This window comes from Schistocerca americana, chromosome 5 (assembly GCF_021461395.2).
Source record: "Schistocerca americana isolate TAMUIC-IGC-003095 chromosome 5, iqSchAmer2.1, whole genome shotgun sequence".
In the NCBI taxonomy this organism is placed as follows: domain Eukaryota; kingdom Metazoa; phylum Arthropoda; class Insecta; order Orthoptera; family Acrididae; genus Schistocerca; species Schistocerca americana.
The window spans coordinates 515,250,676-515,322,764 of NC_060123.1; the positions used below are offsets into that span (position 1 = coordinate 515,250,676).

The 72,089-nt window shown below is 41.7% G+C and overlaps 1 non-coding gene across 1 annotated transcript; it reads right to left on the reverse strand.

Moving 5' to 3' along the window:
• Nucleotides 1-26,863: 26,863 nt before the first annotated feature.
• Trnal-caa lies at nucleotides 26,864-26,938 on the reverse strand. The gene has a single exon. It is a non-coding gene; the product is annotated as a tRNA-Leu (tRNA).
• Between the last annotated feature and the right edge of the window lie 45,151 nt (nucleotides 26,939-72,089).

Genomic DNA, 72,089 nt, shown 5'->3' on the forward strand with positions numbered 1-72,089 from the left:
AACTGTTGACTCTTCTGCTTACTCAGATTACCAGCCAGTATTATAGTCATTATTTCTGCTTTAGCTGACCTATCTCTGGATGAACTACACACAAAACTAATGCAACTGAAATTCTGTTCAGTGGAGAGATTATGTGCACATCAGTTAAGAAGGTTGTGGCGGATGGCCCCAAACTGTGCATATACACTCACAAAGATACAACCAGCCTCAACTGCACCTGGCATTGCTGCTACAGCAGCCAGCAAACACAACCATCAGTTATCCAGCTGGTCACAGAGTTAATGAGCCTCAATTCTAGATTGAAATGGCATGAGGACGAGAGAACAATAACGAATACAATGTCTTCAGCTGGTGTTGGTGCCACAGACATTTTCGCAATACTCCCAGGCCATGTACAAGGTCCTGCAGGTCCCTAACTTCAACAACGAGTGCTAGGAAGTGCATTGCGAGACACAAGAAGGCCACAGTGTCTGCAGTTAACTGTTCATGTTGTCTTTCCATATGGGACATATGACTGGTGAACATTTTCTTATCAACACTGGATCAGGAATTAGTGTGTACTCTACAAGTGTAGGTGAGTGCCCAAAAAATATAACATTTCTTCTGCTCACTGGGATGAATAATTCTAGAATTTGCACAAGTGTGAAAAAAGGATTGGCCTTTCACTTAGACAACTGTTTCCACCCTGCACGGACTTTTGTAGAGGCCAATGTGACTGGTGTTATCACTGGTGCAGACTTCTCCCATCATTTTCACCAAATACCAGCTTAATAAACTGCTTTTTAGTGAAAGTAACATCTTTTTCATGCCTCTTTCACTCATTTGGTCATGTATTGTCCTATGATGCTATCCAAAATTGCATGAAGATGTCAAAGCATACTGAGGCCTCTGCACTGATACTACAAGAATCGCTGCTGTTCTTGATAAAATGCAGAAAGCACAAGCATGCATTCTGCAAGAACGTTGTGGTTCACTGTCCATTTGAAACAGAGGAACTTTCAATGTGGAGAACCAGGTATCAGTCACTTAAAGCAAACATTTGTCATATAAACTTGAAATCTAAGGAAGTACAAATGCTAACAGCTAAATTGCAAAAGGAAAATGCGGCCATTAGAGCTCAAGTGGCTGCTACACAGGTTTTACTGGATAATACACAAGATATTCTGCACCAGATATGCTATCCTTCCAGGCCACACAAAAATAATTATAATTACACAACAGTGCTGACTGCCAAGGTCACAACGACTGGGGATGATAACTGATTCAGCAACTGCCCACACTTACAGACCTGGATGTAGTAAAAAAACAAACAATGCAATTCTATGCCACATCACATTTGGGCCGCACAAGGGCAGCTTGCTTCTGCACTGCTGTGTTGGTTATCAGCAGATAAACTACTCGCCGCACAAACAGAGTGTGACAAAATGCTTACTGATAGTACCACCACAAGATATTGCAATGTCTGTACATCACAACTCCAAATGGTGTGAAAGAAGGAGGTTCTTGGAGACTGTGTGACTATACTCACTTGAATGCCAAACCATTCCTGACAGGTATTCTGTCCCTACCATAGCAGATTTTAATAGCACTGTGTCCAGTGCCCAGGTGCAAATGGATATCCTCAGATTCCAATGGCTTCAATGGATAAACACAATACAGTTGTCACAACAGCAGTGGGACTGTTTGAATGTAGTTCTATGCCTTTCAAACAAAAAAACAGTGCTCAAACATGTCAGTGCTTCGGGCACGAGGTGCTGCAAGGACTTAAACATATTTTTTGCTATATGGACAATATATCAGAATTTTCTGAGACATGGCTGTAGCATACTGATCACTTACAATTGCTATTTGAATGCTTAGAGAGTTATGGCATTGTAATCAACAGTGATAAGCATCTTATCACTAAAAAAAGAAGTGAATTTTATAGTTTATGCTATCTCCAGGGCTCTTTCCCCTTGCCTCGAAAGATGGAAGCTATTCAGTAGATGCCATTACTGACTATCTTGGAAGGTCTCCACAGATTTACAGGGATACAACTACTACAGGTGACATTTACCTCCATTGGCTGCAATACATGAGCCAATCAACAGGCCGCTGGGCAGAAACAACACATCTGACAGTAGAAAAGGTGGATGACAGAAAGGGATCTTGTGTTTCAAGGAAGCACTAGCCAAAGCTACTTTGTTAATACATATAGTTCCTGGTGCTTCCCTCGCACTGATGGTGGATGCAAGTCAGATAGCCATTGGAACAGTGTTGTAGCAATGTGTGGCTAGCAAATGGCAACCACTGGCATTCTTCTCACAAACTTTATTTGCACTGAAACAGTAATGGAGCACATTCAGTAGAGAAATGCTTACCACCTATTTAGCCATCAAGCACATCTGACCCTGTGTAGAAGTCCAACATTCCAAGACACCTACTGACCTTAAGCCTCTGTACTTGACGTTTCACCAGGTGACGGAGCTCAACTCGCCTCACCAATGCAGATAGAGTCAATCCATCACACAGAGTACTACCAACATATAACACATAGCTGGATAAAACAACATTGTGGTGGACTGTCTGGCCCATAACTGCACAGGACTGAGCATGATCAACTGCTTTTTCGTGGCGGATGATCAAGGGAATGATGCATTCCTTCAACATATTTCTGCTAATCCGAAATTGATGGCCTTACAGCTACAGCATGTGCCAATGCGGGGCATACGCTAAGGAATTTGGTGCACATAACTGGTGTGATGCCATGGTCTTTCATCCCTATGCAGTGGTGGTGTGAGTTTTTCAGTGTCTAATACAACCTTGCACATCCTGGCATCAGAGCTTTTGTCAAGCTTGTTGCTAACAAACTGGTTTGGCTATTTGAACAGAAGTACTGTCACACATGGGCATGTGCATGCAAGAGTTGCCAATGCAGTAAAACAGGTAGACGCACTTTCACACTGGAGGACCAATTCCCCATACATAATCGAGGTTCACTCACATTCAAATCGACATTGTAGGGCCTCTATCATAGTCAGGGGGATACCGGTATTTACTTATCATGATCAACTGTTGCACTAGGTGGCCAGTAGCAGTACCTATTCCTGACATACCAGCAGAGTCAGTGACCCAAGCCACAGTGCAGTATTTGTTCATGAGATTCAGCTCCCAGATCTCACAAACAATCACAACTGACAGAGGATGACAATTTGACGTGCAGCTTTTTGAGGAATTAAGCCATCTCTGTGGAAGTGGGACATCTGCACTACTAGCTACCAACCAGATAGCCATGGGATGGTAAAGCATATGCAACACACCATGAAGTCAGAGGCTGATTTGACACTTACCATCGGAGATGTTGGGGTCTCGCGCTCCAGTTTCGAAAATATTATTTGTTCACCCACACGCATGGTACGTGGTGAGCAGTTATGGACACTGGGTGATTTCTTCTTGCTTTGCCATTCCATCCACTGACTCAAGAAGATTGAACCTTCATCCATCAGCTGTGTTCACATATGAACCCTCTCATGCCACTTAACAGAGTCAGCAATGGTGGCAGAGAGATTTTCATACATAAAGATTTAAACAAACTGAGTCTGTTAAGCTTTAAAATGATGCCATCTACCTCCACTCTTTCTGCCCCATTCAGGACCATTTAGAGTTGCGATAAGAAGAGGAAACAAGTCTATCACTGAGAAAAATGGTAAGCAAAACACCATATCAATCGAACACTTACGACTAAATTATATGAATGATGCAGCACCCATAATGTTTAGCATGCACTTCTGCCAATATTGCATTTGCCGGAACTGACAACAGAAACATTAGAACTGCGGCAGGATTTAAAGCAGGTGGTACTGAAGGTCATGTCATCTGCCAGACCCCTCTGATCTTTATATATTCTTGCAGACAGGGGAGATACAGAAGTTGGTCGACGGCTGACCACATCAGATGGCTCAAACACTCTGCCTGATGCCATTTCACACTCCCTGCAACATATATACTGGTGACTGTGAGTAGTGTCATCAACAATTCATCTCTAGCTTCTACTTGCTCCACAGTGACAGAGTAGCGATGAGAAAGGGGCCAGTTGCATTCTGCCCCAGCATTCAGCCTCTATACAGTTGTTTGCCTCTCCAAAATTCCTTAGAGAGGCAGGAAGCAACATGAGGTGCACATCCATTCACGTCACAGTTTTGTCACATCCTGATCTCCAGAGTGCTGAAACGAAACGGTGGGGAGGGGGGAAGTCGTGTGACATGCCGACTTAAATAAATACCAAATTGACACCAGTCCTAGTGCAAACATTTTGTAATTGACTCATCTTTGTTATCTGGAATGTACAACAATCTTTGTTTCCTTGATCTTTGATCCTGTTTTTGTGTACGCTGAGAGTGCTTGACATTTGATTAACTTTTTGAGTGGTATTGTATTTAATGCAAAAGAAGTTGTATTATACTTTAGTCAGTTTGTCTGCATGTAATACTGATGACAGGTACAATCTACCTGTATAAAGAAGTACATTCAGTGAATCCAGTAGATGCAGATTTCATACCATTTATGACAACTGAATTGGACTGTTAAGGATTGCTGAAGGTTGTGTCGATGTGCGGTTGGAATAAGTGAAGAAATTGGGAAGTTAGGTTAGATTGTCCATTGAGACAGCAATGGGCAAATCAATGTGGAACAGAAAAATAGGTGCTAATAACAAAAGTAAGGAGTTAGCAGTAGAAGCAAGGATATCTCGCAACTATAAGAAGTAGAAATTTAAACTGTGGATTGGTATGTGTTTTGGGTAAAGTGTTGCACAATATGTTTATCAAAGCCTTGGACAAATAGTGGAGAAAATAGCGTCCATACCATTTGCCCATTCAAACATTTGGTATCAAATATCTATAGGTGGATTTATATGACTTGATTGTTTTGGTTTTAAGCTGTCTATCAATTTCTAGACAGAAGTGTAGAGGCATAAAGTATTCCTTACTTTGCTAGTCAGGTACATGTTTGGGAGCGAAATTACTGGTGTACCTGAAAGGTCAACATCTGTTGTATGAAAATTTTAAGACAGAGAGAGATACACTCTTAATAGCTTGAAGAGGAGTAGCTGTAGGTATACTGATAGTGGATGTTCAGTAATGAGAAATCAAAGCTAAATTTTGGGACCTTAGGCCATGAAGGTGGTAGTACCAATCTGCATGGTCGATTTTTGCCACTATTCTCAGTCTCACCACCGAAATATGACCTGAAAAGAGAGTCTTTGGGATAGTGGGTGGGAAGGAATCATTCTTTGAGAAACTATCTTCTTTTCATCTTCAGCACTAATCTCCTCAGTTTTTCTTCTATATCATTTCTTTCTTCCTGTTAATTAGTGTGCCTGGGCAAATTTTTCTCACTTTACATTTCTTTCTTGATGTCACTATGAGTCTCTCCTTGTTAACCACCTAGACAACACTTATTTATTGTGAAGCTAACTGACCAGTGATGGGTTGACTGACTGTTCCGACCATTATGGTTCCATTTGTGGGAGAAAATTTATAAGAATTTGGATACTGCTTGTAGGATGGGTAAATGCTTGAAGTAAGGAGACACAAAAATTGTTAAAATGAGAACACAACACTGGAGGAGGCACCGAGTTGAGGCATGTAAATAGTTTTATTTCTTCTAAAGGAAACTTCCTTATGTTAATGGCTGAATTGATGTAATGACTAATATCTTGTGAATTGTTTTTTCATCACATGGTTTTAAGTATGTACTGAAGGAAAGTTTTAAAATTAATAATTTGGTTTTGGAGTATGAAATGGTAATATACACAGAGGTTTTACAAAGACTGAGAGAATAAATGTGCTTGTGATAAGAATTGTGATCACAATGACACTCAATTGGCCTCTGAACCCTTATCATGGAATCCCTTTTGTGTTGTATATTATACCAGTTATGCAGCTATTTGCCCTTTTGGATATGTTTAGAGGCAAACAATAAAACAAAGGATGAAATGTGGTGTAGAAGTTCATAGTACCCTCCCTCAAGCAGGCTGATATTAATGAGAGACTAACTTAGTTTCATGGAAAATCATCTCAGACCATTTATTTACACAAATACATTATGGATTTCAATAATAAATAATAATTAAGACCTTTCTGGAACATATTCTTAGGTATATAAAAACTAAATAGAGGAAAGAATAAGTATATTTTTTGTTAATATGCAAATTTTAGTTGCGCTAAGGTAGTGTGAGGAGGAAGCTACGTAATGAGAAAAGATTAAAGTAATGCATCATGTGAGAAAGGCTGAGCTCTAAAACATAGTAAGGTTAAACCTCTCCATCTGCTGTTGTACTCCTATTTCTTTTTCCTTCTATATTTCACTGTGACTGATTAAACATACTGTACGTATATTGCATATACTCAAAATGGCCACAATACTGTCCATGAAATCTCCCAATAATTTATTACACAAGTGGTTAATTCAACCTGCATATTGTACTGATATAGTTAGTTATGTTTAAAACCATGTCCGTTAAAAGTAATGCACAACTGAATTTACTATATCCCCACCTAATGCAGATATTCAACTGGAGTAATCGTTAGTTCAAGAGTATTGGAATCACTCAGTAGAAAGTACTCAGCCCGCATTTCCCAGTAACCATCTTTGTGTTTGCAAAACTAATTAATTTAAATGGTAATTGTAATTAAATTTTCAACATAAGCTAATTTATTTTTTAAACAATTGAAAAATTCCACGATGGAGTAACAACAATATGAAAGGTACAAATTGCTATTCACCATATAGAGGAGGCATTGAGTCGCAGACAGACAAATTGAGAAGACTGCTAAATTTTTAGCTTTTGCACAAAAAAGTCCTTCAGAAGCAGGGAACACACACATGCTCAAACAAGCATGAGTTACACACACTTGGCAGGTGTGACTGCAAGCCACACCTGCATCCATCGAGTGCAACAACACGGGATGGGTGGTGGGGTTAAGGAAAAGGCATGGGATGCAGAGGGGGAAGAATAGTAGCCAAGGGGATGGGAAGATGTGCTGCTGTGGAAGTGAGCAGGTGCATAATGGGAACAGAATAGGACTGCCAGGTGCAGAGTCGGGAGGCTGTGCTGGTGAAGAGGGAAGGGGAGAAAATAGAGGAGAGATGTGGAGAAGGGCCAAATACTAGTAGATGCATTGATGGAATAAAAAGCTTGCATAGTCTTGGAGTCTGACAAGCAATGAAGGGGCTGGAGGACTGGAGGACAGGGACCAGTAAAGCTTGTGATGGGAGGCAGGTGTGTGGGGGGGGGGGGGGGGGAGAGGGGAGGAGGGGTTACAAGAATGAAGGAAATGTCACAGGGACATTTCCCTCATGCACAATTCAGCAAAGCTGGTGCTTGTAGGATCCAGATGGCATACAGTGTGAAGCAGTCATTGAAGTGAAGCACGTCATGTTATGCAGCAATCGGGTGGTCCAGTTGTCTCTTGGTCACAGTCTGGTAATTGCCATTCATGCAGAGAGACAGCTTGTTAATTGTTAGGCCCACTATAAAGCAGCACTTTGATTGCACCTTACTTTGTAGATCACATGGCTGCTTCCACAGGTAGCCCTGCCACTGGTGGAATAGGAGAACCTTGTGACATGACTGGAGTAAGTGGTAATGGGAGGATGTAAAGGATAGGCCCTGCATATAGGTCTACAGCAGGGACATGGACCATGAGGTAATGAGTGCGGAGCAGGTGTGGATTACAGATGGACGAGGATATCGTTTAGGTTTGATAGGTAGTGGAATACCGCAGTGGGATTGGCAAGAGGGATAGTGGGTAGGATATTCATTTCAGGGCATGACAAGAGGTAGCCAGAACCCTGACTGAGAATGTTATTCAGTTGCTCCAATCCTGGATGGTACTGAGAAACAAGAGGAATGCTATTTTGTTGCTGAACAGAGGGTGTGTGGGAGCACAACGCCTTCCACCACCCATACCCTGCTATCTCACACCCTCCCCCTCCCCATGCCTCCTTCTTAACCCCACCACCTACCATGGATTGCTGCTCTCAGCAGATGCAGGTACAGCTCACAGTTGAGTCCAAGTGGCCGCAGACAGTCATCGTGCATGTTTGAGTCGTTCTTGTGTGCACTGTTGTGTGTGTGTGTGTGTGTGAGTCTTTCCTGCTTCTGAAGCAGGACTTCTACATCTGAAAGTTAAATTTTTAGCAGTCTTGTCATTGCGTCTGTTCACGACTCAGGTCCTCATCTATGCGGAGACTAACAATCCATACTTCTCAAAATTATTTTTGCTGTCTAAATTGTTGTACTTGTTTCATCTTCAAAGTCGACATTATACTTCAGTAGCCTTAATTTTCCTGAACTCCGTTATTAAATTAAGTCATTAATCAAGAAGTTGTATAAGTTAACATAATTTCAAACATGAAAACTGTTCTTGTAAATAGGTATTTAATAGTGGAGGCAAACTAAATAGTTCTGTAATCCTTCGTTAACTAACCATATATTATATAAACCAAGCTACTGTTGTAACATGTAGCTCATCTGCAATATTAAGTTCGTACCTGACAGTTATAGATCTGCAGCCCAGGGCTGGGGATCTTAGTGGCAACATCGTGTAGTGTCTCGCATTGTCATTTGTTGGTGTGTTTGTGTGACTCTGAGCAAGTAACCACCAGGATAAGATCTGAATGAAAGTTTGTAGCACACATTACAGAAAGTGTATCAAAGTTTGGCACTATGACTACAAAGTCTTTCGCGACGGAGTCTTCGTATAAAAAGTTCTCAGTTTACTTGCCGCGTCAAATTTGGATAAAATCCCGAGCTTTTGATGACCACCTCCGTCATCTTTGTCAGGGGTCAAAATGACTGTCGTGGACTGGTGAGGCTTTTGCTTTTATAAGCAGTGGACAGCTTCTCATTGGCTGGATGACATCACGGTGAAAACAGCGCGTATGGAGGTGGTGGCCTCTATGTCCATAGATTTTGTTTGCGCGCTTTATCCAGCATTGCTTGCAGTGTCATCCATTGCAACAGGAGGAGAAGTGCAAGGAATGTAAGAAGCTTCCCTCTGTGCTCTTTCTTTATCAACTGCGTGCTTCCATGCATTACTGAGTGCATATCCGGAGTGTCTGTTGAAATTATTTTTACATAGTCTAATTTCAACTGCTTCCCTGATGACAGAGTCCCAATAGTTTGAAGTGTGAGCAAGTATTCTTGTTTCATCGAATAGAGTCTTATGTTTATTTAACAAACTGTGCTCAGCCACTACTGATTTTTCTAGATACATGTATTTCAGGTGACGCTGATGTTCCACACAGTGATCGGCAACAGTTCTTATAGACTGGCTCACATAATTTTTGCCACACTCACAAGGAATGCTGTAAATTCCCGGGACTCTCAGGCCGAGATTATCTTTCACGGATCACATCATTTCCTTAATCTTCCTGGGTGGCCGGAAGACTGGTCTAATTCCCTCCGGCTCAGGACTCTACCAATCTTGCTTGTCGTTGCACCGCAGAATTGTACCTGCGTGATGTGTTCGTCCACTTGATCTGTTCGAATAGCGTCCTTCCTAGGTTTCTTCACCAGAATAGATCCAATATCAGGATCAGAATATCCATTTTTTCTGAATACCACCATCAGATGGTTGATCTCGGAGCCGGGATGATTCTTGTCCAAAATAGTCCTTGCTCTGTGTATGAAGGTATTCAGTTTAGCTCTCTTCTGAGATGGGTGGTGTAAACTACATGCATTTAGATATGAATCTGTATGTGTCGGTTTTCTGTACAAAGAATGTCCCAGACATCCATCTGATTTTTGCTCCACCAGCACATCTAAGAAGGATAACTTCCCATCCTTCTCCACTCCAATGTAAATCTTATGTTCTGGTGTATACCATTCAAATGATCAACAAACCACTGCAGTGCCTCATTGCCATGTGGCCAGATTAAAAATGTATCGTCAACATACCTGAAAAAGCAAGATGGACATAAGGGAGCACTGTTCAACACTCGTTCTTCGAAATCCTCCATGAAAAAGTTAGCTATGGCTGGTGACAGTGGCAAACCCATGGCTGTTCCATCAGTCATTTCATAATATTTTATACCATACAAAAAATAGGTGGTCATCAAAGTGGGTCGAAATAACTTCAGTATTTCAGAAAAGAAATGAGCAGCCATCAGTTTTAACGTATCTTCCACCGGTACCTTTGTAAACAAAGAGACCTCATCTAGGCTGATCATGATGTCATTCGGACCTATCCTCATCTGCTTTATGATGTCAACAAACATTTTTGAGTTATTAATATGATGGCTACAGTGGCCGACTATAGGTGCTAATAATTTGGTTAAGTATTTTGCCAACCGAGATGTAGGAGACCCAATAGCACTAACAATAGATCTCAACGGGACCCCATCCTTATTGACCTTGGGTAGACCATATAATCTGGTTGGCCTTGATGCTATTGGTCGTAGATTCTTGAGTAGTTCTTCTGGGAGGCCAGACTTCTTCAGTAGTTCCCCTGTCTTCCTACTAAGTGCTACTGTGGGATCCCATTTAAGAATCCGGTATGTGGTATCTTCCAATAATAGGGCCACTTTGTTATGATAATTGGTAGCATTGAGGATAACTGTGGCATTCCCTTTGTCAGCTGGTAGCACAATTAACTCTTCATCCTTCTCCAACGATTTCAATGCCAGTTTCTCCACTCTGCTTGCTTTGGACTCAGGAGGCATGACTGCTGCTAAAATCTGACTAGTGGCAAGCCTTACCACATCTGCTGCCTCTTCAGGAAGGTGCCGAAACGCTTGTTCTACTCCACTGATAATCTCGGCCGCTGGTAGTCATTGAAAGCTTCGGATTTTATCCAAATTTGACGTGGCAAGTAAATTGAGAACTTTTTATGCAAAGTTTGGCATTAGTAGTCATCTGTGTGAATTCACACCTACTCAGATCTTATTATGAAGTGAAATGCATGAAAGTTAGCCTGCAATTGATAAGATCTGTTTCAGTTAGAATCTATGTGTCATTCAATATCTTCATGAAATTCTTTGACTGATAGAAACAAGAACTATGTTTATTAGTTTGCACCTTGTAGATGTATTATTGTCCTGTGCCATACTAAATATGTGTAGTGACTTTACGAAAGGACTGTGCTTATATGAGTATATTCTTTTGAACTGTAATTGGTGGAAGGATGAGGTCTGTGACATGTGTTGCCACTAAACTGTTATTGATTGTATGGTCTGGCCTAGTTTTTGGAATATATGAATAGAAGAGTTAAGAAGCTGGTCATCATTAAAAAAACCATTTTAAATTAAAAAAGAGAAAAAAACACAAGGAAAGTGAAACTAAAAGTGGTGGTGTGTACTCTTTGCAGTTTAACAAAGTTCAATACCCAAAAAGTTTTCATCTTTGAGGTGATGAACTTGTGGAGCTACCTAGAAGGGGAGGGAAGAGGCTGAAACCATGCTAGTGCCATTATAATATTAAAGAAATTTTATTGTTTAAGTTATGTAGATCGTGCTGTTTTTATATTGTTCGTTAATAAGAGTATTTTATTATAATCTTGTAGAAGCTTACAGGAGAACCAGGTGCCTCCATATTGTCTTAATGAAGGAATGCTTAAGTGTGTGACACAAATGCTAATGAATGCCCACAGCTACAAAGCTGGCCACCAGGCAGGCTACTAGTGGCCATAACTTACAACTAACATTGTCAAAAAGTGCAAATAATGTTGTTCCTCTGTTTTTTATAGTTTTTGAGTACCAGAAATGAATTTTTAAGACAGTTCAGTTTTGGGTTTGCAGTCAACTGTGTGTATTGGGTGGCAGAGTATGGTAACCTAATTGGTAACACAAAAGCATTTTCTTTGGGGTGTATATGGGTACATCTCGCTGTATTCAATAGTTGAGTTCAATTCTTTTTAAGATTTTCTGTTTCTCCAAGATTAGGAGAGAATACTTAAAGAAATAAAATTTAATCCAAGTAACGGAATATTATGCTGGGGAGGAAATAATGATCATTAGTTGATCACTAAGGAAATAACCAATATGTCTTGATTGAGTTTGGAGATATGATCAAAGGAAATTTGTGGGATTGGTAATTGTGTGGATCATTATAAGGAATTGATAGCTAACCCATTGGTAGCACACATCTAATGAGAAAAATGACTGTTTTCACTTTTGATGTTGTGGTAGTAAGGTTATATTAGAGTGCTAAAATAGACTCAGCTTGGTATTTTGTTGGTGAAATGGATGCTACCACCAATGTTTTCAGGATATTATAAGATGTAGTAGAAGGATGTGTGCAATAGTCAACTGCACATAGAAAACATTCGTTCATTTACTTTGCTACACAGCTTGAAAGTAGATATTTTGGAACTATAGGAAACAAGAAATTGAATTATTTAAAACTTAAAGACTAGGCTGCTTCAACTATCTGCTACTTTTTGTAATCAGTTATGGGGATATCCAGGTGACAATGTTTGAAGTGGATGTGTTTCTGCTCCGCTGTGTAAGAAATAGGGTAAAAAGTGGTAATGGCAGTTAGTGGTGGTGGCAATTAGTTCCTGTTTTATTTTTATATTTCGGTGGGGAATACTGGAGTACTCAAAGGCAGGGACTGTATGCATGGCTGGAAGAGAAATAAGTTTATTACAGTCAAGCATAAAACACCATTTTGCTACTTGCTCCAAAACTGATCTGATGTTGCATCATCGAAACAAATGAACTAAAAAAATATATGTATTTTTCTCTTCTATTTAAACCCAATGGGAAAAGCAAAGTATTTATTTACCAAAGGTATTTTATTAGAAATAATTTATTCCAGTACTATGGGAAGAATAATTACAACTGGAAACATGATGAAAATCATTACATAAATGAATATTTTTGCAGTGAAAAGAAATTACCTCATAAGTTAACAAATAATATTATCAAACAAAAAACTAATATAGAGAGAGTAATCTCTATATGAAATAACATCACTTGTGTGTTACCAAAATTTGATTGATAAGACGATAAGTGCAAAAAGTAACTTTCTTTCTCATTACAGATGAATGATATAATTAATTAATTTGAAAATATTGAACAGAAGATGTTGGTGGATGCTGAATGTATATGTGAAGTAGAAAAAAATTGAGTTTTCATAGTCTTCAGGAAATTCACTGAAGATATTAGCATATTCATATAGTAACTTCATGTCTATAATATGATAGCACTTGTGCAGTAGTATAAATACAACAGGTTTTGTGAAAGCACCTACATACACACAAGTTTTCCTTCACATGTGCTTATTTATATCAATGAATATGAAATAAAGTTAAGCCTGCTGTGATTTCAGTGTTTCTCTGCCCCAGCTATCCGTTACATTTATAACAATCTGTCTGCCATCAAAACACAGTAAACACCATTGAGGACTGCAACAATGGTCAACAACTGTTTATTGAACATGTCCTGTTAATTGTGGTGCCACACATATTAAGTTGTGTAGACTACACTGGGTCCAGTTGGTAGAGGCACGATACATTCTGGATTCTGTCGATAGGCTCTGAGCAGAACTACTGTAAGTAAAATTAATGCATGGTACTGAAGCCCATACGAGGTTTAACTATATAAATTAAACCTAAGTGGAAGCTGTGGTCAGTCCATTTGCTATACATTGATCACATCAGTCATTGTTTGTTTGGAACAAGCCACCAGGTAAGCTTGCTGTTTATCACCCTATATGCTAGAAGCCATTGCATTAGTATATCACCATGCTATACAGCTATTGACTGCAGGTGGAAAACAAACATCTGATTTGTTGTAAGCTAGCAGGTTTTCACTGTATCTCACTGTTTTCATTTTATTTCACAGTGTAGACTATCAATTTTTGCTATTTTCAAGGTGAATATAAAATAAAAGAATCCTCAAAATAAGTGTTTTTAGGCGTAATTTGTGGCAGTAGTGTGCAGAGAAATGGCTCAATTACCTTGTATATAATTATCAGAATGAGTAGTCTTTCCAATTATGTATCCTGCAGTATTATGAGTGGCAAAACTCACTTTTTTTCATAATAGGTCTATAATATGACATAAAATTTTGGAATTTCTTTCTTGTTCGTTTATGACTTTGAGATTTGATTACGTCGGTTGACATTATGAGTGTTGGTAAAATAACTGCCTAGGAGGAGAAGAATGAAATTCTTGTACTGACATTGATTTATAGCCCCTTTGTCTGTAGATACCTTATAAAGCAGTATAAAGAATTTTCAGTGTTTCATATGTTAAGGTCTATAAACTTATTATGGGTGTTGGAGTGGTGTGGTGGCTGTGCTGGCTGTTGGTGACATAACAAGTCACTAGCCAGTAAGAGCTCACTAGCTGGAAATGACTGATGTTTCCTTGATTCTGACCAAGCATATTCCTCGAAACTCAGTGTTTGAATTTAAAAGGTTGATGATTGATATTGTTCCTGAATACAGTACAATGGAAGCACAAGCAAACAGATGAGTCTGAGTTATAAGTGGCACAAGAAAAGATACTGGTTTGGTCTGGAACACTTCACATCGACTGACCTGTTTTTCCAATACAACCTAGTAGTAGCTGTATCATGACTGCGTGCTGAAGCTAAACATTGCAAGTTGTGTTGGCAGCACCGAGTGTGAATTATGTCAGCATTTTCTCTGTCATGTCTCCCCTCACCACAATGGCCTAAAATATTCTCTTAGCTCTACCACTATCCACAGTGTGAACCATCTGTCTTTTACGTCACTTATAACATTCAGTGACATCAGACATCAATAGGAACTGGACGAAGTAAAGCTAGAAGTCAAGTATAATGTAGAATTGAGGTAAATCTAACTAGGAAGAAAACTAAAATTGGGGAATTTTTAGCATTGATATTATGAGTTTTTTGCGAATTTATGGTATAGAATCATGAAAAATATAAAATCAGAGAACATAAAATGGAAGTTCCACTGTGTATTAGATGTGTGTGTGTGTGGGGGGGGGGGGGGGGGGGCGGGGGGGGGGGGGGTTCTTTTCTGAAGAAGACTTTGGTGATAGTTCAATGTGTAACAGTCTTTCCATTGCACCTGTATGCAATCCATACTTTTCATACTATTGTTGATATTCCAACCTAGACTATGTATTATTAAACACACACACACACACACACACACACACACACACACACACACACACACACACACACACCAACAGTGTGTCTCCTCTCATGTTTCAACAGATATTTGCAATTTCCTTTTTGCATTGTGCAGCTGAAGTCAGCCCAAACAATTACAGCTTGTCACATATTTCATTCATGGCCAGTGTTGACAGGAAGTGTTGGTTTGCTCCCACCACAAATAAAATTATTTTTAAATCAAAATTTTATGTGCCCATTTGATAGACCATTCCCAAATTAGTCTAGTCCAATATTCATTTTATTGCTATGTATTAACAGGGGCAGTAAAACGTGACGAATAAATGGCAACCTGGCAGTGACTCAGTAGCACTGCATGGTTGGAGGTAGCAGTCAGCTTGGGCAGGGCAGTACTGTCACCGCTGGAGTACTGGTTATTCTTAAGAGTTTTGCTGTCCCTGTTAATACATGTCAATAAAACAAATACCATGCTAGACTAATCTGGAACCATTCTATTGAATGGGCACATAAAATACTGCTTTAAAAGTAAGTATCTGTAAAGGAAAACAAACTGATGCTTTCTGTCGATAATGAGCATAGCACGAAAGATGTGATGAGCACTATTTGCTTTGGTCTGACTCAAGTTACACAATGAAAAAACAAAACTGAAAATATCTGTTGAAACAGACAAAATGCACTGTCTCTCTCTATCTCTGTAAGAATAATGTTTTTCTTTTGTTTATGACAAATAAAACAATATGAATAGTAATTACAAAATAATAAAAACTACAACTTCTCCATTATAATCTGCTTATATTGTACTGTTGCTGAGTGTATGTGTTGATCACATGGGCTAGTAACATATTACTTTCAGGGCATGCCAATGAAGTACCACAATGTGAATATGGAGTTCCATTTAATAATATGATTTCTGTACACCACATTAGGATCAGTTAGTTTCTCAATTAGTTCAGTATCCAATCACGGGTAAAAGTAACACAACTAGAGCTACACCTCATCCTTCCAGTTTGTGTACCAACTAATCTTAGGTTCATGGTAATTTTTGTATTTCCTTTAGGTTCTTGTTCTTGATGAACTAGCACCATGAAGCATCTGTGGTAATCTCCACACCCATGCAACATGTACCCTGCCTTACACCTGCTTGCTCACATTAGTTTAAGTTCCTCACACATTCAGGGCACTGGGCAGAAATTGCATAACATCAATAACCACTTGGGTGGAAGTCTTTAATGCCTGTAGGCTCCTGGTGTTCCATCACTCATATAACTAATTTAAAGTGCCCTGTTTCAATATGCATTACATCAAAGAGTTTTCTAACATTACTCATAATGATGGTAGCATTTCACCCCTCTTGTAAGGGAATTTCACCTAATTTGCAATTTCATCTAAGTTTTTCAGTCACTGCCCTGCTGCCAATGGTACAAGGAAACTATTTGACTATTTGAATGTCCAAAAACACAGACACCACACATTCATATAATTGATTCACCTCAGTGGGTAATGAATCCACAACCTTCAGTTTGACCCCTGACAGGAATCTAAAATAAGGTAGCATGCAGGACATGGACAATGGATAGGTGGCACTGGTTTGGAATGTGGGTCAGCTGGTGAGCATACCAAGATAGGCCACGCAATTGTGATAAACACTGTGTCCAGATGGTGTAGTGGTTAACACAATTGCCTACTTTGCAAGAGATCAAGGTTCGAGTCCTGGTCTGGCACACATTTTCACTTGTTGCCACTGATGCTGCATAAAGTCCCATTACAGTTGATATCATCAGTGCCTTCCCTTCCCTTTCATTTCTCCACATTCCACCTTCAATCTATATAATGTGTATCACAGTTGCGAATTCCGTGTGATGTTTGTTCTTTTGGACATGTCCAAAACAACAGACACCATACTTTCATATAAAATATATTTAAGCCTGCCAGGAAATAAGGCCTGAGTCATTGACTGACTAGTGTCATTTTCCACGTATTATTGGTGATAAATCATAATGATTTGGAATAAGTTATTTTACATTCACACCACACATTAATTTGTAAATATGGCCACATGGTGACCATTTACAAGCCTTCTTCCCCCTTAGTTATGTAGATATGTTAGTTAGTAATTGCTACCCACTACCTTTTAAACATTACAATACTGCATTTATTAGTATTTATTAACTATTTAACAGATATTCTTCTATGAAATAGAAGTTGTCAAAAAATAACATTTTCCCTTTATTTTCAAATTTTCCTTTCATTCTGTCAGACGTTTCATATCAAAGGGGTAACTAAATAAAAATTTTGGTTGCAGCCTTGTGTACCCCTTTAGGTACTAAAAATTAACTTAATGTGGAGAACCAAAGATAATTTTTGCTTCTGGTACTGTAATTATGTACATTATCTTTCCTTCTGAACTACAGTGTATTATTTACAACAAACTTCATGATGGGATAAATCTAGCCTATGGTGAAGCAGTAGTCAAAATGCCTAACTCATTAAACAAATTTTTATGAAACGATTATGGGTGAGCACAACAAATTATTAGTCTTACAGCACTTTTTTGTAATGAAGACTTTTATTTTTAAAGGTGAGTTACCCCAGAACATTATTCAATATGACATTATCCAATATTTGCAACGATGCTTATACTAGATGCGGTTGAATTAAGTTGTTTTAGGAGTTCCAATTTTTTTTCAGTTTAAATTCTCATCAGTGTGGACACCTAAAAAATTTGAAGTTTCCACCCTATTTCTTATTTCCTCAACTGTGTTCACTTATCACTGTTAACTCTGGATGTGCAGAACTGAACACGATGTGTCTTTCTGAAACAGAGTGAGCACATTTTTGAAAAACCACTCAACAATACTTTTAAGAACATTAGTTACCATTTATTCTGCAGCTATATGTGTGTTTGGTTTGATTACGACACTAGTCTCATCTGGAAAAAAAGAACTGATTCTCCTTGTTAAATATGTGAGAAAAGGTTGTTTACATATATAAGGAACAACAGTGGACCTAAGAACGAGCCTTGGGGAATCTCCCGTTAGCAGAACATTGGTTGAGTTATTAAGTTAAAGTTTCTGCATTCTTTTGGTTAGATGTAACTTTGTCCATTGGATACATGTACCATGAATTCCACAAAACCTCAGTCTATTTAAGAGAATATTGTGATTCACACAGTCAAGTGCCTTAGAGAGGTCCCAGTGCTATTTTTTTTTATTTACTCCTCATAAAATTTGATGAGTGACTGTGTAAAGGGCATTTTCAGTTGAGCAACTCTTCTAAATCCAGACTGTGATTTACTGTGGATATTATTCAAGAAGACATCACCAATTCAAAAATTTTTGAAAATGTTGGTACTAGTGAAATGGGCTGCCACCTCCCTTATAGAGGTGTTTAACAATGGTGTATTTCAATTTTTCTGGAAAAATTCTTTGAGCTAGTGATGCATTACTTTTTTCAGAAAAGACAGTGCCTATCAGGGCTGCCTACACCTGGGGCCACAGGGGGGAAGGGGGGGTTGGGATGGGGGAGGGAGGGACTGTGCACCCCCTCTCCAAGGTTGTAGGTTGTAGGGAAAGGAAAAGAAAAAAGTATAGTGTAGTCAGATGTTTGTCTTTCGAGAAAAGAGGTGGAAATGGAACTGTTCTACAGGTACTTACAAGTCACCAAATCACGATTTGTCTTCCAAAATATTAAAAATACTCCATACCCCCAGGTATGGCAATGGTCCCATCCTCCTACAAAATAATTTATGGATGACCTTGGTACCTATTATATAGAAAGAAGTCTTTCGTACTCTGTTGCAGACACCATCAAATCCAGATGAGCTTTTATTTTTGAAGGACAATATAATTTTTTAATTCCAGAAGAAGAAGCTGGTGGTACTGAAAGATGATGGTAATGCCAGGAGGAGGGAGCAATAAGGTACTGGATTGCAGAAGATCAAGTTCTACAGAGCAATTCTTGTTTTATTTAGAAGAGGTTTTCACAAAAGAAATTTGACACAATTTAAAACACAAACTTCATATAAAATTATCTACCAATTAAGAAAATAATTTGCAAGCAATCCTCCATTAAAATTGTGGCAGATAGAGGAAAATGAGTCAAAGAATGAACTTATTATAGTTATAAGAGGGTCTTCGAGGAAATTTTGCACAGTTTAAAAGAGAAATAATTTCCAATTGAATATTCAAGTTACTTTACCATTAGCACTATGGATTAAAATTTTAATGACTGAAAGTAATAATGAAATTATGATTGGCTCTCCTGTAGTGAGACCACTGATTCCACATTGATGAAAGTTGGCTTCTTACAGGTGAGCGTATCACATACAATTTACGAAACCTGCTCCTGGTATTTGGACACTTTACCATAAGATAAGGAAACAGAGCTATCACACATAATTCATGTAATTACATAAAGGAATATACCCAATCAAGGGGCCCTGGAATACGAAATCCTTGCCAAAAATAACTAAAGGCTAAGATTACTCAGCACACCACTGTACAAGGAAATTGTAATGTTAGACACTCCTGCCACTATGGGTACAATAGCTCAAGAATCCTATAATCAGCTGCTGTTTTCTCACTGAGTTGCCTTACTCCAACTGCCTCTTAATAATCCCCAGATTCTATCCTCCTCATGTTTTTCCTATAAATTTTTGAATAAGGAGGAAATCTCAGAATGGTAGCCTTGGTAGCAGTTTGCTCGATCTCAAACATACGACTTAATGCACCTACCACTTCATTATCAGAGCCCTTTTATGTGCCTCACCCTAAACTTAAGTGCAGTCATGTGGACTGCCCAACAGGCTATGCTCAGAGTCTTTTGGGATCTCCCCAAAACTAAGCTCAGGACTTGATTATCAGTCTCTAATACAAAGTATTTATGCACGAGATAGAAGCAAAACTTCTCTAAACCAAATAAAATGGTGAGGGCCTTCCATTCACAAAGTAAATATTTCGTTTTAGGAATAGACAAGACATAAATGCATTAAAAATAAGCTGATGTTCCCCATCTGTCTTCTGAAACAAAACTGCTTTTACCACATCATTGGATGCATCTTTTTGAGGAGCAAACATTCTTTTCTCTAAAACTGGGATCACTTGAACTAGTGCATTGCTTAGAGCCACCTTTAAGTCTTCAAACACAGCCTGTTGACTCTAAAAACAGCAAAAAACCTCAATGTTTGCTCAAAGTTGATTTAATGGCTCAGCCAGCTGTTCAAATCTGGAAATGAATTTTTGGAAGAAAGTGATCATTCTGATAAATACGCTATCATCCTTTTGTCTTTCAGAGGGAGTGGAGGGGGGAGGGATAAGCATTAATGGCTTTAGTCCTTTCCTGATTAGTTTTAATCCCCTGAGCCAGAAACATGTGCCCAGGGAAGGAAATTTAAAGATGTGTTAAATCAACTTTTGTAGGCTTCAGGGTAAGAGTGGCTTTCCTTATGCACTGCAAATCCTGCCTTAAGTGATCAAGATGTTCCATAACGGTGCTACTGTAAATGACCATGTCATCCAAATAATTATAGACAAAATGACACTTTATACTGAAGAGCCAAAGAAACTGGTGCACCAGCCTAAAATCATGTAGGGCCCATGCAAGCATGCAGAAGCATTGCAACAGGATACGGCATGGCCTCAACTAATGTCTCAAGTAGTGCTGGAAGGAACTGATACCATGAATCCTGCAGGACTGCCATAGATCAGTGAGAGTACGGTAGGAGTGGAGATCTATTCTGAACAACACGTTGCAAGGCATTCCAGATATGTTCAATATCACACCATTACAGAGCTACCACCAGCTTGAACAGTCCTCTGCTGATGCGCAGGGTCCATGGATTCTTGAGGTTGTCTCCATAACTGTACACAACAATGCTCCAAATATAATTTCAAATGAGACTCGTCTGAGCAGGCAGTGTGTTTCCAGTCATCAACAGTCAAATGTCAGTGTTGGTGGGCCCAAGCATGGAGTAGAGATTTGTGTCATACAGTCATCAAGGGTACATGAGTGGGCCTTTGACTCCGAAAGCCCATATCAATGATGTTTCATTGAATGGTTTGCACACTGACACTTGTTGATGGCCCAGCACTGAAATCCGCAGCAATTTAGGGAAGGGTTGCACTTCTCTCATGTTCTCTTCAGTCGTTGTTGGTCCTGTTCTTGCAGGATCTTTCTCAGGCCGCAGTAATGTTGGAGATTTTATTCACAGTGCACTAGTGAAATGGTCATATAGGAAAATCCCCACTTCGTTACTACCTTGGAGATGATGTGTCCCATTGCTCGTGTGCCGACTATAACACCATATACAAACTCACTTAAATCTTGATAATCTGCCACTGCAGCAACAATAACCAATCTAACAACTGCGCCAGACACTTGTAGTTTTATATAGGCATTGCTGATCACAGTGCTGTATTCTGCCTGTTTACGTACCTCTGTCTTTGAATACGTATGCCTGTACCAGTTTCTTTGGTGCTTCAGTGTAACTCCCTAGTGGGAATCAAGAAGGTGGGATGGCACAGCAGCAACCACTACCAAGTGAAATGGCACTCTGGTGAATTAAAACAGATTCCAATCAGTACAGAAGGCCATAAAGGGCACTGTGAAATAAGGGGTACCTGCAGACCATGTAACGCAGTTACTGAGATCTGGTAATGCAACTGTCTCATACAACCTTCTGGCTCAAGGCCCAATAATCCATTAGCAATCAGCATCCCTTATTTTCCCTTTTGAAACTAAAACCAAAGTTGTTGCACAACACAATGTGAGGAGCTTAATGCTCCTCCCTCATCTAGCAACTGATAAACAATCTACTTCACAATAATCTACATCTTGGGTGGGGACAGGCGTTAAGGGGACTGCTGTCCTGGCACGTGATCCATTAACTGAATATGTATTTGATCTTGGTTATAACACCCAACCAATCCACGAAAACATCAGGAATTTCCTGAGATTTTTGCGGCTTAAGATCATCTCACTGAAATCCATTCCCCACCCCTTCCACTGCATTAACACCACAGATGCAATTATACTCACACATTAGTTCTTCTTCAGACGAAATTTTAATTGGCAATTTTTTCCCAGCATAATACAAAATACATTGTCTCTTTATTATAAAGCCACAACAGCGAAAAATAAAGACCCCTAGGTACCAGAAACACGAGAGGCCAAGACAAATTGAAATTACACATTGATCTGCAGCTTACTAAGCAACTGCAAACTTTCTCCTATTCACAGTAGAGCATTTGTGATTAATTGACTGCAACATTGGGAATTTACAAATGTGCCTACGACTTTGGTACCAGTGATGGTCCATTAAGGAGCAACTTCTCTCTGAATTCAGTAAGCTACAAACCCTCTCCCAATTAACAGCAGTGAAAATAAAAGGAGAGCCAGGGTTCAACCACACAATCTTGTTACAACCTTTGGGCACCCAAATGCCTCATGAATACCATTAGTTGTCCTTAAGATCAGGATGCTAAAACTTACAACTGCTAGCCATGTGCCCCAGTTGATTACAATGGAAACAACTGCCCATGCAAAAAGAACCTTGCCTGTTTCTTTCCACCTCCAGATTCACTGGACTTGCTGATACAGATTCATGGTCTGCTGTATCCCTCTTTCCACTGCTAAAACAATAGCTTCCATGGCCACTGCCAAATGCACAAGATCAATAGAATCCACAGGGTTTCCAGCGAAAACCACCCAGGGGTATGTCTCCAAAAAAATTTTTAGCTGTTTAACCTTCAAAAGTCTCTAACCACAGTGAGACTATTGTCCTGTAGATGACCTCCACATATTGGACAATACATTCATCCTCCCCCCCTCCCCCTCCCCCCCCCCCCCCACACACACACACCTCCCAGAACTCCAAAATAACACTTAATTGAGAGGAAAAATCATTTACAATATAAATAGGCACAAGAATTGGAAGACATCATTTGATGCTGTAATCTATCAGCTAACCGCAGGAACTGCTTCATCTCTACAATAGACTCAATCAACAAAACCTCTGCTCCCCATATTATCCTAGCAATTGGGTTAGAAAGCTTACTGAAGCACCACCACACTCTCAAATCACATTGAACATTTATAAGGTTTTTGGTAAAACTGTTTGAGTTGCTCTTTCATTTGACATATCATTTATAACTGTAAGTTTAATGGAATAAATATTATAAAGTGTTCAAACCTCGATATTCATTTATAAACATCCTGTATATGTAACAATTCATTTTCCCACAATATTTCTGAATGAGGAGGATATATTACTGTAAGCTTTCATTTTTAACATCTCTAGCATTGTGGTTATGGGTCCTCACATAGGTATGAGAAGTCTTATCTTTTCAGAGCCCTCCAAATGTTCCTAACCTCATCAACTTTGAACGAGATTGTAATATTCCACTAGGAGCATCATGACAGATAGCAGGATTACTATTTTTAATGATATTATAAATTCTATAATCTTCCTATGGGTTGCATTTTTTAAACTAATGTTCATTTATGGTGCATGCAGTATCAGCACAGGTATATATAATGTTGCTGTTTTTTGTTGGCTCAGTTTGATTTGAGTAGCTGTTTCTGTATGTTTCTTGTTTAATTATGCTCCAAATAGTTTTTTCCTTGTTCTTGGAATGTTATGTTTTGTGAGCAGGATTTTATTCTTCTAATGATGGGATGGATGATTTTACAATACTGGTGATGATAAAGTTTCAACTCCCGACTACAGCTGGTACTCTGAAATAAGTAGAGCTTTCTCTTCTTAGTGCAAGATAGTTTGATTTCAGGAGTTATCCATCCCTTATCCTTGCTTCTGTTTAATTTTACCACCCTTGTTTATTTTAGTACAAATCAAGACAATGCGCTACACAGCAATAGGCCTATGTTCAAGGAACAGTTAAATTCTTTATCAACATTGCCCAATTTATTAATTTCTCCTAGTGTTCTTCATGCAATTTGTCTCTAAACATTGTAATCCAGTAATTGTTTATGATTCTGCAATACAACACTTTTCATCTATTATCTGTAATTACCTGATCAATGTACAGGGTGCACATAAAGTCCAGGAACACTTTCAATTTATTGCACAAGAAATAAACATTGTATAGATGTCATACATATTGCATTTTGAAGAGAAACTCTGCTTTTTTTTTTTTTTTTTTTTTTACAAACATTTGATATGCGAACCATGAGTGACCTGGCAGATGTCAATATGGTAATCCAATTCTTTCCATACCTGTCCCAGCATGGCACTTTGACTGTGGCAGTTGCTTCCCGTATTCTCTCCCAGAGCTCTGCTACATCATGTGGTAGAGGCAGTACATACATGTGTCCCCACATAAAAAAGTCACATGGAGTGAAATCTGCTGATCGGGGAGACCATTTCATGAAACAGCTATCTCCTTCTGTAGCATGGCCGATCCATCAATGCGGCAGCACCATGTTCAGATACCCATGAACTTCACGATGACAATGGGGTGGAGCCCCAGCCTTCTGAAAGATAAAGTTCACGATACACACAACGCATTGATTTCTTTGGACTCCTTATGAATGTCTCTAGTACGTGCTCCACATTCACTTCACTCACACTGGGATGTCCACTTCTCTTTGCTGGGCACAAGCAACCCATCATAACAAATTTGTTGTGCCAGAGGTAAATCTGTTGAACAGCTGTAGCGCATTTGTTTTTGTCGAGCTCAATGCAGAAAGCTCGCTCTGCACCTGAAATTGCCATGTTTGCGACTAGTGCAGACTATCAGCAAATTACGAAACTAAAAACATGAAAAAAAAAACTTTCAGGGTTTCTCTTCAAAATGACATATGTGTGATATCTGTACAGTGTTGGGTTATTGTGCAATAAATAATTGAAAGTGTTCCTGGACTTAATGTACACCCTGTATTTTGGGATAACATTTGACAGTCATGGTCAGATAAACCACTGACAATTAGTTTCAAAGCTTCTGTAAAGCATTCAACATTGTTGGGTCTAGAAATGGAATGTTAATAGCTGATGAAGAATGTTCTTCAATCCTTGTAGAGATTATAGTGTGGGAAATAATTCAATACTGGATATAAAGAACTTTAGGTGACCTCATCGAATGTATTGTTCAGAACAAGTGAAACTACATTCAGAACAAAACAGAGTACGTCCTTGTTCTCTGGACAACCTTAAGACAAAATTAATTATGACGTGGAAGACAATTCATTTAAAAAAAATCAAGACTAACATTTAAAAATGAATGATTGCAGATTTCCTATGAACAGTGAAAATCTGTCAACTTCAGCAGGCATTTGCAGAAGTTGAAATGGGACACAGCAGGTCTATATTCAGTTAAAAATGTCAATGGCAAATTTAATCTGTTCCTAAATGAATTTTTTACCCTGTTTGAAAATGTATTTCCTAAGAGAACATCAGAAAGTACTAACTTGAGTGACTGCAAGAAACAGTGGATAACTAAGGGAAGCAAAATATCCTGCAAAAGAAAAAAAAAAAAGAAAATTTGAATGATTTATATTTCACTCAGAAATTCCAATAAACCTCGGAATAGGAAGAACTACAAATTATATGTGATTAAAAATTTTAAGGAGATGTTCATCAATCCTGAAACTGATTCAAATAATAAAATACAAACTATGTGGGGAGGGGTATGTTCAGAGGATACAGACAATATCAATGTATGTCATAATAGCAGCATGACAGATGAAGATGAAATACACTGATGGACATAATGTAGGTTCTGGTACTTGGAGGTCAGATTAATGTATTGACATTTACTTTCCTGAGAAAATCTTGGCTTGATGCAGAAATCTTATTCCTTAAGATTTCCTGCTGTCTATTGTAGTTTCTAAAGGAACTCGACGAAGGAAAGCATCTGCATAGTGTCATTATACCCTTACAGTCACTATGATAGAAACATAACATTCATCCTTTGATCACTGTTTAGACTGATATTCAAAATGTCAGTATACATTTACTATTTCAGCTACAGAGCAAATTACAATTTGATTATACATATAACTATTTTACAACAGACTTACACATATATGTGAGACAATTAAAGAAAATATATAATTTATTACCTACAGGTAACCTGTTTCAATTTCTGCTGCAATGGATGAGACACAAGAAAATATTTCAATTCACTTTTCATTTACACAGTGGATATAGCACATTTCTCAAATTATTGCCTTAGCACTGCAAAATCATTCTAATTCTTTTGAGTGGTCTCAAAATATTATTTCAAAAGATCTCTTTGATTTGTTTTGAAAAAAGGTAGTGCTTTTGTATTTTTTAAACGGTTCAGTAATCTGTTGTATAATGAGCACCCGGCTTTAGTAAGGTATTTATTGGCCAGTTGTAGTTGAGTACTGTTGATATGATAGTCATCTTCTTGCGCTGTAATTGTGTAGTTCTCTGTTTAGAGTTGATGTACAGTTTAATTTGAGATACGTGATAGTTTCAAATATATACATATTTTATGTTCTTTGAATTTGGTTTTATAGGACTTTCTTGATGATAGCCTTTCAGAGCATGTGACTACTTTTTTTTGGACATTTTCTTCGTTAAAAATATAGTGCTCCTTATTTCTGAGCTGTTCTTCCAATTTGATTTTCCCAAATCAGAAGTCTATCTATTGTCAATCCCAGAAACTAATTCCCCAACTTGTGTTAGCAATATGCCCTTAATTCTTATATTTGGTTTCTCTTCATTTGTTATTTTCCTTGAAACTTCTTGGCAGATGAAAATTGTGTGCCGGACCGAGACTCGAACTCGGGACCTTTGCCTTTTGCGGGCAAGTGCTCTACCAACTGAGCTACCCAAGCACGACTCACGTCCCGTCCTCACAGCTTTACTTCCGCCAATACCTCGCCTCCTACCTTCCAAACTTTACAGAAGCTCTCCTGCGAACCTTGCAGAACTAGCAATCCTGAAAAAAAGGGTATTGCGGAGACATGGCTTAGCCAGAGCCTGGGGGATGTTTCCAGAATTAGATTTTCATTCTGCAGCGGAGTGTGCGCTGATATGAAACTTCCTGGCAGATTAAAACTGTGTGCCGGACCGAGAGCACTTGCCCGTGAAAGGCAAAGGTCCTGAGTTCGAGTCTTGCAATGCGAAGATGGCTGTATTCAATAAGAGAGACCATAGTGAATGACAGGTAACGACTTACCTTTATGATGCTTTTACTCTCGTGCTCTAACTGATTTCATTTACGAATAGAGAAATCCTTCGCTCGCTAACGATCTTTCCTGACATGCTGCGCAACGTTGCGACCGCATCTAGATTTACTTCATTGTTGAGGACGTCATCGCTTAGTGTATAAGAGGGCCAAACAGTTATTTCAGCCAAATAAAATTGTAGAAAAATCGGTAGTGAATACAGTAGAAGAGATACTGAAGAAGATTCTCCTGTAAGGATTCCTCCGGATCGAATGGATCTGTGATTTCAGTTATCACCCTTAAATTGCAAAGGAGACGACTTACCTTACCGATACTCGTCGTCGGTGTTGTCATGTGAAAGTCCATGTGATGTGTACGCTACGGGAACAGTTCCCTTTTTGCCATTAATTCGCGGAGGCATGTAAACATAGAGCAACTAAGGGAACGACGGAAAACAGATAAAAATGGCGATTACAAATAATTGATCACAACGGCCGCCACCATAGTCGCAAGATTGATTTACGATCGCACGTGCGATATCTATCGTTTAGACACCGCAACTTCAACAGGCAATCATTCTTGGAAATTACCATTCTTACTACTGAATACACATTGGTTACGGTTGAATTTCTATGTAACATCCATGGAGGTAAAAAACAAAAAAAGGCAGTTGTCATTACGTCACAAACTAGAAGCCGACGGCCGCCATCTTATGTAGCTCAAAAACATTAGATTGACCCACCGCAGTGTTACTTTCTCGTGACGTCACTCTGACGTGCCCATGCTCAGTTTCCACCGTTGTCTATATTTTTCATACTTCCATTCACTTTTGGCTTATAGAATAGTGTTCAGGTATAACTTAACTTTAAGAACGAAGATACAAATTGCTCAAAAAGAATATGATGCGGTTATCATCAACGATCATCTTGTAGACATCTGTACAACGAGTTAGGGATTTTGACTACCCCTCCGCAGACACAGGAATGGAAAGGTACAAGTTGGAACACCTATAATATTGTTAAAAGAATAGGCTGCTACGCACCATAGAGAAAACACATGAAATAGCATACAGGCACGACGATGCGAGTGTTTGCATCAGCTTTTGGCCAAACCCTTCTTCAGTAAGGAAGAAAAACACATTCATACAATCATAGAAAACTCACGTACACACAACTGTTGCCTCCGGTTCCAGTAGCCAGAACCAGCGAATATTGTTGATATTTCAACCTGGACACCCGATTGTTTGATTCTGCCTAACGACTTTTCTTCCATCCCAAAAACCAGTGATGTTTTTCTTTTGTTGCTATCCTCTGACTTATTAGACTCAGTGCCCGTACTTGCTTTTCCTTCGCGTGTTTTTCATTGCCTTACCAAACCGAAAACGCTCCGAGATTCGAGCCACACTGTATTAACGGTCTTTCCCAGCACAACACACAGCTACTTGACAGCGCTGATTGCTGATGCAGCAACTCATGTGCTAAATTCCTCCCGCCGATAATTATTCGTTTTCTGTCACTTTAAAAAAAGATTCTGGCTAGAATAGCACGAGACAGAGGTCATGTGTGTGTGAATTTTGTGTGTATGATTGAATAAATGGGTGTGTGTGGTTTGCTTTCTTGTCCTAATCATCATCATTTCGTCCCCATCGACGCGCAGGTCGCCGAAGTGGCGTCAAATCGAAAGACCTGCACCAGGCGAACGGTCTACCCGACGGGAGGCCCTAGCCACACGACATTTCATTTCATTTCTGAAGAAGGTCGGAACACTATTTTCGTCGTGCCTGCCTGCTGCTCTCCGTATGAGTAACTGTGTATCCGCTTCACAATGCTGCAACCAAAAATTTTGATCACTTATCGGTTGATATAAAATGCCTCATCTTATTGTTGTTGTTGTGGTCTTCAGTCCAGAGACTGGTTTGATGCAGCTCTCCGTGCTACTCTATCCTGTGCAAGCTTCTTCATCTCCCAGTACCTACTGCAACCTACATCCTTCTGAATCTGTTTAGTGTACTCATCCCTTGGTCTCCCTCTACGGTTTTTACCCTCCACGCTACCCTCCAATACTAAATTGGTGTTCCCTTCATGCCTCAGAATATGCCCTAGCAACCGATCCGTTCTTCTAGTCAAGTTGTGCCACAAATTTCTCTTCTCTCCAATTCTACTCAATACCTCCTCATTAGCTATGTGATCTACCCATCTAATCTTCAGCATTCTTCTGTAGCACCACATTTCGAAAGCTTCTATTCTCTTCTTGTCTAAACTATCAATAGTCCACGTTTCACTTCCATACAAATACTTTCAGAAACGGCTTCCTGACATTTAAATCTAAACTCGATGTTAACAAATTTCTCTTCTTCAGAAACGCATTCCTTGCCGTTGCCAGTCTACATTTTATATCCTCTCTACTTCGACCATCATCAGTTATTTTCCTCCCCAAATAGCAAAACTCCTTTACTATTTTAAGTGTCTCGTTTCCTAATCTAATTCCGGCAGCATCACCGAATTTAATTCGACTACAGTCCATTATCCTCGTTTTGCTTTCGTTGATGTTCATCTTACATCCTCCTTTCAAGACATTGCCCATTCCGTTCAACTGCTCTTCTAGGTCCTTTGCTGTCTCTGACAGAATTACAATGTCATCGACGAACCTCAAATTTTTTATTTCTTCTCCATGGATTTTAGTATCTACTCTGTATTTTTCTTTTGTTTCCTTTACTGCTTGCTCAATATACAGATTGAATAACATCGGGGATAGGCTACAACCCTGTCTCACTCCCTTCCCAACCACTGCTTCCCTTTCATGCCCCTCGACTCTTATAACTGCCATCTGGTTTCTGTACAAATGTAAATAGACTTTCGCTCCCTGTATTTTACCCCTGCCACCTTCAGAATTTGAAAGAGAGTGTTCCACTCAAAATAGTCAAAAGATTCTCTAAGTCTTCAAATGCTAGAAACGTAGGTTTGCCTTTCCTTAATCTATTTTCTAAGATAAGTCGTAGGGTCAGTATTGCCTCACGTGTTCCATCATTTCTGCGGAATCCAAACTGATCTTCCCCGAGGTCGGCATCTACAAGTTTTTCCATTAGTCTGTAACGAATTCGTGTTAGTATTTTGCAACCGTGGATTATTAAACTGATAGTTCGGTAATTTTCACATCTGTCAACACCTGATTTCTTTGGGATTTGAATTATTATATTCTTCTTGAAGTCTGAGAGTATTTCGCCTGTCTCATACATCTTGCTTACTAAATGGTAGAGTTTTGTTAGGTCTGGCTCTCCCAAAGCTGTCATTAGTTCTAATGGTATGTTGTCTACTCCCGGGGCCTCATCTTACGCCGTTGTAATGTGCAAATGGTGATGGGTAGGAACTACTGATTTAACATTCGTCTGTCTTTAATTAAAGAATAAATAAATGTTCAGCATGGAGGCATATGCACAACAAAGTGTAGTTGTTAATATAAAGTGGCTCGTTCCACATCATTACAATTTATCGTAGAAATGATACGTGGATCATGAAACTAACTATTGGTACATTACGAAGCATGGTATAGGCTTACATACTTTACTTTGAAAACCTCAAAAGTTAATTCAAAAGTAAAATCAAGCAGTTGATCAAAGTAGCCATACATTCAAATTGTAATATGTTTGGTTATTCCTCAGAACCTCACAGTGTTACTAGGCGGCAAATATTCTGGGAGAAGAAAACTGTTGAAAAGGTAGACCTACGTGTTACATATGTTAGGCTACAATTACTAAAAAAAGGTGACTTACGTAAATATCCATTTTACAGGCTCTAAGCGTTAGAGACCATTCTCTGACTTACACTTAAAGTAATGCTAGAAAGTGTTTAAAAATCATATCGTTTCTTTTTACGCTGTAAATTACTAGTATTGGCCACACATTGAATGTTACATCATAGATAACATAGATAAGATTTCAAAGCGAGGAGATAGATAAATTGATAAACTAATAAAACAAGAACCCCATTCTGCATGCAGTTCCGTACTTTTGACATTTCAATAAGCGTTCACTTTGTTGACATGCACAAGGTACGGTAGCATGCCTTGCTCATTTCCTCGTTGCACACGTTCATGTGCTAACAAAGAACCCGTAGGTAGATTTTTTGCAAACGTGATCTTTAAACATGTGCACACGAGCTGAAAGTTGAAAATGTAGCGAACAAGTGGTAGCAGTAGGTCTAAGTGAACAAGCATTGGTTTCGGAATTCCAGCTTTATTTGATATCGATATAAATACAGTAAAAGTGAAATTTCATGGATTACGAAGACATTCTTTTCACATCACAATCTTCTCTTCTTGCTTATTCGAAATGTACCAAGAAAAAAACAATTGTGTCGTTTTACTAGAGCAAATAAGCACTAAAGAACAGAAAAACGTTGGAAATTGTCTTCCAGACACTATGTTATTCATGTGAACGCTGCAATTTTTAGTATTTAAAAGAGCTGTTGCAGGTATATGACAGAAACAATGAACAAGAAGCAATCGTAAACAATTGTCTGCTAATGTTTTGAGCTATTTAAGATGACGGCAGGCCCCGCCCACTCTCTCTTCAAAACAACGTACAATGTAAGTCTATAATGCCATCTGTCTTCTTTTCTTACCTCCATGGAAACATCTTTCAGAGTGTAGTAGCATACATCACTATACTGATGTTATTTGAGCTCACAGGAATGTCTGTTGAACTGTTCCAGAAGCTCATCTGACAAACTTTCCAGAAATTTTCATTTATATTAGCTTTATCGTATTTCATATAATCTGTATATTGAGGCTAATCTGTAATTTAGCACTCATATCTGCAACAGGTGCTACCATACCTTGCTAAAAATTGAAAGCCAAAATGCAACACAAGAGAAAGGACTTACTACCTCTTAGAGCATGGCCTGTATTCTAGCATCATAAGCTAAGGTGCCACTTGGAGATTTTAACCAGACAAAAATCTTCGTGGAGCAAATGGCGTGAAGAAATCAGGTACAAACTGAAATAGATGATTATCGAAGCAAGCTCGGTCCGAGAACACTTTTCCACAGAAGCAACATGTAATTTGGCGCTCTGTAGCCCCTCTTTTAGATATTAGTTCCTTTTCTTACGCTTTTACTCATTTTGCTCATGTCATTAACGTAATAATTCCCCTGTGTAGCTGAGTGGTAGCGTTCACACTTTTCCCACGGTGGACCAGTGTTCGAATACTGGTGACAGAGCCAATTTAAACTAAACTTACGTCTGATGAAAATATCTACACCAGACTGTGAGCCACACGATATATTTCTGTAGCCTTATACCGACCCTGTGTCGAAGACTACGAAATTTTAAAGAAGTGTGCGAATCGAACGAAGATTACAGTCTACGGGGTAAAGAAACGAAGTCAGATCGCAAGGAATATCTCGAAACTAGAACCTGCAGGGATGTGAGCCGAGTCAAGGTATACTTTTATGTAAGACAAAGACAGCATAGAAACCTAATCTGTGTACTAACTAAATTATCACTATACTGTTTATGTCATTTACTCTTATGCCATTTAAATTTAACCCAGAAGACTAATTTAGTAAGGGAGCTGCTACTATTAAAAGAAGGCGATTCTTCCTCAGTCTTACCATATATCCGCTTTTCAACTGCCATTAGTGCTTATTATTCACTTTATTACAACAATATTTTTCAAAGACAAGTATTTTGCATCTATAAATATTGAGTTTTATTACCGTATTCAGATAATTTGTAGAATGAGTGGCTAATGAGGCACATTTCTTAATTTTGTTTTGAATTGCTAAAGATTTCCTAGTTATTGTTTTATGTTAGACAGGAGCTTACCGAACTTTTTTAGCGTTAATGACGTTTGCGACTTTCTTTTTTAAGACCGTGACGTAAGTCAACAGATTACATATCAATTTCCTCAGACCAGCAGTAAGCTCTTGCGCAATCAAAACGGGAACTGTCAAATTTTTGGGCTTCAGTAATCTCCCCATACTGCACATTGATTGTTAATGATTTATTCAGTAAGCCTACCAGCATTTTTGTCTCACGAGGAAACACCACCAAGTTGACCATACGGTTTAAGGAGGAAAAAACACATGCAAGATATTAGTCCCAGTAATCGACCACGCGGGAAAATTTGGGCCATAATTCTGAAAGTACGCAGTTATGACGTTATGAATGTACAACTTTCAAACTTCACGCATCAGCTGCTTGTCACCAGGAGTTGTACGGGTTGACGGTCAAACTGCAAGTTTAAATGTCAAAGAACGAGAGCTCCTGACATTCGTCACTGGTGAGCATCGTTGTATGTGGCTATTCGATTAACTTCTTTACAAGGCAAACGAAAGCATTTGGGGCTTTCTTTATGCTGTTACTTATATTTTTCAGTCTTTCAGGATTATCAAGAGGAACTTTACATTATCAAAACTTGGAGCAGACGACAGTGCCGTTTTTTCTGCGTATTCAAGGCTTTTTTTCCGCAGGCTTAACAACTACGCATGACGACTGGGCGTCGTTGTGTAGCTAATTTTAGCCAGCGTAGCAACATCCTTCATATGCAGTATCTTCTTCGCAGGCAGTTATGTGCGCCAGTAAATCGGCTGGTCATACAGTTCACTCAGTATCGAAGCGGCCACACCAGTGACCGACTAGATGACACTGAACATCCGGTGAAACGCCGTTTTGACATTGGTAACACACTGCGTTCCTTGTGTCAAAGGGGGAGGTTTCTATTCTGTAGCTGGTGTCAGAGATCTCTTGGCTTTCAACATTTTTGTGCTGCATTCACAAATACAATGTAGGGGAAGTTGCTATCGATGGGCCGGCTCCATCGATGGGTCGGCTCTATTTCTCTCTGGACACTGACATTAGGCACAAGCTATAGTCGATACGGCGAACAGATGATCCCTGACAGTTCGTAATGCTGTTGCCAGTTTCAACTGCGATGAGCTAACGGGTGCCGGCGCAAACGTTAGCTGGGTATAGACCTGTGACAATACTGAGGCGTTGCCGTAGAGACGTTTACAAAATCGCGTTACGCTATTGGTTGAGGCAAGTCTGCGATGCTCTCCTGCCCAGTTCGCTGCAACTGTCAGTGATCAAATAAGCCCATTCAACTATAGCGGTCATTAAGTGTATTCCATGTTGCCAAACACCTGCCATCTTAGTGATGAATTGTTGCTCGAAGACAAAAAGTAAAAGTGAAAAAAAAGGTAGGATCATTTGCACTATGTTCTTGTAATTGACCAGTATCAATGATTGACACGTCATAGTGATACGGTAATGGGATGAATTTTGCGCGGTTGTCACTGTGAACTATGAGCAATTAACACGACATAATCATATTCACGATATAAAGTTACGTGCTGTGGATGGAGACTAGATGTTAAGCAACGCTGTTCGAGTTGCCTCGAATGAGACACCTTGAATTTTGTCTGATGTTATGCCAAAGTAGCCCACTATGAAAAAAAAGTTATGGTTTCCATTAAATGTTTTCTAATAGTTTGTGTTTTGAGATGAGTCAAACGTGTTTCCTTTTTAATCTTCAAAGGCGACATTTCTAGTTTTAGTCTCTTCGGTTTTGAACACAAGTTATTCGATTTCAAAATTCAACAAAAAATTACTCAAAGTAAAAAAAAAAAAAAAAGAATACGAAATGTTTTCACATTGCTTAGATGTGTGTAGTATTTATAGTCCGTTCACGGAAACTGCCTGGCCCAATGGAGAAATCCAGTCTCCTTGACTGAGCAGAGGGCACATGTTTTATTTTTCAAATTTATGATTTACAATGAATATTTGTGACTTCTGCGTCTACTATAGCGAAATGCTATGTTCAAGTTACACTCAAAATAAGACATTTATTACACTATCCAAGTATTTTATTACACATTTTCTTTAGGTGGCCTGTCGATAGCAACCTCCCCCAAATGAATGAGCTTACCAACTAGTGTGTCATTAAAGTAGTAGTGTAACGGTATTTAATTATTAACATCGCTGTTGTGCATTATTTCCTTTGGATTATGGACACTGTTAAAGTGTACTACGTTTGCAGGAGAAGCGCTACACTTCAAAATGACTGGCATGATTAAATTTTAAATCGAAAATCGCTAATTTCATTTCACAATAATTCTTCTCTTGCTTGGACTGATTCATTTTGATATGCAAACAACAGTACAATAATAATATTAAACCAATATTTGAACGAATACAGGATGATTCAGCTGCCCTTACATATGGGTTTTATGCATCCCACAATGCTTTCAAAAACCAAGCACGAGATTTTTTATATTCTCTCGCTCATTACGATTAGTCCTACAGAAAAATATGGAGAAGACCTTTTGTAAGAAATGTCGTATAGTTACATTTTGTACTGAGGTACGTTTCCGCTAGAGGCCACGGCTTTCGAGGTATTAGAGAAAAGTCACTTTTGTACATTTTTCTTGAATAATTCGAAAACTACGGTCTCTAGCGAAAACGTGGCCGTGTACAAAATTTAGCTATATTACTTTTTCTACAAAAAGATTCTGTTAATTTTTTTGGGACTAATAGTTTGCATGTAGCAAGGCAGAAAATACCACAATCTTGTGCATGGTATTTGGAGGCTCTTTGAGCTGCATGGACCCACAGGTAGGGACAGTTGAATCGTCTTGTATATACATGAGGTTGGCATTTTGTGTACTCATATTACGTACCTGTTTTTCGCATAAAATAACGTGTTTTGAACAGGATTTCAAAACAAGATGGGTACACGCGACCCCCTCCCCACCCCTTTTTACTCACCTTCAACACACCATGGCTCTAGTTACTGCTCTGCTACCCAATACTTCACGCTCGGACCAAACGAAGAAATGGAGTAGCCTAGAGCTGTGCACATTCCTGATAATGAGAGATCAACCATTTACAATGTGAGTCCATCCCAACACACGTACATTGGAGCTAGGTGAGCTGGTTTGCACACAGTATGCACGAATGGCCTTGATGCAAAAGACGAAGAACTTCGTGGCAGATTAAAACTGTGTGCCGGACCGAGACTCGAACTCGGGAACTTTGCCTTTCGCGGGCAAGTGCTCACCGACTGAGCTACCCAAGCACGACTCACGCCCCGTCCTCACAGCTTTACTTCCGCCAGTACCTCGACTCCTACCTTCCAAACTTTACAGAAGCTCTCCTGCGAACCTTGCAGGACTAGCACTCCTGAAAGAAAGGATATTGTGGAGACATGGCTTAGGCCGGTATTACACTATCAAATTTCTTTGTCAAAGATTTGATCAAAGATGTGCTCAAATATTCCGTCAAATATATTTGACAAAGATCTTTGACGTAGCGCTAGAAGGGGTATTACACTGTCATCATATTTTTCGTCAAAGTTCAAGATGGCTGACAACAACTTGTTATTAACCGCAGCAGTTGCATGTACCACAATTGCACTGTGTGCACATGCGGAAGAGAAGCGGGAGGAAAAAAAGGAACCATACCTGGGTGAAGCCGTGGGTTTTATGACAACACGATAAAAGCATTCTACAAAACTTGTTAAGTGAGCTTATAGTGGAGGACGTCAGGTCGTACATCAATTACTTAAGAATGGATGAGCATACATTTCGGTATGTGCTCAGTGAAGTGTATCCTCATATCACAAAGCACAATATTCACTACTTAAGAAGTGCTACATCTGCAGAAGACAGGCTCACTGTAACGCTCAGATTCCTTGCTACAGGAGAGGGTTAGGTTAGGTTAGGTTAGGTTAGGTTAGGTCAGGTCAGGTCTCCAATCTTTGTAATCTATTTTTGTATTCAGCGTGCCTCGCGTTGTAAAGTGCCTCATCAGCTTCATACCTCTCTATTAATTTTGTAGTTGTCGGCACACACCAATTGTATTTACCGGCAATGTTTATAAAAACACTACAGACAACAGAATGCAGCGATGCTAGCGCTCCATGTGGTAACATGTCACATTGCAGTGAACAGAAGACAAGCGACTTCTTTGATCAAATCTACAGTGAGGCCCTAGGTTTGATCAAGTATTGGACGACATTTGACAAAGTTCCCTATTACACCATCAAATAGCTTTGACAAAGATATTGGACAAAGATATTTGACAAAGAAATTTGATAGTGTAATACCGGCCTTAGCCACAGCCTGGGGGTTGTTTCCAGAATGAGATTTTCACTCTGCAGCGGAGTGTGCGCTGATATGAAACTTCCTGGAAGATTAAAACTGTGTGCCGGACCAAGACTCGAACTCGGGACCTTTGCATTTCGTGGGAAAGTGCTCATCGACTGAGCTACCCAAGCACGACTCACGCCTCGTCCTCATAGCTTTACTTCCGCCAGTACCTCGTCTCCTACCTTCCAAACTTACTGCCAGGAAGTTTCATATCAGCGCACACTCTGGTGAAGAGTGAAAATCTCATTCACAAAGAACTTCCTTCTGTACAGACTGTAGAACTGTCACACAGGACTGATCATTATCTGAGTAAAGCAGAATGATGTCTTTTTGTACAGACAGGCAGTGCCGAAGCACAAAGAACTGTCAGGTAAGTGGACTGCGAACAACTTTGACCGTATATGGCCTACTGGTGAGGATGTGCTGCAGCCCGACTTCTACACTGGGATGCGCAGCTGTCGCCTGAGCAGTCCAGCGATGATAGATGGAGAATCCATGGAGAGTTTCATGGTCCCACACATCAATAAGGGAACAGTAGTCTTCAGATGCGTCGAAAGCTGTATTGTTGCCAACTGGTAACCGAGAGTGGTTGACTGCATTGTAATGTTTGGCTGTTAGACGGTACATGATTTCATACCGGTGACTTGAGAATATCAAAGACCAACGCTGCAGTTTCTGCGCTGTGTATGGCGGGACTGGTTTGGAAGGGCTGAACACTGACGTCAGCTGTTTGTGGCCTGTCACCAAATAAAATATCCTTCCAGAAAGATACCGGTGGACTTTTGTCACACCCTAGATAATGGCAAGAGATTCCTTCCCTAGCGAGGAATAATTGCACTGAGCCTTAGTCAAGATCTTGGATGCGAGAGCAATCAATTTCTCCATAGGTTCAACAGGACGGAAGCACTGTACCAGTCCCACATGAGGAAGCGTAGACCACCGAGACGACTGGCTTAGCGGGATCAAAATGGATTAAACATCTGTCACTCAACGAAGTATCCTTCAGTTGGTGGAAAGCAGTCCGACACTCTCTAGAGGCCTAGGCCTTTCCAGAGTAATCTGTGCAACGGAGTAGGAATTTGCGCTGCATTCAGAAGGAAACGAATGTAGCAGTTGATTTTTCCTAGTACAACTTGTAGTTCACTTACATTCCAAGGCGCTGGGAGTTCGCGAATTGTAGTTGAATGAGGCTGCGAATGATGGATGCCCTGAGCGTGAACTACGTAGCCTAAGTACTCAATTTCAGTTTGAAAGCAAGAAAACTGGTTGTTGTTGCGCTTGAGACAAGCAGCAGTGAGAACTTGCAATAAACTTCTCAGGTTAAAGAGGTTTTTCTCCGGAGTACGTCCAGAAACCACAATATCATTCAAATAATTCGTATAAAAAGGCGCTGTAGCAGTTAGTTGTTCAACATAGCGCTGAAAAATTGCAGAAGGTGAAGCAAAGCCGAAGGGCAAACGTAAAAATTTGAATCACACGTGGATGTTGACCTCAAAAAATTTTTGAGACTACTCCTCCAATGGAGTCTGCAAGTAGGCATGCCGTATGGTTATTTTGGAGAATATGTGCTCTGCTCCTAGTTTAACTATCATTTCATCAGCCCAGCGAAGCAGAAACGAGTGAATCACTGTTTGAAGATTCATCGTTGACTTGAAATCAGCAGACAACTGTAATTGGCCAGAGGGCATAGCGATTACTAAAGAAGTGCTCACTGACTACCTGCTGCTGGAGTGATTATCTTTTTATCCTGCAAGATTATCAAATGTTGAGCGACTTGAACTCTAATTGCTTGAAATACGGGCCATGCCCGATAAAACCGAAGTTACACGTTTTCCTTCATTGTAACGTGAGCCTTAAAACTGTTTGCTTCGCCTGGGCCATCCTGAAAAAGTCCACTGAAGTCTCCGTGAAGTTTCTAAACACTGTTCTGATGCATAGAAAATTCACGGAAAGTACATTCTCCTGGATTTGCAACCCAAAAAGATCGCATGACTCAATATTAAAAATGTTTTAACTATCCTTTGAACACAACACTGAATGGCACTGTCTTTGTAACACCATGAAAAGTGGCAGGCAGGCCACAAACACAGAGAACTGGGATGTCATGAACGTTGTAAGCTGAGAGAGTTGGCTCTGGCTTGTACAATTTAGACTTTCATAACAGTTCATATGCATGTCTGTTCAAAATAGTCACTGAAGCACCCGTATCTAACCGCACGTGCACGTTGCGATAAGCAATCTGCAAAGTGACGAAACGTTTGTTTGCTAGCCGCTAAATAGGATAAGAGTTCTGAGACCTCTGTGACACTGATTTTGACACTGACGTGGCACCATGGTTAGCACAAGATGGCTGTGAAAGTGCAACATTGAAATTCCTAGACCAAAACAAGGAACCGATTGCTTGTGTGGCTGTCGCTTTTGCAAACACACTGATTATTCATGCCCGTTCTTGTTGCGATGAAAACACAGTGCGTCACAGCAGGGGTGCTCCTGCCGATTGTGTGACGTGTAGCACTGAGAGCAGGATTTAACAACGTGTGCCACCTCCCTACCAATGCTGGTGTTGTTGAGTACGGAGCTGCCCTGGCGCTGATTTGGAATGACGCGGCACATGAACTGGGTGCGCGACCTGTTTGCTATCAGCCCTACTTTGGAACACACAAATGTGGCGAGAGTCAAAGTAAACCAAAGCACTATCGTTTGACTCAGTTATTTCTAAAACTTGTGTCGAGCTTGGATCGGATACTTTTGCATTTGTTCCCTGATTCTAGAGTCAGACACATTCTGCGTAATAGTATCTCCAATCACATCGTCACTCTAATCCAATGTTGGAAAGAATTAGGGGAACATGTGTATCAAGGTCCGGTATGTTAAATCTATTTTGATACAAGCGGTAACTGTGATCTTATCGCATAGTTTTAGATCTTCGCTTTCAGTGTAAGCAACAATTAAAACCATTCGCTATTCGTTGGCTGTGTTATGCATCACTGTGCCAGGTAACCCCCTCAGAAGGAAGTGAGTACCGGTGTCTTCAGTGTTTTGTAGTGAGGTACATACGAGCATTGCCCAGAAAGTAATGCACCACATTTTTTTGTCATCCGAAACCAATGCTACGAATGTGAAACGTTACGTATGTATTATTTGAAGTCTCCTGAGTGAGAGCGCCAAGTTCCCGTCACTTCCGACAGATAGCGTAGCTGCAGGACAGTTTCAAAATGGCGTCTGTAGGTGATGTACGTTACAAGCAACGTGCCGTCACGAATTTCTCACTGCACGGGAAGAAACTGCGGGGAATATTCAAGACCATCCACGGCTGTCACACCTGACCTAGCCCCCCCCCGGTCTTCCACTTGTTTGGGCCATTAAAGGAAGACATTTTGAGGACGATGAGGAGGTGATTCACACACGGAAGCACTGGCTCCGCCACCAGGACAAGGATTGGTGGATTGGTACCGACAGGCTTTACGTACTCTTGTTTCGTGCTGGAGGAAGGCCGTTCAATGGGATGGAGATTACATGGAAAAATAGGGTGTGTAGATAAAACATCTTTCTTTCTTGTGTGTAGTTCTCATTATGCTCAAAAAAGAATTGCTGAAGAAAAAAGAAATGCAGTGTGTTAGTTTCTGGGCAAACCTCATATATGTCAGTTATCATTTGTGGACATTGTATTCAACTAAGCACATGCAATGCAACATCTTAATGCAATGCATTTCGCGAGGGTGATCTGTTTAATCCAAATAGGATGGACTTTCGGTTGCGTTACTGTTGCTGCCAATGCCCCTCCATGTGTCACCCATAGGTTGTGAACATGCTAGAGGGAGACAGATTAGTACACACAGCGCATTGGACAAAGTTGCCGACTCATTACAACCCGCTCGTGAAGGCCGATATCTGACCATCGCTGTGTTGCGGAGCTTCATGAATAGCGCCAGAGCACTGTACGATAGCAGAAGGGCCACTACAGCCGCTGTATCTGCTCAGAGAGTACCCCCCCTTGACACAACGTCTTGCAGCTCGCCTTTAGTTTTGCCGTCCCCTTGTCAACTGGCAACTTCGTCACTGGCGAAACGTTCACAGATGAATCCAGATATCCTCTGACACAAGGTGATGGACGTGCTCGTGTGTGGTGACCCATGGTGAACAATATCTGCCAGATGTCGTTCAGGAAATCGACAGATTTCAAAGTTTTGTGGTGTTGCGGGGAGGCTTCAGTGTTGGCAGCCATGCAGATCTTGTCATTGTCCATGGTCGCCTTACCACCAAGCAGTACATCGAACAGATCTTGTTGGACCATGTGGTGACTGCTGCATACGGTGGTGCCCTGGAATCCCTTGTAATGCCTGGGCCCATGTGGTAGGAATCAGAAGGAATGTCTTGCGAAACCTGGAAATTGAAGTAATGGAATGGCCGGCAGTGAGTCCCTACCTAAACCCCATCGCACATACACGGGACATACTTGACAGATGTGTTCGTGGTCGCCACGTTCCACCACAGACTCTCCAAGAACTCTAATGGTTTCTCATTGAAGAATGGGAGTGGATACCACAGGGTTATCTCCACTGACTTATACGGAGCACGCCACGTAGGTGTCAGGTAGTGGTAAAGGGTCATTGAAGCTCTCAAAGCCCAATGAAAAGCACCCAAGATGATGGGATGAAAAACTGTTTCCACTTTTTTTTCGACACCTGTGGGCCATTTCAGTTACGGTCGAAGATGTAATGGTGTTTTGTGGTGTAATCAATTTGTGAAAGGTAAAGTTGTAACGCGGTAATATAGCCAGAGCTCAGCTATTGCTCAATGGAGCATGGCAGATACCCAAAGTCGTTTTCCCTTAACTCTTTCGAGCAGTTTATCTATCACATTCACACTGAGCTTGCAATGCCTGGCCAGGACTTGCAAATCAGCTACCCACTGTTTGTTAGTTTGATGAGGTTATCCACTTAATCTGAAACGTTCATCAAAGTATGTGCCTAACACAGAAATGAAGTCCTCATAGTCTACAATTTCGGGATGAATGATAGAAAAAAAGTTTACATGACAATCTCTAAACTGCGATGCCCACTGTTGCCAAAAAGTTTAGTTTTCTGCCCATAACTTGAATACCATGTGGAATGAAGTAGGCGTCTAGCTGAGCAGGGTGTTCAAACCAGTCTTCCTGCTGTGTGTCAAATGCCAGGAACTGTGCTGCACAGACAGGTGGTTCTTGTGGTGCCACTGCTTGGAGTTCTGCAAATGACGCCATCTTTGTACTTCTGAACTGCATCAGTTTCGTCATTCCGTCCATAAGTTGTTGAATTTACTGAGCCTGAATTGAATAGCTTGGCTTAGAGACAGTTCCTGCGGTACACTGGGCATGATTCACTAGACAGTAGATATGAAATAGAAAAACATGTAAACACTGGTGCTGTAAAGAATGTCTAGTTTAGAAATAGGAATAGGCAAAAAACATTGTCAGTCTTTGAAAACAGAAAATAGCGAAAACAGTAGCTGCACGTCAAAATGTTCGAAAACAGTAACAGAGTCAATACAAATGCAATGCAGCGGGAAATAATAGTGTTTGTCCATGAATCTCCAAGAAACATACACTCTCTTCGTTGTAGTAGTGTTTTTGTCTTCGCAAGAAACAAATCCACCAAATAACAGGCAAATGAAGGTGCAGACTCGGCGCCAAGTTGTTGTATCACGTTGTGATGCATGGGTTCTAAGGACAGGAAGCAGTGAATGAGAAACACAACAACAGTTAGGTAAAATCGTTTACTCGACTGCAGTAGGTTGAAGAACTCAAGTGCAGTCGGATGCAAATTCGATCCAGAGTGTCCCAGTCTGTATGCAAGTTTGTAATACACAGTAATCACTGAGAGAGAGAGAGAGAGAGAGAGAGAGAGGCTAAATATTCACAGATGTATTATGCACTACAGAAAGGGGCTCATAATAGCTTGCGAAGGCCTGTTATACACTCTGATAGTGGTGCTGCCAATGAGAGTGTGCCTGTGGAACACCCATCAGTTGGTGGCTGCAGGTTCCTCTGTGACTTCCTCTGGTAGTGGTATGAGGAATGTCTGGTGCCAACCTATGAATCAGGAAGTAAAATACATGGCATGGTGTCTGTGGCGAATGATGCTACAGGTATATTATCAAAGAGCTTTATAACTGCATATTTCATCCCTTTGTGTGCCAAAATTAGGTTCACTAAGGAGTAAGGCAGATCATTTTTCTTACTAGTGTTATACTTGTGAATGTCTTTGTTACTGTGAAATTTAGATGAACCTGCGATAACAAACTTCCTAAGTGAATAAATTTACTGCGAGGCTTTGGTTAATACCCCCAGCTCTTGAAGAGAGAACAGCAAGATGAGTGTATGTGACTCAAAACATAATTCCAATTAATTTCTTCTACTTTTTGCCTAAGCAAGGAACATTATCCAATAAGACATCAATGACAGAAATGTGTGCAAAATACGTTAATTTATTGAATTCCATAGCCTCAAAATTGGCAATTATTCTTATGGCAAAAGTAACCTAACTTAAACTGGAAAAAACCATGTAACATACTTGCTAAAACTTTTAAGCCATTGATGAACACTTAAACTGGAAAAACCATGTAACATACTTGCTAAAACTTTTATGTTTTCATCACTATGCGTACCTAAGAACCTACAAATATCTGCTCTTTTTATTATTACTTTGTGGTATACTACGATAGTAGGAGGTGGGTACTTTTTAACAGTACAAAACTAGATGAAGCTACACCATTAGTGTAAAACCATAGAGTAGCTTCCATAAAATATCATTCATTATTTTCTCTGTTGGTACTTCTTAGATACATCATTGCTTGTATCATCTGGAAACAGGACTAATTCTGCCTTTTGATTAAATAAAACTGTCATTAACATTAATCCAGACCAGTAGTGCGCCGCTTATGAAACCCTGTGGCACTCTCACTGTAACTTGTCACCATGAAGATAATGTGGCATCCCTCTTTGTGTTACTCGAACAGCCTAGAGTAACTTTCTGAGTTACAGTTCTTAAATAAGAGCTAAACCAGACATTTGCTAAAATACGTTTTCTATAAAAAATTGACTTCTCTAATAGAATATTGTGGCTGACATAATCAAATACTTTCAGGAAGTCACAGAAGACACCAAATGCGATATTTTATCGTTTAAATATTTTATTACCTGCTCACAGTAAATCTATAAATAACACTCAGTAGAAAGGCCCTTTTGAAATCTGTACTGTGACTGGCTAACTATCCTATTACTACAGAGGAGTAGTGGGGCAATAAGAACACGAGCATGTATTGTTAGTGCAGGTTGCCTACATCAAGGCCAAGTACGCACTCAGGGGCAAACATATTTTCTCCTTTGATTGTCACGCCATTAACCTGTTGTTCTGCTAAGAGGATTAAGACCTGCTCGGGATAATTCTTCCTTTTTGATTTACAGGTCCTTAACCTATTGTTCCCCCACCCTCCACCTCCTCCTAGAAACCCCTCAGGAAACCTCCAACCCACACCCCTCCCCCTCATTGTTACAGGTACACATTCAGGTCTGAGTCTTTCGAATAGCCACCCTACTAGTTAATTAAATTGATCAATTAATTACCCCCCCCCCCACTGGTAAACTCATATCCCTCCCCCTCCCTTTCCCTCTCCCCTTTCCCCCTTCCCTCCCCTACCTGGAAATTGGTGGCTCTGTGGTGGAGAGGAAGGATCTCATGACAGGAAATTTATGGGTATATTGTTTATTAACAAAAACATCAGTTATCAGGGGCTGGAGTTCTGTTGCTCATCAGTCACAGCAATTTGGGAAGATGCAGGTCTTGTAAGAAGTAATTAAATCGATCATTCCTTTTTTTATTCTGATCATGCAAGGAATGCTGTCACGAAACATCCATCACATGTAATCATGCTGTTAAAGTCTTTCGATCACGAACCAAGCACCGCCCACTGTCCACTGACAATTGGACCACACAGAACACCACCACACACGCTGCCAGGAGTTGGGTTGTACCAGTGAGAGCCTGATAAGCGGCCTCCACACACAGACGTCCCCACTTGCACCCCCACAACTGACAGACAAGATGTGACATTAATCGTCAAACAAAAGCACCAGGCGGCAGCATCCATTTCAGACCTGACACCTGAGGAATTCCTTTTGAAACACGCGCTCTTTCTCTGTTTCTCCTAATGTCCTGCAGGGCCCAGATGTGCCGTTGTTTGCAGTTGGGCCGAAGCACAAACAAAGCAGTGTTTTCCTGGTAAACCCCATGCGGAATAACGACACCCGTAAGACATGTTCCTTCCAAGGCAAATTCCTGAATGTGAATGAATTCCTTAAAGAATATTTATTAAAATAGTTTTTACTCGATTAGAGAATTCATGCAGCATAAAATTGGCATAAATAATCAGATTAATCAATTATAAAGTGGACATTCTAGATTGTAATTTACCCATACAAGTGTTAGAGGAGTCTTGTGATCTATTTCTTTTGACTGAAGCAGGTTCTTTTGAATTATGTAATTCAATGATAAATTGTGTGTGTAATATACTTATATATATTATGAATTTATTATATATAGCCTGTATTTCATTATCTTATGTGACAAAATAATGTACATATGTATGTATAATGACGACATCCATACAAAGAAATTTGTTTATGGATGAATAAATAAAAGAAACACAGATGTAGAAAATTTAAAATGTGTAGGAATCAGATCCCAGAGTCTGTATTCACAATATTGCAGTGTCTGTGTTATTCTGATTATGATGCAAAGGCACTGTGGCGACTACAGCCGTTATTAATTACATTAAAGGTATTCGCAATTCAAATAAGGACAACCATCAGCGGAAGAATGGAATGACGACAATGAAAATTTGTGCCGCACCGGGATTCGAACCCGGATTTCCCACTTATCGCGAGCGGTCGCCTTAACTTTTTTTAAAGTTTATCTAACCGCTTCCCAGCCAGTTATTTTTACTTTTTTTACTGAGCTATCTTTTTTTTCCTTTCATGGGCAAGGGCTCTACTGATCTTTTTTTCGAATCTGGGATCTACTTCTTACTCTTTTTTTGGTGTTCTAAAATAAGTGACGGTCTTCTTCATAAAATAAAAAAAAGTCTTGAAAACGTAAAGGAGTATACTTTTTCAACATCAGTTTTTTTTCCGATCATGTATCATACCAAATGTTTTTTTGTTTTGTTTTTGTTATTCGTTTAGATCACATAGGACGCCCTGGAGGCGAAAAATAAGGATGAGTAATTAGCATCAGTAACATACAAAACATGAAGGGAATTAAAGATAACGCCCTCCTGGCAGAACAAACAAAATGGTATCCGCCTCCTGCGATCTTATGGGTAAGCGCACTCTGAATCCCAAGGCAATCACGCTTGTTCCAGGCACGTCTTGACAACGAATGTTCCATTTTTCCTGTACATTGGACCGAGTCCTCGTATTACACAGTCACATTGAAATCACCTTCTCATACCTGGGACACCCTGGCTGCAGGGTGTATCGAAGACGGCACTACCGAAAAAGTTGGCATAGTACTGACGGTATCGCGGATGGTCACGAGAAAAGTAAAGCGATCTTGCAGGAACGTCCAAAACTCAAGAACACTTTTATCGCCTTCATGGAACAAATAAGAGACCGAGTGGCCTTTTATCCAGATCGCAACGTTGGTTTTCGTACGTGGGAAATAAGTCTCATCTGGGAACAGAAGTGGTTTCGGTGTAATGTCAGGGGGAGCCGTACGTAGAAAAAAAAATAACCATCTTCTGAATCAGCTACCACACCTCTGCAGAAGATCGACACATCAGTCGATGTTCGTCTGCAAGCGTGTGACAACGAGGGCACAGCGGCGAATCTGTCATTTTTATGGTATGTAGACGAAGTTGTGTCATGTATTTTCCATTAACGACCAGATGCCAGGTCGTGCGAGCGCTCGTGTTGAGGAGAACATAGTGCACAGAACGCCAAACCACGGGCCATGGGATTGTAGGATATTGGCTTTCCACAACATTCTAAGTATGATTTCTCATCATTAGGCGGTGAACATCACGTGCCGTAGGGTTCCTAGTACTAGGCAAGTCGGCATGGACGTAACTGTATTTGAGGAAAAAGGTCCTGACATGTGAGAAAGAGGAAGAAATATGGGCTACTGCAACGGGTGTCCTCGAGAGAGAGGGCCAGTTCTTCAATCAGGCTTCCCAATTCCCGGTTCGGCGGCGGGTCCACGATTTAACCATTGTACTTACATAAAGGGCAGCTGCTCTCGCTTGGACGTAGACAAGGCAGAGGCCGCCATCTCGAGGAAGAAGTGTCAGGGTGTCATAGCCGACTCTGAAGATAAGACCAGCGCTTACCAAGTAGCCGAATGCCACCTGCAGTCTGCCCGCATCTCGTGGTCGTGCGGAAACGTTCTCGCTTCCCACGCCCGGGTTCCCGGGTTCGATTCCCGGCGGGGTCGGGGATTTTCTCTGCCTCGTGATGGCTGGGTGTTGTGTGATGTCCTTAGGTTAGTTAGGTTTAAGTAGTTCTAAGTTCTAGGGGACTGATGACCTAAGATGTTAAGTCCCATAGTGCTCAGAGCCATTTGAACCACCTGCAGTCTGTGTGCCATTGCCTTTGGCATCAGTAAAATCTGTGCTGAATGGGGTAGTCGAGAGACTAGATGAGTGTTAACAAAATCCACCCATTGTGCCGGCCGCGGTGGTCTCGCGGTTAAGGCGCTCAGTCCGGAACCGCGTCACTGCTACGGTCGCAGGTTCGAATCCTGCCTCGGGCATGGATGTGTGTGATGTCCTTAGGTTAGTTAGGTTTAAGTAGTTCTAAGTTCTAGGGGACTGATGACCACAGAAGTTAAGTCCCATGGTGCTCAGAGTCATTTGAACCATTCCACCCATTGTGACATGTCCAATGCTCTCAGGATGTTGCCGCGAACGTTCGTCCGCACGAATAAAAAAGGCAGGGAGATAAGGAAAAGAGATAAGGAAAGGACAGAACACACTTTATTGTCTATAATAAATCATACAATCACCGTTGATCTTTATTTTACGATTGCCATAGCCGACTTTCGCCCATATAAAGAGGTACTCATCAGCATTTAACTTCTTCTTCCTTCTCGTAGTCAAAACAAATGGCATGCTTGGAACAAGAGTACCATAAGGCTGTTTGGCCAAGTGTCCTGTTGTCTCAGCTATACTCCATGTCTTCCAAGCCAAGATGTTTGCATCTGGAAATGCTTCAAGGCCACCATAATCTGCATGACTGCCCCATACAACAGCAAGTATCAACCAGGTACTACCTCCAAACACTGCTTGTACATCACAGGTAAAGTTCAGATGAAGTCCACGAAAAACATTTGGACCTCCAATCAATTGCTGCTTATTAAACTGCCCAGTCAAGTCAATATCAATCGCCTTCAAACTGCGATACACGGGTACGCTGCGCCGCCAGCGACGACGCCATGCTCGTCGCAGAGGCATTGCTGTGGCACGTTAACACAAGTGAAGCAGGCGTTTATAGTTTAATGAGATCGTGCCCTGTATATCACGCGTGAAGCTGATCCTCAAACATTTCAGCTTGTCCACTAATGGCAATGAAGCCACACCCTCTGCTGGAAGACCTCTACCGACGAACATAGCACCAAATTTCGTCACGTTCACATGGCTGCCCGCAGCAGTCCCGTACTGGTTGATCCATGCCAGTGCCTCTCGCACTTCATCCTCCGATAGAACCAAGAACACCACGTCATCTGCATAGGCGCGGCAGGTGAGAGCATGCCCCTCATTCTTATCCCTGTCAACCAGCTCCTCAAACCGTGTAACAGTGGTTCAAGGGTGATGGCGAAAGACGATATATATAAATCTCGGGGGGTGGGGGGTGGGGGTGGGGGGGGGGGTGAAGGCCAAACGTCGGGGCGGGGTATGTGTTCTAGAAAGTCATGACTAGCTCTATAAAAGGCGTGTTCGAAGCCCACTGCCACTAAGGCACCGCAACTACGGCAGGCCGTGGCCATAGCTATGACGTCACGGTAATCGCTGTGTGCCGTCTGAATGTTACTGTTGCCACCAAAGAATGATCCAGAAAAATAACTTGAGGGGTGATGCGGTGAAGGCAAGCAGTAAGAATCTGGGTAAAAATCTTGAAGCCACAATTTAACATTGTCAACGGCCAACAATAACCAACTCTCCTACCTTCTGATGGCTTGGCGACCGGGGTAAGCAAGCCTTTTACAAATTCAGTTGGGAGGGGAAGGTTAGGGTTCATCAGTTCTTCATACATCGGAGTCCTGCGTGAGCCCATAATGTCGTGGAATGTGCGGTAAAATTCCAGGGGAAACCCGTCGGGACCTGGTGCTTTGTTCGCCGCTGTGAGAATCTCCGCAGCAGCTGCGTCAAGGGTACCTGTCAAGGAACGGAGGACACCAGGCGGTCCTTTACTGCATATAACTGTTTGTAGTGATCCACAAAAGCGTTTACGATATCATTCTGGAACGTCAATCGACGACCATTTGGCATGTCGAGGTCGTTGACCAACTTTCTCCGACACCACTGCTTCTCTCGGATAATATGATGGGCCGGCCGAAGTGGTCGCGCGGTTCTGGCGCTGCAGTCTGGAATCGCGAGACCGCTACGGTCGCAGGTTCGGATCCTGCCTCGGGTATGGATGTGTGTGATGTCCTTAGGTTAGTTAGGTTTAACTAGTTCTAAGTTCTAGGGGGATAATGACCTCAGCAGTTGAGTCCCATAGTGCTCAGAGCCATTTGAACCATTTTTTTGATAATATGATGCATGGTGGGAATTCTAGTACACAATCGTGACATCTTGCGCGTACTATTGTGCCTTCAAGGCGATGATGCATGAGAGAAATTATCTTCGTCTTAATCCGTTGAATTTCAACTTATAGTTGAACAGAGGGGGCATGGTTTGAGAGTTCGTGGATAATTGTGAAATAGTACCCCACTGTATGTCGTTGCCACAGAATTTTATCATGATCGCAATTCATCAATGAACGACGTAAAGCAGGCTTGGTGCAGTCGAGCCACCATTGGAGTGTTGAACGTACGCTGGAAGGCGTCTCACACAGTTGTTCCATGTCGTCTCCACGACCTGCTGCATTCCAGATCCTTGAGATGGGCGACATTCAGCTTCCACAGGCCTCGACCGCGCCACACCTTCTGCCTCTGGAGCGAAACAGGGCAAATGTAGGCGATATGGTAGGAGAAGGCGGTAGGCCATAACTCAGCGTCAAGCGTGGCGGATACGATTCCTTGGGGAACGTAGACACGGTGAAGACGACTTGCTGAATGGCTGGTGACGTACGAATATCCAGGTCGATCACCACACACGCGATCCCAACTATCGGTGAGGTTCAGTTCATGTACGAGCAGCCTGGCATGTGGTGAAATGAGAATGTTGGTCCTTATGGGATAAGACACAATTGAAGCAGCTGCCGAGAATAATGCGGTCGTAGCGGCGCACAAACAAAGGAGCGACCTGTTCGGAATAGAAACGCGATCGTTCCCGTCGCGTGACCATGCCCGAGGGAGCGTAAACATTGATGATTCGGACACCGTGGAAAGTCACAGTAAGACCCCTAGCCGATGGTAGGTAAATAACGTCGTCTACCTCAATGCTGTCCTTTAGAAGAATAGCAGTCCAACTGCCACCGTCAACACACAGCGTGAGATAAGAAATATAGCCATAGATGAGATTTTCAATCTGCAGCGGAGTGTGCGCTGATATGAAACTTCCTGTCAGATTAAAACTGTGTGCCGGACCGAGACTCGAACTCGGAAGAGCTTCTGTGAAGTTTGGAAGGTAGGAGACGAGGTACTGGCAGAATTAAAGCCGCGAGGACGGATCGTGAGTCGTGCTTGGGTAGCTCAGTTGGTAGAAGACTTGCCCGCGACAGGCAAAGGTCCCGAGTTCGAGTCTCGGTCCGGCACACAGTTTTAATCTGCCAGGAAGTTTCATATCCATAGATATTAGGAAACGTCTTTAGGCGAACTTCCTGCAGAAGGGCAACTTCGAGGACCGGCGCCCTCAGCATTTCACGGACAGAGGTGCCAATGGTTCTGATATTGACGGAGCCAATCCTGTGAGCTTGTGGCGGAACTAGGATTACTGGGACGCTCATGGAGGCACGAAGAGCAGCAGCGAACAGAAACTTTGTCTCAGCAGGCTGCACATCCCCATGCAGTAAACCTGTCGATTAGCAGTCGTGGGTTGGTCAGCAGCATCCGCTGCTGTCACTAGGGTGGGAGTTTCGTCGTCTACATCGTGAGACCACGCAGAGGTGAGTGGATAGTGTGCGTCGAGTGGAGTACGAAGGCGACGTCACGTCGGCAGTGGAAGAATGGTGCTGACTCAGCTGCTGTTCAGCGTCCATAGATACAGCGCTTGATGCATGTGAAGATGGTTGTACCTCCGACGGGGAGCAGGAAGGTGCTTCCACCACAGAATCGTCCATCGGAGGAACCTCTTGAGAGTTGTGATCCTCATCGTCTTGAAATTGCGTCCTGCAAGTGTCAGACGGGGCGATCCGCCGTTTCCGACGTCTCTTCGCCGACCGTTTCTTGCGCACATAATCTTCAGTGTCCGAAGACGCCTGGGGATCTGGATGGTCAGGCACAAAGGTATCGGTAGGCACAACCATGAAGTCGAGGGCCATCCCCTGCAATGGACAAGGCTCACCACTGCACATGACGGGAGGAGGAGGCAAGGGCGTCGGTCCGTCTGCAACATCCTGAGGCATTACCGGAGACAACGATGTGTCAGTAGTAGGAACGAATGGTGACCGCGGTCGGGGGTCGCTATGGAGAACTTCGACAAACGTCAGCGGGGGCGCCGTCGGAGCGGTCGTGACCTGCAGGTCCCCAGGCAGTAACTGTGTGATTCTGCGCTGCACACAGCTGGAACGGGGGTGTCCTTCTTTGACACGTCCCGAGCATGTCTTCGGCTGGCCATCATAAATTATAATTGCACGGCAGCAACCAATGTACAAGTAGGACGGCACATGTTTGGTTAGCTCTATGCGGATCTGTCGTACTCCATTGAGACCCGGGTATTTAGTGAACTGAACCCACTTTTCAGCTGTATGACTAATCACCTTTCCATATAGGAGGAATACAGATACCACCACCTCTGAATGCGCTTCGAAAGGGAGTTCAAATACATGGATCGTCCGCAGTCCTACTCCCGAATGTTCCACAGTTACGTCACCGATGTGACCATCAGAGTGACGGAACTGAAGACCACTTCGAGTTGCACTTAGAATATTGTCTTATATGTCTTCATTAACCAGTTTCACGTATACCACACTGCTCACTGTAGACAGGTGGATGCCAACAAGGTCGTTGCAATCAATCTTGACTTCATCTCCGATAAATTGTTCGATTTAAAGTGCTTTTGGTCGGGCATATTCAGATGAAAAGTAATCTTCAGTGTATATTTTCTGCGGGCATAAGCCATTCTCTTTCGAAGGAAAGAGAATCACGTAAACAACTCCGCCAGCGAGCTGCCAGGCGAGGACGTAAACAAAACGTCCGTGCCGTTAGCGTGCCGAAAGGCGACTGCGAAACATTTGGTTATCCGTGCATGACCCATGACCGGACCCAAACTTCCATATGTCGTCAACTATGCGTGTACGACCTGTATTCGTACATCCGTTATACATATTCCCGTTCAGGTCAGACTTTGTACTTGAAAGTCTCTTGCCCGGTATCGACAGATAAAATACGTTATTGCGGTGCCTGTGTTATTCTGATCACGATGCAGAGTTCCTTTGAACATGCATGCCCATCCAAAGGAACTGGTACCACGGTGGTATAAATGTGTTGACATCGTTGGTGACTATGTAGAAAAGTAGGTAAAAGAAGTAAGTTCATTCGCAATTTTTGTTTGTTTTGTTACCTCATAAACGTTTTGATGGTAAAATTATTGTGCGCTACTTTCCGATCTTCCCTCGTGAATGAAGATAAGAGGGGAGATGGATGCTGCGAAAATAAGAGCACTGGATGGCCGAAGTCGAAAAACGACTCCTGGTATAGATGACGTTGCCTGTACTTACCCAAATGACAAAACAAACGAATATCAAACGGCATGCATACACAATAATGTAAACAAAAGACACAGAAAAGCACACAGTGACAGTTTGAAAAACTATTAACTGTGTACACACACAACCGTAGACATATTTAAAAAGAGAAAAAAAGGAAACTTTCGCAATGAAGGTTGGGTGTTTAAGTGAAACGTGTTCACAGTTCACATATGTCGAAAATCAGACATCCTGGCGTGGCAAGCCTTGTAGGAGAGGAATTTTGAGCGAATTAGAAAACTGTTGTTACAGCTGTAGCATAACGTCTCCTTTTCTTCTAGATAATGACAACTAACCACTATTGCTCTCTTGACATGTCAAGCCCAGTCCTTTTACGGGGCTACCCCCCTTTAAGCAAGCGAATTGATATTCTCGGTGGAAAAAAAGTTCCTTTTCGAAAGAGAACACAGTCAATAAATGGATTTAGAGATTCAGCATTAACTCTTTTCGTACGGCTCACGTACACGTTTCCTGGTATTCATAGGGCTCCGTTCTTTTCGTGGGGCGAATTTCCGCGCGTGATCAGGCCCGCGCAGAGATTGAGTGACAATGAGGCTGCCAGCAGGTCCCGTTTGGCGGAAGGTAATCTTGGCCCGAGGAGGTATTTTTCGGCGCGCGCGGAACGAATTCCCGTAATGGCAGCGCCAGGATCGCCATTTCCTTGCAGCGGGGCCCGCCCCTCCGCCGCAGCGAACCGCATCACGCTGAAAATTAAGTTGGCGTTCTAATCACGGATCGGTAATGGCCCCATACAGCGGCATTAAGTGCCAAGACTGGTCGTATTCCATCACGGCCGCCATATGACTGCCGAACGTCATTGTCCGGCGACGAGGGCTAGGAGCGGAACCGGGCGCCTCCGCCAGCGAAAGCCGTTTACTCGCCCATTTGTCCTCTTTGCGTCCGACCTACTGATTGGTCCTCTAGCTCCTGCTGCATTTTGGAAGAAGGCGCGTCCTGCTGAGAGGTTTTCTAGTAGAACGTGAGTTTTAACTTGGTATTCTACACTTGAGTCTACGTGTATACTCCGTAAGCTGTTGTACACTACATTATGAAGGTTACTTAGTACCAATTTTAGCGATCTGTTGGCATATTGCATTTGTTCAAGTAGCGTACTAAAAGTAATGTGCAACAGCTTTTAAAAGTCTTTATTTTTAAATCAATCATCTAACCTGCAAACTTTCTGTCACTTTTCAATACATTCGCCACTTATTTGCACACTGTAACACGCCCGGGAGTGTTACAAATGGGGGTGGTTTCACTTCTGCTTTTCTAGACCGTGCGCCCTGTCCACACCACGTACTTGATAACTGCGCGGCGGTCGTACTGTTCTGCTCCACACTGCTGCTGGCTTGCCTGAAATTATCTATCGAAATATGCAAGCGGGTTTAGGGGAGCCACTCAACGTTAAAACACAACACTGTCCGACGTCTGGTTTGTACAACTATATTCTGAGACGATAAAGAAAGTCGCAGTTTGCACTGTTTACATTCTAATTCAGAAATGTTATCCCAATTAATGGATGATTAACAGTCCACAATCTCATTCGGACGAGCGTACGCGTAACCGACACGACGCGGGTGATTGTTGATGATGCGGAAGTCGAATGGTTCAAATGGTTCTGAGCACTATGGGACTCAACATCTGTGGTCATCAGTCCCCTAGAACTTAGAACTACTTAAACCTAACTAACCTAAGGACGTCACACACATCCATGCCCGAGGCAGGATTCGAACCTGCGACCGTAGAGGTCACGCGGTTCCAGACTGAAGCGCCTAGAACCACATGGCCACGAAGTCGAATGATGGCACGAAAGTTCTTACGCTCGTTACGCATACACAGATGTTTGGTACCAGTCCTCCGTGACACTAGTAATGATATGGCACTGTTCGTAAAGTTAATTTTTCAGTTATCACTTGTACGAGCGTACGCGTAACCGTCGCGGCGCTGCTGCTTGTTGATAATGCGGAAACGCGATGATCAAACGCACGTCCTCACGCTCGCTACAAGACACTGGCACTTGACTGCACTCTTTTATGGTAACTAATTTCTACTGATTGACATCGGTTCATTCTGGGAGACCGAACACGGCGCGGATGATTGATACTGTACGGTACGACACGCAACGAGAGGGCACACAAATGCGTTATCAGCAGTTCTGCTCATTTTTAAATTACTTCTTGACGCACTTTCCTCTGAATCATTTACCTGTTATATCACTCTACTGCAATAGCACTTCTAGCAACACTTCAACTTCCATACTAACACCGAGCGAGGTGGCGCAGTGGTTAGACACTGGACTCGCATTCGGGAGGACGACAGTTCAATCCCGCGTCCGGCCATCCTGATTTAGGTTTTCCGTGATTTCCCTAAATCACTCCAGGCAAATGTCGGGATGGTTCCTCTGAAAGGGCACGGCCTACTTCCTTCCCCATCCTTCCCTAATCCGATGAGACCGATGACCACGCTGTCTGGTCTCCTTCCCCAAAACAACCAACCAACCATCCATACTAACAATGCCTCTCACATGCAGAGCTACACACTACACAACATGACAGTTCCGTGTCCCGTGCTCGACTCGACAGACGCGCTGCCTGCAAAGATACTCCACAACTAAGCCAGCGATATGACAATACTCTTACAACACTTGTTGGCCGTCGTTTTGCAAAGCTGAAAATATATTTACGATAGAACTCAGTTCCAGCTTTCCAAACACATATACGTCAGTGTTTTCGATTACTTCTTCGTTGACGAAGCCAAGAGGTGCCATTCCGTACTCCCTTGCTTTCTTCCAGGCTCGTATTGTGGATTATGCGGAAGCACTTACTTCCCTTTAGCAGCAGTTTATCGTCGGTCACTAGAGCAACGAAGGGTAACAAGCGACAGGAAAAAAGCGCAGGTCACTTCCGTTTTCAAGAAAGGCCCTAGGACAGATGAACATAACTATAGACCACTGCAGTCGACGTCGATCTGTTGTAGAATTATGGAACATGTTTTATGCTCAAGTATTATGACATTTTTGGAGAAGGAAAAGTTCATCTATAAAAATCAACACGGATTCTGCAAACACAGATCTGGTGAAACTCAGCTCGCTCTGTTCCTCCATGAGACCTCTAGCGCTGAAGGTACGACGCTCAGCTTGATGCCGTGTGCCATGACTTCAGAAAGGAATTTGACACCTTTCCACACTGCCATTTAGCGAAAAAAATACGACCTTACCGAGTATCGGACCAGCTTTGCGACTAGAATCATAGGATCAAGACTTCCTTTCAGAGAGAACTCAACACGTCGCTCTTAACGGAGTACCCCAAGGAAGTGTGATAGGACCATTATTGTTTACGATGTGCCGGCCGCTGTGGACGAGCGGTTCTAGGCGCTTCAGTCCCGAATCGCGCTGCTGCTACGGTCGCAGGTTCAAATCCATCCTCGGGCTAGGTTAGTTAGGTTTAAGTAGTTCTAAGTCTAGGGGACTGATGCATTAAATGTTAGTCGGCCGGAGTGGCCGAGCGGTTCTAGGCGCTCCAGTTTGGAACCGCTCGACCGCTACGGTCGCAGGTTCGAATCCTGCCTCGGGCATGGATGTGTGTGATGTCCTTAGGTTAGTTAGGTTTAAGTAGTTCTAAGTTCTAGGGGACTGATGACCTCAGAAGTTAAGTCCCAGAGTGCTCAGAGCCATTTGAACCACTGTAGTAAATCTATGCGTTATAAAAACTTCACTAACATCACCTGGTAGAGAACTCGATAACATTTTTACTTCACCACTTTCTCTTCCAGTATATCGAAAACGAATACTATCTACTTGTTGACATCGAAAATATGTAGCGATCCCATCAAATCAAGTGGAGCAGGTGGCCAGTGATCGAAGAGTCTGCCACAAACCTGTGGAAAGTTTTGTTGCCTGTACTGGATGAAGGCTGTATCCCACAGACTATCAATCACAAGAGAGAGTTCCTATGTTGCTGATTCGAAAGCAGTTTTATGTATACAAGGTGAGTCACTAACTATTGCCACCTAGAAAAACTGCGAAAGTAGGATAGGAGTTCGAAAGTTTGTAGGACAATGCGTAGGACAATGAGGGCCATAATATGACATTAGTTTTTCGTTGCTAGTGGGATCGCTTCATAGGTACGAAGGTCAACTTTGTTTTTTTTAACTGGGATGCTTTAGTTTGGTACTTATTTTCTGATAGCGGCTACTAAGACGAATCAAATGATGTGTAACAATAAGGTCTTTGAAGGTCAATGAATGTCACAAAGGGGCATGAACGTCTCTTTACAGAAGATGTGACCATTGGTATCAATGCAGTGCTGTAATCTTCTTAACATGGATTGATCCTTATCACATCAGCACTTATTAAAGCACATGCTCTGACAATTCTGTCTCCCATATCTTCAGGTATAGTTGGATCGTCTTTATATACAATGTCTTTTACGAATCCCCACAAGAAAAAATCCAGAAGTGTCAAGTCTGGCGAACGAGCCGACCACGACACATCTCCTCCATGTCCAATCCAACGATTTGGGAATTGTCTCTGCAACTCATTTCTAGCCATCAGCAAAACATGTGCTGGACCCCCATCGTGTTGATACCACGTTCTGTTCCTTGTTCCTAAAGGTATTTCTTCTAATAACAGACCTAATGTTTCTTGCAGGAATGTGGTATACTTCTTACCATTAAGATTTCATTAAGATTTCTTTTGATGAAAAAGGGGCCTATAATTCTGTCCTCCATAATTCCACATCATACATTCACCGACTTCGGTTTTTGGTGGGCAATTTGTCGCTGCCAACATGGATTTTCAGTTTTCCAATAATGTATGTTGTGCAAATTAGCATTTCCATGGTTCGTGAATGTAGCCTCGCCAGTAAATAAATAAATGTGTCATCCCTCTGAATCTGAAGTTGAGCCCATCGGCAGAATTCAGTGCGACGCTTGCAAACCTTACCAATTAATTCTTAGTGGAGACTGATATGGTAAGGATGATATTTATGGTGATGCATAACACGAACAACACTAATCTGCCTTATGCCAGATTCCCTTGCGATTTGATGCGAACTAATGCAAGGATCTCGAACCACAGTGGCAAGAGTACCAATTTCCGTTTTCGCGTTAGTAACTTTCCTTTGCCGAATATGATTCCGATGCCTTAAACATCCAGTTGTTCTCAATTTATCATGCACATATTGAAATATACGACGTGTAGGGTGAGTACGTTGAGAATATCTTTCAGTGTATAAGTCTCTAGCTTTCACTGAATTTCGTTGGCATTCTCCATAAATGAGAAGGACATCGACTTGTTCTTCAAAGGAATACATCATTCACATTCGCTTGATTCGACGATACTATCCTTACTGTTCCTATTACTATTAGTGTTGTGCTGCGAAACCGTTGAATGGTGTTTACATGTGAACAGCACATTAGATGGATACGCCATGTGCTGCGAATATTTACTATTTGCACGATATATGAGAGAGAATTGTTAGAGCATCTGATTTGATAAGTGCCGAAGTGATAAGGAATACCACTCAGTCCATTATAAGAAGATTGCAGCACACAGACACAGTCCCTTTGAGTGTTCAGAGATGTCCCTAAACCCGCCCAAAGATGTAAACAACCATGCATGAGCAGCGCGTATTAGACGGCTGATCAGTTCCAGACATTCCACGAGGAAGGAGGTAAACAGCCGGTGTTGCCAGTAGTTCAACCATGTCTAGACGGTCAATACCACGGTTAGATCAGGTCCGCATTGTTACTTTGTGACAGGAAGGGCTCTCAACAAGGGAAGGGTCCAGGCTACTAGTAGTGAACCAAAGCGATGTTGTTCGGACATGGAGGAGATGCGCCAGCCGCTGTGGCCGACCGGTTCTAGACGCTTCAGTCCGGAACCGCGCTGCTGCTACGGTCGGAGGTTCGAATCCTGCCTTAGGCATGGGTGTGTGTGATGTCCTTAGGTTAGTTAGGTTTAAGTAGTTCTAAGTCTAGGAGACTGTTGACCTCAGATGTTAAGTCCCATAGTGCTCAGACCCATTTGAACCATTTGGAGGAGATACAGACAGACAGGAACTGTCGATGCCATGCCTCACTCAGGCAGCCCAAGGCTATTGCTGCAGTGGGTGAGCGCTACCTACGGATTATGGCTCGCAGGAACCCTGAATGCAATGCCACCATGTTGAATAATGCTTTTTGTCCAGCCACAGGACGTCGTGTTACCACTCAAACTGTGCGCAATATGCTGCATGACGCGCAACTTCACTCCCAACGTCTATGGCGAAGTCCATCTTCGCAACCACGACAATATGCAGCGCGGTACAGATGGGCCCAACAACATGCCGAATGGACCGCTCAGGATTGGCATCACGTTCTCTTCACTAATGAGTGTCGCATACGCCCTCACCAGACAATCATCGGAGACGTGTTTGGAGGCAACCCGGTCAGGCTGAACGCCTTAGACACACTGTCCACCAAGCGCAGTAACGTGGAGGTTCCCAGATGTTTGGAGTGGTATTATGTGGGGCTGACATACGCCGCTGGCGGTCATGGATGGCGCCATAATGGCTGTACGATATGTGAATGCCATCATCCGACAGATAGTGCAACCATATCGGCAGCATATTTGCGAGACATTCGTCTTCATGGACGACAATTCGCGCCCCCAACATGCACATCTTGTGAATGACTACCTTCAAAATAACGACATCGCTCGACTAGAGTGGCCAGCATGTTCTTCAGACATGAACCCTATTAAAGATGCCTGGCAGATGGAAAAGGGCTGTTTATGGACAATGTGACCCACTAACCACTCTGAGGGATCTACGCCGAATCGCTGTTGGGAGTGGGACAATCTGGACCAACAGTTCCTTAGTGAACTTGTGGATAGTATGCCACGACGAATACAGGCATGCTTTGAGGCAAGAGGACGTGCTACTGGGTATTAGAGGTACCGGTGTGTACAGCAATGTGGACCACCACATCTGAAGGTCTCGTTGTATGGTGGTACAACATGCAATGTATGGTTTTCATAAGCAATAAAAGGGCGTAAATGATGTTTATGTTGATCTTTATTCCAATTTTCTGTACAGGTTCGTTCTAGAACTCTCAGAACCAAGGTGATGCAAACCTTTTGTTGATGTGTGTATATATATTTCGATGTAAACATCCAAACATTGTATGAGTACAGCTTTGTGCTTCTCCCACCACTCCCACAGGGTGATGGAAATAAAAGACAGATGGGGTGTTTCTTATTTACAAGAATATGGAAGACATAGCAACATATGGAAACTGGAAGACTTTGCAGCATTGTGGAGTGTTTTCAAACAGCTGCCCAAAGGTGTTGACCTCTAAATGGCTCAAATGGCTCTGAGCACAATGGGACTCAACTGCTGAGGTCATTAGTCCCCTAGAACTTAGAACTAGTTAAACCTAACTAACCTAAGGACATCACAAACATCCATGCCCGAGGCAGGATTCGAACCTGCGACCGTAGCGGTCTTGCGGTTCCAGACTGCAGCGCCTTTAACCGCACGGCCACTTCGGCCGGCGTGACCTCTAAATGTAATGTTCCACAGTGACAGGGTAGTGGGTGTCTTGGTGTTCTGTTTTTGAAGAGACCAAGAGCATTGACTCCTCATAGTGCACCCAAGTACATGATAACTGTTACAGTGTCCTATGTGTTGGTCGTCCTCACTCCCAAATCTTTGGACACTGCAGGTTTCATTTTTATGGCTTACAGTGTATTACCACATGTGGAACAGGATGTATTATGCAGGAGTTAAACCCGTAGGCATGGTTAGTATGCACTGATGGAGGAATGGGATGATTTTCATACACTCAGGCGAACATGTATGTACCCTAATTTTTGTTGTATTTTCATCATTTCTACGTATTTTCCATCAATTTTTGCAATTTTACCAAGTCTTACATAACTTCAACGCATTTTACCCAATTACTAGAGGTGCAGATCACTGCTCTTGATGACTTATCACTTCAAGAAAACATCTCATTGCATCAGTCCCATGATCCTCTCAGCCAATGACAATGCTGCAGGGTTCTCAATTTCTGTATTGTTGCTGAACCACCCTTCCATTACTAATGTGTGTGTGACTTTGATTGAAATAATAAAACAAGCATTATCTATCATGGAAACTGTTAGTCGTCGATACATTCTGTATGTGTGTGATCATAAAGATGCATGCGCACCAGAAACTGAGACCTCATCCCAAAAGTGCTTGTGCTCGCAGACCTATTGTGGCGACTTCAGAGGCTTTCTTGGAAGGATCCGGCACTTAAACGTCACTCAAGACTACCAGGACACTCATTGAGTGTCCTGACCGCAAAACCTTTAGATATAGCCAACGTTACTGCAACACTCTGCTTCTTTAAGACTGCAGTCATTTCTATGGTTTACAGTGCGTGATCGCTTGTGGGGTGAGCTCTAGGTACGACAGTACTCATGGTGCAACGTTAGGTAGCATTACTCATGTAGAGGGGGATACGGCAGCTTTCGAGAAAACAGGTTGTTCAAGCCATAGGGATCTTATCCAGGGTTCAAGGTAAATCGTTGTTACCACAGTAGTGTTTGGTAAGAAGATGTTCGATTGTCTAGAGGAATTTTTTTTCTTTAAAATCTTCCAAGGGTACAGCGTGGGTAGTACTGGTGACACAGCAACTGCACCTGTACCATAAACAACTTATGTAGACAAAGGGTCCAAGTGAGTTTGACTCCAGAGTTCAGATTTGTTGTTCCTCCAATGTATAAGTACTTTATATACGTAGTAAACGAAATATTAACTTCCTTATTGGGAAGCAAACTCAGTTTAACGTCCTCTGATGTCTGTTCATTTGAGGTGCCCTGCATACTCCACATGTCACTATACAGCGCAACAAGGAGTGTACTTCGTACCAATACTGATTTGTTTTTCTGTACTATTTAGTTTGGGTACGCAGCGAGGGAAAAATTACTATCTATATGCCTCTATCTCTGCCGTAATCTCTCCTACCTCTTTCTCATGATCACTACACAAGATACACAATAGTAGCTGCACAATCCTCCTCGAATACTGGTTGTCTCACTCTACCCAACAGAGTTCACAACAACAATGGGAGCTTTGTTGCAAAGACTGACATTTCAAGTCCCTAAGTATTTCGTAATTTTAGGCTAACAAACGGAGCCACCCAGGCTTTGTTCACATAACTTGCCAACAGGAAGTGTTATCTACACATTCTTGAAATTACATAACGAACTTATTAAAAGCAGGTGTAACCACAGAATTTATAGAAATATTCATTAACCAGTGAACAATAGATTCATTGAAAAATGTAACTACCGCATATAAAACAGCTTCAAACGTTTGATTACTTTCCAAATGAGTTTCAATGTTAAATATTTGACGTTAGGCACTTAAGCGAGAAAAATTTAGACAAGTTTTGAAATTATGCTTAAAGTTTATTGGAAATCACTAAGTACTCTCATTATAAAAAGCTGGATGAATATAATCCGGGTAAGTTGCCCTCCATTTTAAACAAAAAGCAAGTTTTTCACACATATTTCACACATATTGCAATTTTTTATGCACGTTACTTCATAAAGGTGGTTTTAAAAGTAGATGGTGACAGGTAGTTTCTGTTTTTATTAATGATAAGCACTGCCTTAAGTTAGTCCTAAAAGGGCTTTAAGTTAGTCCTAAAAGGGCCCTCCCCGCAACCAGTCACTTATGAGTCCTTACTTGCGCAAGTTAGTAATTTAAATACTCGTTATGGCACACCCTAGGATTAAGTTGCATATCGTGTTCATTGTTAGGTATCTATGAGTATAGAAATTAGGTTATCATTTTCTCATGTTGGGTTGTTCCTTTTTGCATGTCACAAGACTGGGAAATACTCGGGCCAATAGTATGTGTGATTCTTTGCTTTCATGTACTGTTATATTTTTGTAAGGGTTGTTGACAACGCACAAACACAGAATGGGTCAGTGTTGTGCAGTGATCCATAATGGAGCCGGGCAGCCCAGTACACAAATAATCAGCAGAAGAGTGATTTGAAGGGAGAGATTAGCTGAGTGGCCTACTGATGTACAGCACGAGGCCAGCGACATTCCCCAAGTTGCCAAGGTATCATAATCCCAGGCCACAACAACTTTCACTGTTGGTGAGGAGGTGTAGTGGTCACAGGCATGGGACCCATTCACAGATATGGCTCTTGCCAGACATGGCAGCACTGTGGACAACATGGGAGGGTTGACATACGCCAGCACTATGGCGCTCCTGGTCTCCCCAGGGGAGGCGGCCAGAAAGGGTCGACGCAACACACCTGCGTGTGAGCTGCCTGTAACTGCTGACTTACCTCACCTGCCCATTGACACTGGCCTGGTTCACTCCTGCACGCCTGGACACTTCCCCTGTTGAGAGCACTTCCTGGCACAAAGTAACAATGCGGACGCGATCGAACCGCGGTATTGACCGTCCAGGCATGGTAGAACTGCAGACAACATGGGCCGTGTACCTCCTTCCTGGTGGAATGACTGGAACTGATCGGCTGTTGGGCCCTCTCCGTCTAATAGGCCAGGCTCATGATGGTTGTTTACATCTTTGGGAGGGTTTAATAACATCTAAAATGGCTCTGAGCACTATGCGACTTAACTTCTGAGGTCATCAGTCGCCTAGAACTTAGAACTAATTAAACCTAACTAACCTAAGGACATCACGCACATCCATGCCCGAGGCAGGATTCGAACCTGCGACCGTAGCGGTCGCCCGGCTCCAGACTGTAGCGCCTAGAACCGCATGGCCACTCCGGCCGGCAATAACATCTCTGAACAGTCAAAGGGAATGTGTCTGTGATACAATATCGACAGTCAACGTCTATTTTCAGTAGTTGTGGGATCTGGGGTAATGCAAAACTTTTTTTGTTGTGTGTATTATGTTTCTTTGTATGTCTCTCACTAATCTATCTAGCATTTTTCTCATTTGAGCTAGACGTCTTCTTGTGCATTTTATCTCTTTCGGTTTGTACATAATTAATATGTTTATAAGGCATATGTGGTACAGATACATTCAGTTCAGAACTTTTTACTGATAAATATGCCGACCGGTGTGGCCGAGCGGTTCTAGGCGCTTCAGTCTGGAACCACGCGACCGCTACGGTCGCAGGTTCGAATCCTGCCTCGGGCATGGATGTGTGTGATGTCCTTAGTTTAGTTAGGTTTAAGTAGTTCTAAGTTCTACGGGACTGATGACCTCCGATGTTAAGTCCCATAGTGCTCAGAGCCATTTGAATCATTTTTGAACTGATAAATACTTTGATTGTTTTGATAGATAAATACTATTCTACATTGTATATCTTTAGCTAATTCATACTAGTAATTTGTTCTCAATTACAGACAATTTCGACATTAGTTACTGAGCGTTAGATTTTGGTCTTTTTCGCCTTGTAAACTCTACATTGTTTTATTCATGTAATGTTTAAATGTCTTTTGTTTGTGCATATTCTCCTTGAAATACACTGATATTCAATGTTTTCGTCAATGTGATCACCTTCGCATTCTTGTTATATGATGTTATAGACGTCAAGTCCATCATACCAGACATTCATTATTGTGATAATCTACTTGTCTGTGTACATCATCCTGTGATCAATATGAGCTACACTATGTGATCAAAAGCATCGAGTCACCTTGCTGCAAATGACTTACAAGTTCGTGGCTTTCTCCACCGGTAATGCTGGATTTGAATATGGTCTTGGCACACCCTTAGCCTTGATGACAGTTTCCACTCTCGCAGGCATACGTTCAATCAGATGCTGGAAGGTTTCTTGGGGAATGGCAGCCCATTCTTCACGGAGTGTTGCACTTAAGAGAGGTATCGATGTCGGTTGGTGAGGCCTGGCACGAAGTCGGCGTTCCAAAACATCCCAAAGGTGTTCTATAGGATCCAGGTCAGAACACTGTGCAGGCCAGTCCATTACAGTGATGTTATTGTCGTGTAACCACCGCGCCACAGGCCGTGCATTATGAACAGGTGCTCGGTCGTGTTGAAAGATGCAATCACCATCCTCGAAATGCTCTTCAACATTGGGAAGCAAGAACGTGCTTAAAACATCAATGTAGGCCTGTGCTGTGATGGTGTCACACAAAACGAGGGGTACAAACCCCCTCCATAAAAAGCACGACCACACCATAACACCACCGTTTCCGAATTTTACTGTTGGATCTACACACGCTGGCGGGTGACGGTTACCCCGCATTCACCATACCCACACCCTGCCATCGGATCGCCACATTGTATACCGTGATTTGTCACCCCACACAACGTTTTTCCACAGTTCAACCGTCCAATGATTACGCTCCTTACACCAAGCAAGGCGTCTTTTGCATTTACCGTCGTGGTATGTGGCTTATGAGCAGCCGCTCGACCTTGAAATCCAAGTTTTCTCACCACCCGCCTAACTGTCATAGTACTTGCAGTGGATCCTGATGCAGTTTGGAATTCCTGTGTGAGAGTCTGGTAGATGTCTGTCTTTTATACATTACGACCCTCTTCAACTGTTGGCAGTCTCTGTTAGTCAACAGACGAGGTCGGCCTCTTCGCTTTTGTGCTGTGCGTGTCGCTTCACATTTCCACTTCACTACCACATCGGAATCAGCGTACCTGGGGATTTTTAGGAGTGTGTAAATCTTGCGTACAGACGCATGACACAAGTGACACCCAATCACCTGACCAGGTTCGAAGTCGTGAGTCCCGCGAAGCGCCCCATTGTGCTCTCTCACGATGTCTAATGAGTACTGAGGTCGCTGATATGGAGTACCTGGCGGTAGGAGGCAGCACAATGCACTTAATATGAAAAACGTATGTTTTTGGGGCTGTCCGGATACTTTTGATCAAATAGTGTATGTTTCTTCCCACCATTATTCCTTTCTTTATGTTCTTCTTTTATGATGTGTTTGTCTGGGGTATGACTCTTGTTCTACACACGTTTTTCGAATGAATAAACATGAGTGGACATTAGGTGAGCTTTGATTACTGAATGCAGTAAACGTTTGTTGTTCTGGGACGCATGCTTATATGCACTTTCATTAGTCAGAGGTGCAACTGGACTGCGTGTTGATCTCCATTTTTTCCTTTGTGGATGACAGTGGTGTTTTCTTCCTGGCACAAGTAAATGTTTTGATTATTAAAATTTGTTATTTGGCCTATCAATTGTAAGAACCTAGGTCCAATCTGACACACGCACTTCAAATATCGTGGGCAGCAACCTGGTGTCCTGTTCTCTAAAAACGAGTGATAAACTAAGTAAATAAGTGTGGCGTCCCAGAGAATGTGTCTTTGATGTCTACCTTAATTATAACGAATGCATAGATGTTTGACAATTCTTAATCTGTGTTTCTTTATGGACCCTTTAGTTCCTTTAAGCATGCTCTGAAACATTTGAATTAAGTGTGATTTTTTTTGGTGTTCTGTCACAGTATCCTCATTTCTGAAGTGAGGCACATACACTGCATAAAAATCTACTGTGAGAGAAAAAGGGACGGGGGGTGGAGGGTAATGCAAGATGGCAGGGCCTCCAGCCTCTTCATACATATATTTAAGGCAGTCAAACCAGTCTACCTTGCATTTCTAAATTCATAATTTGCACACTCTAACAAATACCACCACTTGCAAAGTAGGTTAGAAATCAGATTAATAATGTTGCTCACGCAGCATATGTTCGCTTTATCGGGCAACAACAAAGTTATTGACTGTAGATGGTATCGTCAGAATGGAAATAATGAAGTCCTGTAAAAAAAGTCATCAATTTTGGTACTTATCTTGAGTGGATTCCCACGTAGATTTCGTCGAAGTTTTTATGGCTCATCTTGTTGATTCTAAGGTGATTCCACTTTGACTGCTAGAAGGTCCAGATCTGTATTTTAGCAATATTTGAAGACCTAACAAATGCGTTTTCCAGGAAAGTCTTAATGATGAAACAATCCCAGATCAGAACAATGGTATGGTAGAAATAATTTTTGACTTGGTGTTCACGATCCACATTTTTATTAAACTTCTTGTAAATTCACATATACTCCTTCTTAATTGTCACGTCATCAAGAAAACAGTTTTGTATCAATCTTCATATATTTAATTTCCACTTTAACCAAACACAAGACTTGATTTTTCTTCTACAAAGCGAAATAACAACTTAACTTCTGCAAAGTGAAACAAAAACTGCTCTGTGTGCATTCGCGCCAAAACGGTTACAAGTAAGTCAAAGATTATGACAGTCTCACAGAAATGAATACACACAAGAATCATATCACCATAATATATCGATACATCGGAGTACCTATACAATAATAAAACAAAATGTGAATATTGTCACTAATATAAGTCTGTTACTTCGCAGAAAAGTAGTACGATATTACTAGTAACGAGAACTAGGGTTGGAGTGCCGTAATGGTCACGTAAATAAAGAACCATAACAACACATGCAGATTAATATCATTTCACTAACGTATTACACTGCCATACAAAATAGGTGATCAGATCCTATGTACAGGCATGTAATGATCGGGAGTGGGATGCATGCATATCGTAATTCTATTCATTTCATGCAGGAGACTGGAGGAACTTTTGGGCTGCGAGGCGGCCAACTGCTCACAATAGCGGGAGGTGGGGGGGCTTCCGGTCACTGGAAATTGAGCGTGAATTCTCGACCCATGGCTGGCAGCTTTCTCTTATGATGTTGGGTCGCAGGGGCCAGAGCGACGGACCATCGCTATTTTTACAATTGCTGGGGGCAGTTTTCTCACAAGATCCTTATGTTTTGGGCAGGAAAGCTCCAGCTCGTCACCAAGGCAGTGCTATCGTTTGGGATGTTTCCAGGAAATGGTAGCTAAGCTCCAAAGGATAGCTGACGGAACAGCAGGCAATCGTCGCACCCCAATTATCATATTCCGACGGCGCCCGTCGTCAGAAACAACCCCCTTGAAAAGTCGTGGGGTAGGCTGTGTTAGGCTGCTCGACTGTTACGTCAGTCAAATGGTTCAAATGGCTCTGAGCACTATGGGACTTAACATCTATGGTCATCAGTCCCCTAGAACTTAGAACAACTTAAACCTAACTAACCTAAGGACAGCACACAACACCCAGCCATCACGAGGCAGAGAAAATCCCTGACCCCGCCGGGAATCGAACCCGGGAACCCGGGCGTGGGAAGCGAGAACGCTACCGCACGACCACGAGATGCGGGCTTACGTCAGTCAGTACACATTTGCAGTTACCGTCGAGAATTTGTGGAAAGGAACGGTATTGGTGCCTAGGTTGACGGAGTATGGTAGTGGGAATCTAAAAGACCATAACTGGCGAAAGCTTTGTTTATCGGCAACGAATGGCTGAGTTCTGGCACAAGGGAACGGTCGGTCTCTGGGCGCGAAGTGGAAGAGGATTTTGAGGATGTTGGTTTCTGGCTGTTCCGCTCTTGCTAAAGAGTAATTTCACTCGCAGTTTCACTTGTCCGCCTGCCCGAACAAAGAATTAGTTTGTTTTCGCACTCGTACTGCGATCGGTCACCAATGCGAAGCCTATCTCCATGGACCCGAGCCGACCACGAGTAGCAGCCGTCATCAACACGCCGCTTTGCGCCGTACTGTCGATAACACACGCAGCACCGCCCTGTGGGGCTTCAGCTGATTTTTCAGCCACTCAGAATTCGATTTGAGGTTTCACGGTGGTGGCACCTAAGAACTACTTTGCCTTCTTAGGTGATATCGTGGTATGCATCCGATTACCCACCTGTTTAACGATATTATACATTTCAGCTGTTCTCTTTGCTCCCTCTTCTCATAGTAGGAAGGCTCACTAAATTCCATGCAGCATTCTTTGTACTAGGTTCTTGCCAGTACCTCTTCAAATGAGGACTATTTACATGTTTTGTTACGCTAATATACATAATTGTTCCTTGATCAAAGCTATACTCAATTTTGTTTTTCATTTAAAGAAAATAAATGTAATTGTAAATTTTTAGGTTGCCATTTCTTTGCTAAACTGTCATACTCACCAGAATCCTTCCCCATCATCATTTTTGGAGGGTAACTTTGATCGATTAATTTAATGAATAAATTATATAAGGAGCTAGCCACCCAGTGTAGGATTTATATCAGAACCATTATAAGACTGAGAACGAAGTTTTTCGCGGCGGCACTTCTGTATAAAATATTCTCGGTATTCTTGCCGCGTCAGTTCTAGATAAAATCTCGAGCTTTCGACGATTACCTCCATCGTCATCGTCAGGAGCTGACGATGACGATGACGATGGAGGTAATCGTCGAAAGCTCGAGATTTTATCTAGAACTGACGCGGCAAGAATACCGAGAATATTTTATACATTATAAGACTGCGTTACACAGCACAATATCGCGATTTTGCCCGCCTAACTTGCGCATCAGTTAACTTATTTTCATTTATTCATTTTGTGAGGGCTGTCGGTGACTTTTCTAAAAGTTAGAAATCATGTGTAAAGTTTGTTGGAAATAGCTAAGTGCTCTCATCATCATACATTGTGTGAGTTTATTCTGGGTAACATGTGCGTCGTTAGTTGCACTCCCGCAAGGCCTACACAGAGTGTGTAACTGTAATATTTATCTTACTGCGTTATACCTTTAACATAAGATTATACCTCTCAGTGAGTAGCATTTTAAATTTTTCGAATTCGATCGATAATTATATGAAATTTGAAAATCAAATTTTTGCTGCCCCTGAAAGCCTCCAACTGGCACTTGGTTATCCAAGCACCGAGTTATAGGCTTACGATTAGTAATGCAGATATTTATAGTAAAGTTTATGTTTCTTGAGGGCTTCTCCTTGAGCACTAGTTGCCCTGTCTTGTGTGAAGTCACCTGGAGTTTATTTTCCATATACCGTTCTTGAAGAGTGTGTATGATGCCAGTTTGCCTTGAATCTCCTGTTATCACTAGCATTAAGTCGTCTGCACACCCAATGCTAGCTTTTCCTTAAATAATTGGAGATTGACTGGTAAATGAAGAACAGTAAAAGAGACAAGATGCCACCAAATATCTGGGGTTGCTGTTCTAAGATAAATACAACTTTTTGTTCCACATCCAACAATCTGAAAAAAATGAATTTACACGATGAACAGATTAATCAGTGTAGGACAGAAGAGGTTTAAACTGCCGTTACAAAGTATCACAATATACTGAAGACCCAGGGAAACTGATACAACTGTCTAGTATCGTGTAGGGCCCCCGTGAGCAAGCAGCTGGTCAGACCGGCACTATCCCTGTAACGTATGCAAAGTGACATGATTTTCGAGTTTTACGAGAGCATACAGTGCTGAAACGGTTGGGACCGTCCTAGTTATTCTGGGAATCTGGACAATAAACCTGCAAGTTCAGAAGCAGGACGCAAATTGATGGCTGAATGAGAGAGACACACAAACAGCGAGACAAATCGTGGCAGCTAAAAAGAAACTGAAACTACAGTTACTGCCAGAATGGCAGTGTTCGTGGCACACAGTAACACCTGAAAGACGTAAGAGCGCCAGTGTAACGTGAAGCCATCAAGACGACGTACTGAAAATCTACCACACCAGTGCTTTCTGGCGCAAATAAACCAAAGACCTAGCAATTCACGTGCGAGTGGTTATTAAGAACGTTGGATCAAGCGGTATGGGAAGAGAATAGCGAGTGTCTAATGACACATAATGGCAGGAATTTCATACAGAATAAAACAGTCTCTATAATTTTACGAGAAAGGACGGCTGTGGCACGTACGTTGCAAAATAACGTATGAAATTTTCTTGAAGGAATCATAACTGTACCTGGAGGGACTAACAGATGGACATCCGCATTGGAAACACAGGTAGTTGTTTGGCAAGAGCTGTTCACTGCAACACGAACAAGGTCCTGGGAAGATGAAACAGCAACGGAAATGAGGAGCACAATAGTTGAACACCTATGCGAAGAATTCGCTGCCTGAGAACTTCTGAGGACACGGTGCTTTGGCTCCAACGCGGATATCCCATGGAAAGTCATGTGTTAAGGTGATATATTCTATTTTTCTTATTCTATGACTGAGGACAACTGTGTGAGCTGTATTGAATTGTTTAATGTCGCAATATTCGCATAGAAATACACGCTTTTACACAGTTTACAATGTGGCAATGTTAAAACAGTTGTCAGGATAATGCATCTCATCAACTTCAAAAAGTGAAATAATCCTAAACACAACAATATTAAATATTAACTTTCAGAAAGTTAAATTATCCTAAACATGACAATATTAAAGTTTAACCATAAGTTTCTTTACAGAATTATTCTTACGATTTCATTATAATGTAGGTCAGTACTACGATAAATGATCCGATTCCGGTTCAAAGTTCGGTACTATTTTTAGGATGACGATCAAATCTACGGTGGATGGTTAGTTATGCGACAAACTGAGCAAAAGATTACCCAAGGTCGCTCGAGTTTACAGTGGACGCAAGCTGGTGAACCAACAAGTTTACGCTTCTGCACGCAGTATTTACCTTAAGCTAAGATGAGCTGTCGTCTGCTAGACCACTCTCTCCTCTGAAATTCCTATAAA